This window comes from Saccoglossus kowalevskii, chromosome 2, assembly GCF_978046115.1.
Source record: "Saccoglossus kowalevskii chromosome 2, keSacKowa6.1, whole genome shotgun sequence".
Classification (NCBI taxonomy): domain Eukaryota; kingdom Metazoa; phylum Hemichordata; class Enteropneusta; family Harrimaniidae; genus Saccoglossus; species Saccoglossus kowalevskii.
Genome location: NC_140642.1, coordinates 5,306,901 through 5,367,848, shown reverse-complemented (window position 1 = coordinate 5,367,848; position 60,948 = coordinate 5,306,901). Strand labels below are relative to the sequence as shown.

The following is a 60,948-nucleotide window of genomic DNA, read 5'->3' as shown; positions in this document are numbered from 1 at the left end:
GAGATTTTACAAACACAAATGAAGATTTTACAAACACAATGTTTGATGTCATTGACCGACTCACCACTTGGCTATCTGAAATGTATGCCATAACTAGTCACATGGCTATACCACTGCATGCTTAGTTAATTTAAATATTTCGCGTTCCTTACCTGTAGTGACATGAGCAATGAAGATTTTACAAACACAAATGAAGATTTTACAAACACAAATGAAGATTTTACAAACACAAATGAAGATTTTAATACACAAATGAAGATTTTACAAACACGAATGAAGATTTTAATACACAAATGAAGATTTTACATTCAAAAATGGAGATTTTACAAACACAAATGAAGATTTTACATACAAAAATGAAGATTTTACAAACACAAATGAAGATTTTAATACACAAATGAAGATTTCACAAACACGAATGAAGATTTCACAAACACAAATGAAGATTTTACAAACACAAATGAAGATTTTACAAACACAAATGGAGATTTTACAAACACAAATGGAGATTTCACAAACACAAATGGAGATTTTACAAACACAAATGAAGATTTTACCAACACAAATGGAGATTTTACAAACACAAATGAAGATTTTACAAACACAATGTTTGATGTCATTGACCGACTCACCACTTGGCTATCTGAAATGTATGCCATAACTAGTCACATGGCTATACCACTGCATGCTTAGTTAATTTAAATATTTCGCGTTCCTTACATGTAGTGACATGAGCAATGTACAGTCTATACTATCATACAAGCATTTGGAAATACCACAAACATGTCCATTCTACATTATTCCTATAGAAATACAAGCTTTATAAGGGGCAGCTACACCGGGGAGTCGTCCATCAAATAGGTGTCGTAGCGGTAGTCATTTTTGAATTAGTGTGTACTTAGTCAATCTGATTAAAATCTGATGTAGTGTACGGGCTTTAATTATTTTGGCTATAAACGTATTTTAATTTTTTATTACTTTTGTTATTAATGCCTTTTTATTTCATTATTTTACTTTGATTTTGATTTTGTGATTTTTTTAATTCCGCCCTACCTACCAATGACCCGATGCCTATGTAACGAGATTTCAACGAGACCCACTATCGACGATTTTAGTCAACGAATCACAGACCTCCTTCTATAGCGCACATGATGACGTCACCGGGCAGATTCAGGTGGCAAACACACTCAAATAAAATGGCGGATTATACCGACGTTAGCGACCGAGAATAACACGGCTTTTCGGTAAGTTTATCATTGTCAAATGCAACGAAAGTCATTTTTATGTTAATATTGTGGCTCGATTGGTTCGAGTTTAGATCGTTATTTTGCGTAGTTATTCTGGGAGTGACAATTTTGTTTCCACCGGTTCGACCGAACACCGGTGTCTTTTTCCAGTCGCTTGCCCTGGAGACGGGTGATGTTTTGTTGACGATCGGGCCAAAGTCATCTACGGTATTGAAGTCGTAGCTGTAAATATTCATCAAAATGTATCAACATTTTGTACATTATACAATAACTCTTTAATCAAGTAATTGAGCTGATTTGGACTGGGATAAAATATTTTTTATTTGGAACACTCGCAATTGATCAGGAAATATTTTTTTTGCTCCAATTTTCTGCGTCGATGTCGTGGGCCGGTGACCGTTATACAATTCAAAATCAGTTTGGATTGTTTACTATAGCTGTTTACAGTGTTCTAATCATTACGATTTACTTATTGTTTTGTTTCTATTCCAGATAATTATGCTCAGTTGTTGGTGTAAAGTTGAAGCGATGACTGAATGAACGAACCTTGGCTGGCGAAGATGTATTAGGAAGTGTACACATTTGTTGGAAGTGGAAAAAGTATTCAATGTAATGACAAAAATTGTAAAATACTGTGGAATTTCTTTTGTAAATAAAAATATACTAGCAATTTTCTATTAATGGTTTATTCAAGTGGGCAAAATATAATGTACAGAAAGATTGCCCGTAGAGTATCGCTACTATGAAAAGTAAGCAACCGACGGCCTGTATAAAAGGGGGGTTGTGATTGGCTGTTATTTACGCGAGATTTGAACGGGACTTACATAGGCGTCGGATCAGATGTAGGTAGGGCGGAATTGAAAAAAAAACAACACAAAATCAAAGTAAAATAATAATAAAATAAAAATACATTAATAACAAAAGTAAAAAAAATAAAATAAGTTTATAGCCAAAATAATTAAAGCCCGGACACTACATCAGATTTTAATCAGATTGGTACTTAGTGTGCTAGAGCGGTTGGCTTGATCCCCGGTGCTTTAGATTTGAACACAAGAAATCGTTGGTCTTGGGGAAATGGTGCCCACAATGTGACGTAGTGTGGGATTATTCAAAGCAGTGCTGGGAGTGATGATCAAGGCGTCGAGAGACCAACTGATTATTCGCACATTGATTCCTACAATGAAGCTAACAATGAAGCAAGGTATCCCAAGAATACAATGGCAGGAACAGTGATGGCTTTATTCAATAGAAGCTTCAGATGAGCGGGACTGGGCTGACGCTGATACTGACAGACTTGCTGCAGAAATAACGGTAAGCAACAGTATTAGGATATTGTATTTTCGAATAATAGTTTGACCGAGAGAAATCGAAAACGGCAGTTGACTACTCGATAATATATTAAATAGTTCGTTTTATACCATTGTATATCATACATTATATACTTATTATACTATTATAATGTTAAATGCTAAAATGTGATACATGCGTTATTTGAAAGCACCTTGCTTAAATTCCTTTGTATAACTATGCTTTTTATCTTCTATTTTCATCTTTACTATTCCTTTTTACAATGTATACAAATTACGTAACGGTTTGTCCAAAATATGGGCAATAGTATAATCGAATGTTATCGGAGAATATAACCTCGAGTAAACTTGTGACTGACTGGACATAATGCCAATGTCACCAAGCAAAAGAAGCAAACAACACATTCAATGGCTAACATATGATATTAATCGTCACATTTCAACTTATGAATGAATATCACTAGCACCAGAGTCAAACTTCGTAGATGCGCACCTGTTAAGATGACCTGATTTATATGTTCAGTTCTGAATTGATTGTAACAGGGACTTTATTTTACGTTCAAACCATTTCGATGACCTTTAATTTACCTATCCGTTTCTGTTAACATGGATGGCATTTCGGATAAAGGTCAACTCTTCACTCATACTTGAAACAGGTTTGGAGCAAGTCATATATACACAAATAAAATGTGTAACTTGCCTGGAAAACTTAACACTTAACATACCATTATGGAAAGATTCAATATTAAATAATCCTCGCTGCAAATATTTCAAATGTTGTAAATAAGGGTGGTCTTTGTTTTATCAAATCCAATGTATCCACCTGTAAGTGCCATTAGATCTATTAGACATCGTGTGATTTATAGCTGATTAAATAGAACACCGATATATAGCACCATTGGAGAGACGTTAAGGTCACACTGGTATCTTATCGTTGCATCGTGGGGGAGAATTATCTGTCATTTCGATCGATGCGATAGTTAGGGTACGAGTGTCCTGAAACCATTGTTACCATTGTGACTGGCTCACATTAAATAAGTTTAGGTGTAAAGATGACGGATGATTATAGCTTGCTTGCTTCTGACATAGTCGTCATCGTGGCTGTCCTGCTCTTCGTTGCTTGTCAAGGAATATACCAGGGATGGAAAGCGAAAAACACAACCAAAGAGTAAGTAATAGTATTAATTACGTATATTTAATTTTGGCTCCATGTCTGTATCTATAGAGTCAGCTTAACGTAAAACGAGATGGTCTAATTTGTTACAGTTACCTGACGGCCGGTAGAAGTTTGTCGGGAGTACCAGTAGCTATGTCAATGTTGGTGTCCTTCATGTCGGCCATCACCTTGCTCGGTAGCCCTGCAGAAGTTTATCTCTACGGCCTGGGTTACGCGGCCTACCTGTTTTCATTTATATGGTCCTACCCTTTTGTCGCATGGTTTTTTGTCCCGGTGTTTCATTCTCTGCCATTGACCAGTGCATACGAGGTGAGTAAGATTACATACCTTATGGTGTCTGGTTGGCGCTGACGATAATAACGCAATACATGGTAAACCATTAAATATACATTATTTCACGAGATTTGCACACACAGAGAATGACTGATTTGCATAATCATGCACACAATGTCAATTTTACATATGATGAATTATGCAGATCGTTTGAAAAAAAATGCATTTTTGCACTTTTCATGGTAATTTGAACATGTTCTACTTGTGAAAGAAATTTTAACAGTGTGAATCGCAGACCACTTATGAACAGTGCATATACAACATTTTTAGGCCCACAAATCTGCACATATACTCGACTTTCAATCACCTGCCTAGCAATGATATCTGACAGTTGTCTGTGGTTTGATCGATCCATAATACTTAACATAATTTCAAAGTAGCGATGCTGCAAACGTTCAGGCGAGAGTACAGAAAATAATATCCCGTTAATCACATGTATAACGATGTTTCTATGTATGTAGTAATATGCACTCATCACACAGTACTGTGAATGGAGATACAATTATACCCTACGGGCGATAGTGTCGGGATTATTCATCCTTCAAACTGCATTCTACATGGCTGTTGTATTAATCGGTCCAGCATTAGCACTTGAAGCAGGTATGTACGAGATTACAACAATCAGTCAACAATATTATGAATAATATATATTACATACAGCATGACTTACTACATACTATCGCGATAAGCTAAATGAAATTTGACATAATCATACAACAATAGATAATTTGGCGACAGCATCATTACTTCAAATGAGTACAGGACAAACTGATCATCCAGATCCAGAATATATATTTTAAGTCATGTAGAAGGACTGTAACTGAATTTATGTTTTATGCTGTTCTAGTGAATGGGATTGATGCGTGGATCAGCATTGTTGGTTTTGGATGTGTTTGTATATTCTACACTTCTTTAGTAAGTCTATCAATTTATTTGACAATCAACGCAAATAAAACATGATTTGTGGGCATAGGAGTAAATATAGATGAACCTTGAATCAAGTTGCTGATAAAGGAAGTTGCGATGCACTATGATCCGTCTTATGTTTGCGTTTAGTCAGGTGTGTATAACATCTCTCAATTTTTCAGGGTGGAATGAAAGCTGTTATTTGGACAGACGTTTTCTTATTCATGGTTATTCTGATAGACCTTATTCTAGTTATCGTGCTTGGAACCATTGAATCTGGGGGAATTTCCTATGTATGGCAAGTCAACAAAGACGACGGCAGACTGGCAGAATCGTTGTTTTAGTATGTGCATATAAAACTTAACTTAATGTGTTCACACTTCGATCGAACACTACAGCAAGTCTCGCTAGCGAATTGGTTAACTGATTAGGTTGGCTGGCGCCGACTTGTGGTCACGCCCACCCCGGTGAGTCTATATTACAGGAGGGGATATAAATGATCTTATGTAGTGGGATATAAATAAGCGATTTTGTAAACTGTACAGAGGATGGATGGTTCGACATGGTTAAATTGAAGAAGTAAATTATAACGACGTGCTGGAATTTATATGATCAAAGATTCTTTTCACAGCAGCGCGAAAGGATAATCGTCACGCGTTCAGAAGCTAAATAAATCAGTGGTGACCTTGCAGTTAGATGGCGATTTCGGTCTCAAATACCTCAGGTAAAATGTCCTTTGAGTCATGAAATGTTCGTGTAAAATTTTCCACGCAGAAACGACGAATGCAGTCGAATCTTATTTGCGGTTGGCTTAATGTTACACCATTTGTTACGAATTGTTTGGCTGTGAATGTTTGTTATTTTTCCCCTGATTTGTAGGAAACTAAAAACCTTGTCTCTTTATTTAATTTTAAGCCGTATACAAAATAGCTGCCCTCATATAGTAAATATCGGTGAATTAATCGTGTATATATTATTATTATTATTATTATTATTATTATTATTATCACTTGTCACTGGCGGTTTCAGAAATTCGGCAAGGGGGTGGATGGCCGAAGTAGACCTCTGGTGGGTTGGGTTTGTCTTTTTTTGCAGGCTGAAGGGGGACTGGCGCCTGAGAATCCCAGACATGTGCCAGGCTACGTAAAAGCATTCGATGTCCCCACTCTGAGTGGACGCGGCCACAAGTCGGCGGCAGCGTGATTTGAAAGACAACTGTTCAGTGAAAACCCAAACAGTTAGCCAATTTGCTGGCGAGTTTGGCTTTCCCAATACTTCTGAGACTTGCTGTATATATAACTAATACACTACATTTACCAATTGCAGTTTCCCGTTCGACTTAACAGCCCGGACTTCTTTTTTAAGTTGCTTGATTGGTGGAGGGGTATCTTATCTCGCTATCTGCGTGAGTCAAACTGCTGTGCAGCGATACATAAGCACAAAGACTGTTAGACAAGCCCAGCTGTAAGTATGTATGTTATAACTGATGATACGAATGTCCCGAGATTTCTTGAAGTTAAAGATTGCCATCATGCCCCCTGAGAATCGAATGTTATATCACAAGGATAAGTTTATACAGACTGGTAGTTAGACATAGACGGTTGGCTATGTTTATGGTGTACTGTGATTGGACACATTAATTTTGTCAATATTATAATAATAGTGTGTTACAATCGCATTATGTTTATGTTTTCGAACGAAATAGTAGTATATTTCTGTGTATAAACTTGCAATTTCAAACTTCGAGTTAAATGACACATTGTGTGTATGTCTGGATTGCTGAACGCAGCACATCATTATTATGAGGCTGCTTTTATTTATTAAATAGGGCAGTGATGCTGAATCTGCCATTTCAGTGGATATTTCTGCCGTTGGTGTATTTTACTGGTTTGGTACTGTATGCATACTACAACAGTAAGTAACATAAAACACAACTTAATACATATTAACATACTCTTATTTTCGGGATATTAACTCATTCACAAATAGATAATAATATATACCGTATTTATTTATTTATTTATTTATTTATTTATTTATTTATTTATTTATTTATTTATTTATTTATTTATTTATTTATTTATTTATTTATTTATTTATTTATTTATTTATTTATTTATTTATTTATTTATTTATTTATTTATTTATTTATTTATTTATTTATTTATTTATTTATTTATAGATTACCTCACTCTATTGATACCGGCTAATAACGGCATCCAGAATTGTCTGCCAATAGCACCTTCCCAACACCAGTTATCAACGTTACTTTCATAAACTTCCCTCCAGGTATACTTATAAATTATGTTTTTGAGCTAGTTTATGAGAATTGTGCTCCATTAGGTCAATTTGACTGAGAACTTTTGATTTAGTCGACTTTCATATAACAATTCATCAACAAGTTATAAAAGAATTCAATACTGTAGTTCGCATTGGCAAATCAGCGACGTCAATTGGATTTCTTTTAATCGTGTTCTTACTTTTGGTTCGATAGAAATAAGGGACGACGGAGTTGAACCGCAATATGAACCCGACTATACGTCATCAGATCAGGTATATACTTGACTTTAGTGTTGTGACACTATAAATAATTCGGATTAAAATACGATGCAAGTTAGTTTTTCTTTAAATATAATTTAGTTTATGTTTTTTCATATATTTTATTCGAATTTATTTCCTAGTAAGTAAGTCAACCGATATATTGAGGTATACTATAATTTAGTATGCAGTGAATGCTTTCATATATTTTCAGATATTGGTATATTTTGTTAGTGACTTGTTTGGTCACATACACGGTTTTGTGGGTCTCTTCATCTCATGCATATTTGCAGGAACACTAAGGTATGAGGTGACGTCATATATGGTGTATAATAGTAAGGGTCAGGCCAATAATGAGAATGGATTGGCTTACAAGAATTTGACAAACCGTATGAAAACATATGCGAAACGTGTCTTCATCTACTCTTAAACATCTCTTCGAAAAACAATTATCAAGTCAAAACAAAATTAATCTACCGGAAATTCTCACCTGCTGCAACATGTAGACAAATAATGGTACATCCCATATACAGTATATCATCATATTTATATTGGCATGTTACATTCTCGTATTTAGTTCAGTGTCATCTGGTTTGAATGCCCTTGTTGCCGTTACTCTTGAAGATTTCGTGAAACCATGGCGTAAATGGAGATCAAGATGCACCGGAAAGCCTTTGTACGTCAACGATCGGGTTGACACAATTACCGGGAAATTTCTCAGTAAGTAATTCTCATTGGAATATTGTATAGAATGTGTAATCAATATGATGATAATAAAGCCTTAATTATAAATGTTAGCTGGATGATGTGGTACCATCATTTGGGAACTTCTACCATGACTGCAATTCCTCGTCCCTAGCACTATAATTTACAGGTAAACCCCTACATTTGAGATCTACACACTGGCTAATCTAACACTACACTATTCATGATGAACTGAACAACTATGATCACAAACACTCATCAACGTTGACTTCATGCTTTAAATACTAAATCAAAACAAATCTTGAATTGTTTTGATGCCGAAAAATTTACTTGTAAATTAAGAAACTACATTTGAATAAAATAACATAAGTGAAATTCTTATAAAAACACATCATTCTCAAATACACTTGCCACACATAGACAATAGAGGGCGTCAGTAAAAAATAGCAACTGGTCCCCAGGAACGTGTTCACAGAAAAAGAAGATTTACAATGTATTTGTTTCTCGTTATCACACAGCTATTGGATATGGTGTAATTGCGATTTTTCTTTCCTACGTGGCGTCAAAGATGGATACACTGATAACGATGGGTGCTACAATATTCGGCATATCGGGTGGTCCTATTGTTGGCATGTTTTTTATCGGATTCTTGTACAAACGTTCAACTTCTTGGTAAGCACTTTATCACGTTCAACTCAATTCCATTTCAGTTCTAGTGTACTTTTATAGAGACGTACTAGCGGGTGAAATAAATTGTTGGGCTACACGAAATTTTGAACACGCGTGGCGTGTCTATCGCCATTTAATATTACTATTGCAAACCAGAGTTCCTCTATGGATAGAGGGATAAAGAGACTGTGTGTAAATGAACAATGTGGCGGAAGAAGTTAATGATCTATATGCAGATATAAATTATAGCTCAGTTGTCACAGTTTTCATTTTCAGGGCGGTGATATCAGGTGTAATCATTGCATTTATACTCGGGTGTTGGGTTGCAGTAGGCGGAACCATTTATGAGGACGAACTTGATGAGGTTTTGGGAATATATTCGGTACGTGAGTTACCTATCGTGTAATTAAATACATGACATGATTACACTGCATGACTGCCGACATACCCGAGCATTGCCGTTATAGACTAGGAGATATATCAGATATATCACATTTTCAGGGAAAGTGAGTAACGTTTTGGTTTGTGTACCAAACTGGATTCTGATTAATGCCGCCAACAATGATGATAACATTTTATTGGTTTCATTAGAAATGCTACGTAATGCGATATTTGAGAATAAAATAGCATTAATAATCAAAATTGCCGAAATTGATAGACCAATCTCACCCCGTGTAACACAATTTATCGATGTTCTTTCAAATATCTGTGTAAGATTTCGTTGTCTATTGTGTTAACGATTCCAAATTGAGTTATGTAGCAGCCAAAGTGCACGTGCATTAGCGATATTTCATCAACGACGAACGGGACAAGCACTTCTTGTCGTGTTCTATTCTACAATTGTTCAGCTCCCATCATATGACGAGAAACCCAGTTCAGTGATTAGTGATTATTTTCATCACCCAGTGAGCACAATGTCTTCACGTCGCTTAGTTAAACATTAAATAGTCGATTATATAATTTAGCATCCAGTCGTTACTCGTCGCCAATAAATGCAACGATCATTATATAGTCAACAGGTTCAAAGGCGTACATTCAAGCTACAAAGAAATAATTATAAGACGACGTTCAATTAATGTTCAATTATTCCCGACGGTCGTTTCATAATTGTGTCTGCCCATAAACTTATAAATATTTAAGATCTAGATTTCTTATGATGTTTTTTTTTCATTTAGTTGTCATTTATGTGGTATTCGGTATTCACGCTCTCGCTGACAATACTGATCGCAATCCCACTCAGCGAAATACATAGATGTTTCTCAAAATCAGAAAGAGTCAAATCAAAGACTATCGATCCTGGTTTACAGGCAGTGTTCATGAGGTAGGTATATTTTTAAGAGACGATCTTATTACCGAATTTTGAAAATGAGGCGGAGGCGAAAACAACTTTCGAAATATCTTCATTTCCACATTACAGACACAAAGATTGGAAATCGAAGTACAGTATGGAGGCTGACGAAGACGAAATAGAGCCCATAGACAAGGAGATTGGAACTAAAGATAAATCGACATTTACATCGTTTGACAATATTGAAATACACGATATAGTCGATGACAGGGACCTGGCGGGCCTCAGGCACCGTGAGTTTAAACATACTGAGAAAAGCACAATTAATATGGATTCAAGTGCCACTGACATTGATGAAAATCTCGACAATCGCTTAGTCGATGATTCCTGGCTTTAATATAGTTAGTACGATGTCCCACCGCAAGTTCCTTGCTGTTCTAAAATTAAATGAACAATTTTATTGATGTTGCAACGCCCATTCGGCTATGTTTGTTCTATAATATTATAAAACTATTATCAAGGTATTCTCTTATTTAGCATAGTGTACATGTCGGTAAACCTGTCTTGGCATTTAGATATTGTAACAGCGGGAATGTCTGGGTTAGTTACAGTAAAGTAGACCGTCATGTAGAATATTTGATGAGAAATATTAAGGCATACTAATAATTAGGTGCGAAGTTCGATACACTATTTAAATTTGAGGCCTGGATCTCACATTTTGCTACTTGTTCGTCCGTTTGTTACTTATACATGATAATATATCTAGACACTGGTTAGCAATAAAGAGGAGGTTATGTGTTAACAGGGCAGTATTACTATCTTTGAATATATTTGGATCATACAGCTATACACTTGAAACACGTTCATGTACTCCCCTAATATATAGTGAATGAATACTTCGATAAATAATCAATACATTAATTTGAAAAAAATATAATTATTTTCGAATGAGATGTGGAATATGAACATTATTATAAATTCTTAAACTTCGCAAAATATGTATTGAATTTCGTTTTTAGGATATACAGGTATAATACATGAGACGTATTGACTATTGACACACAGATGGTGAATTTACAAATACAAATATATATATATGAATGAATATTGAATATATATTTGTAATGAATATTGCAACACTCGGGCTTCCATACTTATTTATTTATCACATTCTCCTTTTATACTGTTCCTGTTCGAAATAAATTCATAATTACAAAATTATAAAAAATAAGAATTAGCTGTTATACTTATTAATACAACATTGGCATACTTGTATTATGCGATATTAGAAAATATTACCAATGGTGCAATTGCACGTGCCTGAGGGTACTCAGACAAAGGGCTATTATCTCCTAAATTGTTCGCCCAAATCAAGATTGAAAACCTGGTTGGGAAGATGGGGTTTGCTGTTGTTATTGAGTATTAAAAAACTGAATATGCTTTTAGTTTGAGGTATTTACAAATAGTGAAAATAATGGATAGAGACTGATTTATTATTTTATGCAATCTGATATTTCACGCACAGTCCAAAATCATGCAATAAAGCATTCAATAAATCATGGCATGTGATGATAACCTAATCCTCAACCTATGTAAATTACGACAAAATGCGGACAGCACAAAGGCAACACGACATCGATTTATAGGACCATCAGATTGCTTCATCATAGCAGACCCCACCTAGCACAACAATAATACTGGTTACGTAGTCACCAATGACGGTTACAGTGAGTATAATGTGTGGTGGTGGAAAGATAAATTGGGTATTCAACATTAAAACTAACTGTATGAGAGTAACATCTAGTGCTAGAAATGGTCCTCAGCAATATGCCCATACACGTTCCGTAGCATAACTAGGGTAGCCCCTAGGAATAGCAGGGAGACCACTTGGTTTATTCATTGTCTGCCAGAATTCTATTCTGCTTTGGTAGTCAGCAAGACTACCAAGGGGTGAACATGTATGAGCATCCATGTTCTTCCCAGGCCACATTCTGAAAAGTTTAACGTGATGAACTAGTTATTACTGGTCATAGGCGAACAGCTTTTCGGACACCTATCCACTGAATGAACTTCGTGAATTACCTGTAGGTTCACTATGAGCTGGGTAAAAGGTTATGATGTGCAGAACGGCCTTTCTGTGTTCCAGCAATGTTTGATGTCATTGACCGACTCACCACTTGGCTATCTGAAATGTATGCCATAACTAATCACATGGCTATACTAGTGCATGCTTTGTTAATTTAAATATTTCGCGTTCCTTGCATGTTAGTCAATGCAATGCAATGTACAGTCTATACTAACATATAGGCATTCAGAAATAACATAAACATGTCCATTTTACATTATTCCTATAGAAATACAAGCTTTATAAGGGGTCAGCTACACTGGGGAGTCTTCCATCAAATAGGTGTCGTAGCGGTAGTAATTTTTGAAGTGGTGAGTACTCATTCTGCTAGAGCGGTTGGCTTGATCCCCGGTGCGCAATTTGTACACACGAAATCGTTGGTCTTGGGCAAATGGTGCCCAAAATGTGACTTGGTGTGGGATTATTCAAAGCAGTGCCGAGAGTTAGCCCTGGGTACAGTCCTATAGGTTGGCTTTCTTCCGCTGATCATTCGGCCCCCACAGTCGCATAGACCGGGAATTCTACACTATTGTGAAGGAATGTCTCGGGCGATTTAAGAGGTTTGCAGTTAAAAAATAAGCAAGTCGATACGTCTAACAATTCTAAATACCTTAACTGGAAGCGAAATTACACAAGATTTCCCACTAGGGTCGATCAAATCGACATTTTCCAACGTCAACCGAAAATATACGCCGCCATCTTGTTCTTGAAGTATTTATTTACAAAACGTTGTTTCGTTGCGTAAAACTAGCTTTCGCCAACGTTCCAGTACTGTAGGTTCATTTTCCGGTCACAAACAAAGGTATTTGTGATCGCTAGATTGGTCGATAGATGAGAAGTCATAGATGTTTTAGCTAGTTACAATCATGAAAACCGCAGAACGGTTCTCCGCCATAAATTTGTAGGCGGGTGTCGAATCCACGGTCTATGCGACTTCTCAGGACTGTGGGGGCCAACCTACAGGACTGTACTCAGGGCTATGTTGAGCGTGAGATCAAGGAGTCGGAATGACCATTAGGCTAATGACGTTCGTTTAAGGTCAACAGCGTGCAGAAAATTGACTTGCAATGAGTCGAGAGACCAGTTTATTTGACTCAACACAACAATTATTCGCACACTGATTCCTACAATGAAGCTAACAATGAAGCAAGGTATCCAAGAATACAATGGCAGGAAATAAACCGTCAATAACGATAAGCAACAGTCTTAAGATATCTTATTTTCGAATAATAGTTTGACCAAGAGAAATCGAGAACGGCAGTTGACTACTCGTTAATATATTAAATATAATTATTACTATTATAATGTTAAACTGTGTGATATTAAGCACATATTGCATGGCCATGAAATAGATGTATACTAGTGCCCGAATTAGGCCATGCAATATGTGTTTTATAACACACTACACTTACACGTTCATACTGTACCATTAATAGTGAACACACTGCATGCTCAAACTGCAACATAATGTGCATAGATCGTCTGCCGTCTTCATTTCCACGTTTGCTAGCGATGTCCCGATTTCTTCATAAAATGATGTAAAGACGCTTCTAGAAAACCTGATTGCGTCTTTCGTCTTCGGTGCATCTTTATTCTACTAGTGTGTCAAGTTCCTCTTCTGAACTGAAACTACTATGGTAATTTAGCCGATAGCACGTGACCCTGTCTTGACCAATTACAGTACAGTATTAACGAGTGATGTGTTGTAATAATATTCCAATATCAGGTGTCGACTATATGCAAGACAGTGTGCGAGTCGGGCGAGCTCAACGTCGAGCGTACCCGAATCTAATATGGCAATGTGGGGAGTTCATTGTTGTTATTATGATGGTATACCACCAACATAAGTTAAATGTTTAATCTGCGGTGATATCGCTTGTTTTACATCCACAACCTGACTGGTGTGTTATAGCTGCGTCACACCATAACGTTTTGGTCAGCGTTCTCTGAACGTTCTAATCGTCCAATTGCCGAGCGTTCTGGAACGAGGTAGACACATCCAGCGTTCGATTAACGAGTGCCCCTAACGTATCACTAGCGTGTTCCTAACGCACGAGGAGCGTGTAATGAGCGACCAAGTAAGATACCCCTGGAAACCATTGACGTGTGCTAGTGTCACTAGCGCGCGACGAACGACTTTTAAACGTTAAGTGAGCGTGTTGAGCGTGTGTCTAACGTTAGGTCGTTAATTTGACGTTAGTCGCACGCTTTATGTACGCTAGGGGTACGTTCAGCGGTCGTTGACAAGTCGCTAGTGAGTTGTTCACTGCAAAGCGAGCGATTGGTAATAACTGAGTAACGCTAGATCAACGACTGACTAACGATTGTCGAACGCGTCGAACGTTAGCAAAACGATCGAAGAACGTTATTTAACGTTTAACAGCGTTTAAAAATAAACGTTGAAGAACGCTGGTCTCAAATGAGAACTTTTGTGCATGTTCAAAACTTTTTTTTGGATCAGCGTTCTCCGCCGATTCCCGACGATCATCAACGATTACCGACGTTCACTAGCGTTCTTCTGGCGCTGTCCCAGCGACTTTGGGCGACTACCAACGTTTCCTCAAACGTCAGAGAACGCTAGCCAGAACGTCATGGTGTGACTGCGCCTTTAGCTGTTTTATACCGTAGAACTTCGTGGTCCAAACATGAACGGACGTACCGTTATACGACGAAATACGACACTATAATGAGACACAAAACGAATCCTTAAATATCTTTAAAGTAGATATACTAGTATGCTTTATTTGAAAGCACTTTGTTTAAAATCCTTTGTGTCACTATGCTTCTATCTTCTATTTTCATCTTTACTATTCTTTTTTCGTTACCAAATCTTACGCTATCTTTCAATGCATACGAATGACGTAATGGTTTGTCCAAATAGTATGATCGGAGAATATAACCTCGAGTAAACTTTTGACTGACTCTATTATGATGATATACAAGATGCGACTTGTTATATAATCATATTATGGACGTAATTTCCATGTCACTAGGCAAAAGAAGCAAACAACGCATTCAACATATTATATCAATCGTTTCAACATGGGTGTCATTTCGGATAAAGGTCAGCTCCTTACTAATACTTGAAACAGGTTTAGAGCAAGTCACCCTAGACGGCAAATGTAAGAATTGGTAACTTGTCTGGGAAACGTAACACTTAACAGACCACTATGGAAAGATTCAGAAACGTTATAACATTAAATAATAGTCACCGTAAATATTTCTGACCCCCTAAAATGTTGTAAATAAGCGTGGTCTTTGTTTTATCAAATCCAATGTATCCATCTGTATGTGTCATTAGATCTATTTGTTGTTGTAGATATCGTGTGATTTATAGCTGATTAAATAGATCACCGACATATAGCACCATTGGAGAGACATTAAGGTCACGCTGGTATCGTTGCATCATGGGGGCGAATTATGTGTCATTTCGATCGATGCGATAGTTAGGGTACGAGTGTCCTGAAACCATTGTTACCATTGTGACTGGCTCACATTAAATAAGTTTAGGTGTAAAGATGACGGATGATTATAGCTTGCTTGTTTCTGACATAGTCGTCATCGTGGCTGTCCTTCTCTTCGTTGCTTGTCAAGGAATATACCATGGATGGAAAGCGAAAAACACAACCAAAGAGTAAGTAATAGTATTATTTACGTATATTTAATTTTGGCTCCATGTCTATGTCTAGAGAGTCAGATTAACGTATAACGAGATGGTCTAATTTGTTACAGTTACCTGACGGCCGGTAGAAGTTTGTCGGGAGTACCAGTAGCTATGTCAATGTTGGTGACCTTCATGTCGGCCATCACCTTGCTCGGTAACCCTGCAGAAGTTTATCTCTACGGCCTGGGTTACGCGGCCTACCTGTTTTCATTCATATGGTCCTACCCTCTGGTCGCATGGTTTTTTGTCCCGGTGTTTCATTCTCTGCCATTGACCAGTGCATACGAGGTGAGTAAGATTATATACCTTATAGTGTCTGGTTGTCGCTGACGATAATAACGTAAAACATGGTTAACCATTAAATATATATGACTTCACGGGATTTGCACACACAAATTAAACACTCAAAAATGTTGAATGAGCAATTAGTTAAGTCAAGTTATCATACAGTACTATGTTTTTACTTTTTACAGCCACACAGTTCCGGCTTCACACTATTAATAGTGTTGAGCTCTACTACAAATAACATATATTGAAAGAAAAGTGATTTTAAAATATCAAAACAATAAGGTGTACAAGAATGTTTTAACGTTTTAAAATTGACATTGTTTGCGTTTATTTTTTTTCAGTTGGGGGGGGGGGGGTCGAACTTACAATGATGGCAGCAGTGTTAAATACTTGAGTAGGTTTAATTACTTGGCTAACACCTGTTTGACACACGACTACAACAAAACAAAATAGACTGCAATCCAAGACGCGCTTTGGTAAATGTACAAGATTATAGTGTGAGAATTTCGCAGGAAACAAAACAACACACTGAGAGCTATTCGACTGACCAGTTACAAAACACAAGAAGTGAGAATGACTAATTTGCATAATCATGCACACAATGTCACAATTATGCACACAATTATGCAGATCGTTTGAAAAAAATGCATTTTTGCACTTTTCATGGTAATTTAAACATGTTCTACTTTTGAAAGTACTACGAAATTTTAACAGTGTAAATCCAGCACCACTTATGAACAGTACATATACAACATTTTTAGACCCACAAATCTGCACATATACTCAACATTCAATCAAACGTCAATCAAAATTGGCTACGACAACTGACCTCTGTTTATACACCTGCCCAACGATGATATCTGACAGTTGTCTGTGGTTTGATCGATCCATAATGCTTAACACAATTTCAAAATAGCGCTGCTGCAAATGTTCAGGCGAGCGCGCAGAAAATAATATCCCGTTAATCACATGTATAACGATGTTTCTATGTATGCGAGTAATATGTATTCACACAGTACTGTGAATGGAGATACAATTATACCCTACGGGTGATAGTGTCGGGATTATTCATCCTTCAAACTGCATTCTACATGGCTGTTGTATTAATCGGTCCAGCATTAGCACTTGAAGCAGGTATGTACGAGATTACAACAATCAGTCAACAATATTATGAATAATATATATTACATACAGCATGACTTACTACATACTATCGCGATAAGCTAAATGAAATTTGACATAATCATACAACAATAGGTAATTTGGCGACAGCATCATTGCTTCAAATGAGTACAGGACAAACTGATCATCCAGATCCAGAATATATATTTTAAGTCATGTAGAAGGACTGTAACTGAATTTATGTTTTATGCTGTTCTAGTGAATGGGATTGATGCGTGGATCAGCATTGTTGGTTTTGGATGTGTTTGTATATTCTACACTTCTCTAGTAAGTCTATCAATTTATTTGACAATCAACGCAAATAAAACATGATTTGTGGGCGAAGGAGTAAATATAGATGAACCTTGAATCAGATTGCTGATAAAGGAAGTTGCAATGCACTATGATCCGTCTTATGTTTGCGTTTAGTCAGGTGTGTATAACATCTCTCAATTTTTCAGGGTGGAATGAAAGCCGTTATTTGGACAGACGTTTTCTTATTCATGGTTATTCTGATAGACCTTATTTTAGTTATCGTGTTTGGAACTATTGAATCTGGGGGAATTTCCTATGTATGGCAAGTCAACAAAGACGACGGCAGACTGGCAGAATCGTTGTTTTAGTATGTACATATAAAACTTAACTTAATGTGTTCACACTTCGATCGAACACCACAGCAAGTTTTGCTAGCGAATTGGCTAACTGCGTACAATACTACTCTAAACAATAACATTAATTCTGAACTAAACTCCTTGGAGAGAGACATGGATGATAATCCGGATATTAATGGACCAATCCTGCAAAGTGAAATCATAAAAGCAATAAAGTTATTAAAATATAACAAAGCAACTGCCGAAGATCAGATTTCAGATAAAATTCTAAAATATGGCCAACCACACCTCATCAATGCCCTGCACAAACTTTTTAATATCATTTATAATAGCAATAAATTCCCCAAATCATGGAGCTCGGGTTTGATACTACCAATTTTTAAATCAGGAAAAAATAAAATCCTTCAAACTATAGAGGCATTGCCTTATCAAGCTGTCTGGGGAAAAGTATAATTAACTAAAGAATAACATCATACATAGAAAAAGAATATTATTTCCAAAAAGCAATTTGGATTTAGAAGAGATTGTCGAACATCAGACAACCTCTTCATTTTAAAAACAATAATTAATAAGTACCTACATCATAACACAAATCTGAATGATCTGGCCGGAAATAAGAACAAACAAAACCCCAAAAGACTATATGCTTGTTTCTTATACCTCAATAAGGCATTTGATAGTGTGTGGCATGAAGGAATGTTTTTAAAATTATTAAAATCTGGCATAACAGGCGATATTACAACATTATAAAAGACATTTACAGTAAAGTAAACTATAAAGTATAGGTTAATGATTGATTAACAACTCACATACTGGTGTTAAACAAGGGTGTAACTTAAGTCCAACTCTTTTCAGTTTGTTTATTAATGACCTGCCAAGTATTTTTGATACTGCAACATGTAATCCACTCACACTGGGAAACAGTAAAGTTGGGTGCCTCCTCTTTGCGGACGACATTGTCAACCTTTCAGAAACAAAATATGGATTACAACAGAGCTTAGATAATCTCTCCGCTTACACAAAACATTGGAAGCTGTTAACGGCAGAAATATCCACTGAAATGGCAGATTCAGCATCACTGCCCTATTTAATAAATTAATAATAATAATGATGTGCTGCGTTCAGCAATCCATACATACACACAATGTGTCATTTAACTCGAAGTTTAAACACAGAAATATACTACTATTTCGTTCGAAAACATAAACATAATGCGATTGTAATATACTATTATTATATTATTGTCAAGCTTAATGTGTCCAATCACAGTAAACCACAAACATAGCCATCCGTCTATGTCTAACTACCAGTCTGTATAAACAGCTTATCCTAGCGATATAACACTCGGTTATCAGGGTTTGAAGGGGTCATGATGGCAATCTCGGAACATTCATATCATCAGTTATAACATACATACTTACAGCTGGGCCTGTCTAACAGTCTTTGTGCTTATGTATCGCTGCACACCAGTTTGACTCACGCATACAGCGATATAAGAGACCCCTCCACCAATCATACAACTTAAAAAAGAAGTCCGGGCTGTCAAGTCGAATGGGAAACTGCAATTGGTAAATGTAGTGTATTAGTTATATTTACAGTAAATTTCAGAAATATTGGGACAATCAATTTGCAAACTCGCCAGCAGATTGGTTTTTGACAGCAGTTGCCTCTCAAATCACTTGCAAAAGAAAAGTCTGCTCACCCCATTTAAACAAAAATGCAATCTTATCAAATACTGGGGGCGTTCTGTTATAATCGCGCCCTTTATCATGCATTTCTTTGGTCAGAAACACAGTCAGCTGGCGTACAAGTAATAATAATAATAATAATAATAATAATAATAATAATAATAATAATAATAATAATAATAATAATAATAATAATAATAATTATTATAATTACAATTATTATTATTATTATTATTATTATTATTATTATTATTATTATTATTATTATTATTATATGAATACTATTAATTTACCGACATTTACTATAAGAGGGCAGCTATTTTGCATACGGCTTAAAACTAAATAAAGAGACAAGGTTTTTCAGGGAAAATAACAAACTTTCACAACATATTCGTTGGTGTAACATTAAGCCAACCGCAAATAAAATTCGACTGCATTCATCGTTTCTGCGTGGAAAATCTTACACGAACATTTCATGACTCATCAAACTGTAAGGCCGTCACTGATTAGCTTCTGAACGTGTGACGACTATTTCCACGTCGGTTTCATAATAGAGCTGTGGTGGTTTCTCTCAGCGAACGAATCTTTGATCATATAAATTCCAGCACGTCGTTATAATTTAGTTCTTCAATTTAACCATGTTAAACCATCCACCCTCTTTACCTTAACAAAATCGATTATATATATCCCACTACATATGATCATTTATATCCCCTACTGTAATATAGACTCACGCGGAGTGGACCTGACCACAAGTCGGCGCCAACAACCTAAGTCACTCATATTCGTGAAGTTTATAATGTGCTTAGTTGTCTCTTCAAATAGTGTTTTTCACAATTTTTCGTAAAAGGGGCATTTACATCTATTTATTTAAACACAGCTCGCAGATTCATTTCCCTATTTAAATTTTTGGTTTGGTGTACCTCCCTGTTTTAATTTTTAGTTTATGATTGCTCAGACAGAACCTACTTAGACATTCATGTAGTTCGGCATTCTTTATTTTGATCGTATAATTTTCTAAAGTAAATTCATCTTTGAAATGTTTGTACGTTCTGAGTTTATTCCTTCTGTTATTGTTATTTTGGTTATCAACAGTCCAGTCCCTATGTTAATTTCCCCTTTCCAGTATAATTGATATGTTTGTTCAACTCCCAAACTTAATTTCTTGGTTTCTCTGTCAATCAGTATAGTTTTGGTTCGATAATTTGTTAACTGTTAACTGAAATAAACCAACAACAAATTATCGAACCAAAACTATACTGATTGACAGAGAAACCAAGAAATTAAGTTTGGGAGTTGAACAAACATATCAATTATACTGGAAAGGGGAAATTAACATAGGGACTGGACTGTTGATAACCAAAATAACAATAACAGAAGGAATAAACTCAGAACGTACAAACATTTCAAAGATGAATTTACTTTAGAAAATTATACGATCAAAATAAAGAATGCCGAACTACATGAATGTCTAAGTAGGTTCTGTCTGAGCAATCATAAACTAAAAATTAAAACAGGGAGGTACACCAAACCAAAAATTTAAATAGGGAAATGAATCTGCGAGCTGTGTTTAAATAAATAGATGTAAATGCCCCTTTTACGAAAAATTGTGAAAAACACTATTTGAAGAGACAACTAAGCACATTATAAACTTCACGAATATGAGTGACTTAGGTTGTTGGCGCCGACTTGTGGTCAGGTCCACTCCGCGTGAGTCTATATTACAGTAGGGGATATAAATGATCATATGTAGTGGGATATATATAATCGATTTTGTTAAGGTAAAGAGGGTGGATGGTTTAACATGGTTAAATTGAAGAACTAAATTATAACGACGTGCTGGAATTTATATGATCAAAGATTCGTTCGCTGAGAGAAACCACCACAGCTCTATTATGAAACCGACGTGGAAATAGTCGTCACACGTTCAGAAGCTAATCAGTGACGGCCTTACAGTTTGATGAGTCATGAAATGTTCGTGTAAGATTTTCCACGCAGAAACGATGAATGCAGTCGAATTTTATTTGCGGTTGGCTTAATGTTACACCAACGAATATGTTGTGAAAGTTTGTTATTTTCCCTGAAAAACCTTGTCTCTTTATTTAGTTTTAAGCCGTATGCAAAATAGCTGCCCTCTTATAGTAAATGTCGGTAAATTAATAGTATTCATATAATAATAATAATAATAATAATAATAATAATAATAATAATAATAATAATAATAATAATTGTAATTATAATAATTATTATTATTATTATTATTATTATTATTATTATTATTATTATTATTATTATTATTATTATTATTATTATTACTTGTACGCCAGCTGACTGTGTTTCTGACCAAAGAAATGCATGATAAAGGGCGCGATTATAACAGAACGCCCCCAGTATTTGATAAGATTGCATTTTTGTTTAAATGGGGTGAGCAGACTTTTCTTTTGCAAGTGATTTGAGAGGCAACTGCTGTCAAAAACCAATCTGCTGGCGAGTTTGCAAATTGATTGTCCCAATATTTCTGAAATTTACTGTAAATATAACTAATACACTACATTTACCAATTGCAGTTTCCCATTCGACTTGACAGCCCGGACTTCTTTTTTAAGTTGTATGATTGGTGGAGGGGTCTCTTATATCGCTGTATGCGTGAGTCAAACTGGTGTGCAGCGATACATAAGCACAAAGACTGTTAGACAGGCCCAGCTGTAAGTATGTATGTTATAACTGATGATATGAATGTTCCGAGATTGCCATCATGACCCCTTCAAACCCTGATAACCGAGTGTTATATCGCTAGGATAAGCTGTTTATACAGACTGGTAGTTAGACATAGACGGATGGCTATGTTTGTGGTTTACTGTGATTGGACACATTAAGCTTGACAATAATATAATAATAGTATATTACAATCGCATTATGTTTATGTTTTCGAACGAAATAGTAGTATATTTCTGTGTTTAAACTTCGAGTTAAATGACACATTGTGTGTATGTATGGATTGCTGAACGCAGCACATCATTATTATTATTAATTTATTAAATAGGGCAGTGATGCTGAATCTGCCATTTCAGTGGATATTTCTGCCGTTGGTGTATTTCAGTGGTTTGGTACTGTATGCATATTACAACAGTAAGTAACAATAAACACTACTTAATATCAAAACCTTTCACCTTTTGGGATATTAACTCACCAATAAATCATTCACAGATAGATAATAATATATACCGTATGTATGTATTTATTTATAGATTATCTCACTCTATTGACACCGGCTAATAACGGCACCTATCCAGAATTGTCTGCCAACAGCACCTTTCCAACACCAGTTATCAACGTTACTTTCATAAACTTCCCTCCAGGTATACTTATAAATTATATTTTTGAGTTAGTTTATGAGAATTATACGCCTTTAGGTCCACGGGGCAAATTTGACTTATTCAACTTTCATATAACAATTCAACAAATAGTTATAAGAGAATTCAATACTGTAGTTCGCATTGGTAAATCAGTGACGTAAATTGGATTTATTATAATCGTGTTCTCACCTTTGGTTCGATAGAAATAAGGGACGACGGAGTTGAACCGCAATATGAACCCGATTATACTTCATCAGATCAGGTATATACTTGACTTTAGTGCCGTAAACACTATATATATATATAAATCGAATTAAAATAAGACCCAAGTTAGGTTTTTTAAATATAATTTAGTTTATGTTTTTTCATATATTTTATTTTATTCGAATGTATTTGCTAGTATTTGTTTAAGTTTTCAAATTGGTAATCGCGATATATATAAGACAACCGATATATTGAGGTATATTATAATTTAGTATTCAGTGAATGCTTTGTTTAATTCCATGTATTTCATATATTTTCAGATATTGGTATATTTTGTTAGTGACTTGTTTGGTCACATACACTGTTTTGTGGGTCTCTTCATCTCATGCATATTTGCAGGAACACTAAGGTATGGAGTGACGTCATATATGGTGTATAATAGTAAGGGTCAGGCCAATAATGAGAATGGGTTAGCTAACAAGAATTAGATAACCAGATTGAAAACATATGCGAAACTTGACTTATCTACTCTTATACGTCTTTTTGAAAAACAATTATCAAGTCAAAATAACATGAATCTACCGGAAATTCTTACCTGTTGCAACATGTAGACAAATAATGGTACATTCCATATACAGTATATCATCATAGTTATATTGTGATATTAATTTCTCGTATTTAGTACAGTGTCATCTAGTTTAAATGCCCTTGTTGCCGTTACTCTTGAAGATTTCGTTAAACCATGGCGTAAATGGAGATCAAGATACACCGGAAAGCCTGTGTACGTCAACGATCGGGTTGACACAATTACCGGAAAATTTCTCAGTAAGTAATTCTCATTGGAATATTGTATAGAATGTGTAATCAATATGATGATAATAAAGCCTTAATTATAAATGTTAGCTGGATGATGTGGTACCATCATTTGGGAACTTCTGCCATGACTGCAATTCCTCGTCCCTAGCACTATAATTTACAGGTAAACCCCTACATTTGAGATCTACACACTGGCTAATCTAACACTACACTATTCATGGTGAACAACTATGATAACAAACACTCATCATGCTTTAAAATATTAAATAAAAAAAACTCGAATTGTTTTGATGCCGAACAATTTACTAGTAAATTAAGAAACTAAATTTGAATAAAATAACATAAGTGAGATTCTTATAAAAACACATCATTCTCAAATACACTTGCCACACATAGACAATAGAGGGCGTCAGTAAAAAATAGCAACTGGTCCCCAGGAACGTGTTCACAGAAAAAGATTTACAATGTATTTGTTTCTCGTTATCACACAGCTATTGGATATGGTGTAATTGCGATTTTGCTTTCCTACGTGGCGTCAAAGATGGATACACTGGTAACGATGGGTGCTACAATATTCGGCATATCGGGTGGTCCTATTGTTGGCATGTTTTTTATCGGATTCTTGTACAAACGTTCAACTTCTTGGTAAGCACTTTATCACGTTCAACTCAATTCCATTTCAGTTCTAGTGTATTTTTATAGAGACGTACTAGCGGGTGAAATAAATTGTTGGGTTACACGAAACACGCGCGGCGAGTCGGCGGCCATATGATATTACTATTGCAAACCACAGTTCCTCTATGGATAGAGGGATAAAGAGACTGTGTGTAAATGAACAATATGGCGGAAGAAGTCAATGATCTATATGCAGATATGAATTATAGCTCAGTTGTCACTGTTTTCATTTTCAGGGCGGTGATATCAGGTGTAATCATTGCATTTATACTTGGGTGTTGGGTTGCAGTAGGCGGAACCATTTATGAGGACGAACTTGATGAGGTTTTGGGAATATATTCGGTACGTGAGTTACCTATCGTGTAATTAAATACATGACATGATTACACTGCATGACTGCCGACATACCCGAGCATTGCCGTTATAGACTAGGAGATATATCAGATATATCACATTTTCAGGGAAAGTGAGTAACTTTTTTGATTTGTGTACCAAACTGGATTCTGATTAATGCCGCCAACAATGGTGATAACATTATTGGTTTCATTAGAAATGCTACGTTATGCCATATTTGAGAACAAAATTGCGTTAATAATAAAAATTGCCGAAATTGATAGACCATCTCACCCCGTGTAATAATTTATCGATGTTCTTTCAAATAATTGTGAAAATTGTCCTTCTCTAATGTGCTAACGGTGCCAAATTGAATTGAGTAGCAGCCAAAGTGCACGTGCATAAGCTATCTTTCACCAAAGACGAACGGGACAAGCACTTCTTGTCGCGTTCAATTCTACAATTGATCAGCTCTCATCATATTGTGAAACCCAGTTCAGTGATTAGTGATTATTTTCATCACTCAGTAACCACAATGTATTCACATCGCTTAGTTAAACATTTAATAGTCGATTATATAATTTAGCATCCAGTCGTTACTCGTCGCCAATAAATGCAACGATCATTATAATGTCAACATGTTTAAAAGCGTACATTAAAGCTACAAAGATAATGTTCAATTATTCTCGACGGTCGTTTCATAAATTGTGTCTGCCCAAAAACTTATAAATAGCTACGATCTTTTGACGTGGTATTAATTGTTTAACAAGTTTTTTTTTCATTTAGTTGTCATTTTTGTGGTATTCGGTATTTACGCTCTCGTTGACAATACTGATCGCAATCCCACTCAGCGAAATACATAGATGTTTCTCAAAATCAGAAAGAGTCAAATCGAAGACTGTCGATCCTGGTTTACTGGCAGTGTTCATGAGGTAGGTATAGTTTTCTTAAGAGTGAGACGACCTTATTACCGAATTTTAAAATGAGGCGGAGAAACACTTTCGAAATATCTTCATTTCCATATTACAGACACAAAGATTGGAAATCGAAGTACATTATTGAGGATGACGACGACGAAATAGAATCTGTAGACATGGAGATAGGAACTAAAGATGAATCGACGTTTACATCATTTGACAATATTGAAATACACGATATAGTCGATGACAGGGACCTGACGGTCCTCAGGCACCGTGAGTTTAAACATACTGAGAAAAGCACAGTTAATAATATGGATTCAAGTGCTACTGACATTGATGAAAATCTGGACAATCGCTTAGTCGATGATTCCTGGCTTTAAAGTAATTTGTACGATGTCCTACCGCAAGTTCCTCGCTATTGCTGTCAATTTCATTGATGTTTGTTCTATAATATTATAAATCCATTATCAAGGTGTTCTCTTATTGAGCATAGTGTACATGCCGGGTAACCTGCCTTGGAATTTAGATATTGTAACAACGCTAGTAACGTAGATCGTGATGAAAAGTATTAAGGCATGCTATTAATTGGGTGTTCAATACACAAGTCTTGATGTCACATTTTGCTACTTGTTCGCCCGTTTGTCACTTATATATGATAATATATCTAGACACTGGTTATCAATAGAGAGGAATTTGCCATAGTGTTAACAGGGCAGTAATACCATTCTCGAAATTATTTGGATCATAGAGCTATATGAATACACTTCATGTACTTCTTTAATATAGTGAATAAACACCTCGAAAAATAATCAATATTTTAATTTGAAATAATTATAATTAATTTCGAATGGTATGTTGGATATGAACATCATTATGAATTGTTAAACATCGCAAAATATGTATTGCATTTCGTTTTTAAGATATACAGGTATGATGCACGAAAGACATTGACTATAGACACACAGATTGTAGGAAAAACAAAGCAAAAATATCAAGATACACAAACGATATTGTATTGATTAAAGTACTCCCCATGTTCAAAAGCAAAAGACTGTCAAACAATCTATACTACAAACATTATAAACAATCAACTAACAAATAATCCACAAGGCCGAAACTAGTAGATCATGGTACAGAGACAAGTAAGTAAACGAATGGAAAACGTGAAGTGTCAAAGTGAGCAAATAATGCTCCAACAACGTGTGATACTGATAACATTAAGTCCCAATTAACATAAAACATGTGGCCAATAATCATATATATATATGAAGTTCATGGCAAAACGATATTCCGATGTTTATCAATAACATTCCTAAAACAAAAAGCAGAAATTGGTTACTTATTATAAAATCAATAGTCGCAGCCTTGTCAGTCAACAGAGTCAAAGGATACAGTAATTAGTTGCACTCTTTAGAAACAAAATTTGCATTTATTTACGACATACATCTCACGAACTAGCTCCAAACATGTATACCTTTTTTGTTTCAGTCAGTCAGAAAGGTGCTACCATGTAGTGTATTCTTTGAATCTATGATTGAATTAGAAAATGTCCATTAAGCAGAATATTTGAACGCAATTCGTATTCATAATTCACACAATAATACTAAAATCAAGGTTTTATTGCCAGAAAGCAATGTAAATTATGCAGCATTTACAACATCTTTTTCATGCATACCATACCATTCATGCATGCATACCATGCCACGTCACTTTCAAGCACGTATTTATAAACCTGTCGAAACTTTCCTTTTTAAATTCCAATAGTTTACAAGCTTCTGCTGAGAATGCGTATCGTGGTATTGTTCCGTTTGAGATCCGCGGCAGTGAATGCCAAGGATATATTTATCCTATTACTATTGGCAATCCACAATACGTACTTCTCATATTCTTGAAAGGCTTTCGGAAATGATATTTTATTTCTCTCGTTGTTCAGGAAGTTAAACCTGTAGATGAAATGCAAATAAATGATTAATATGAACTATGAGAGGTGATGTTCTAAATAGTTTTGTTCATCTGACGAAAAAAACATGGTAAAATACTGTTTTTCTAAAGTGGCAATTATAATTATTTTTATCTCATTATTGATTATTCAAATAAATTATAATTGATATATCCATGTAACGTAGCACAGTAGATTATAATTCAGATTATACTATGTTATAATAAGATTATAATATGTTACGTACGAACCATATTGCATAGCGGTAACATGGTCATTGCGTGATTATCACCTGAGAACATATTACGACTTTACAGTATAGCGGTGATACATGCGTTGATTGTGTTGATTTGTCTGTCTACAGATCGAATATAGATGGTCTATTTGTATTATATCTTCTGATATAATAAATTGCGTCGAGATTGTTAACACCCAGTGTCTCTTTGAGGAAACCAAGTCATCTCCAAAACATTACATTACCTTTCTTTCAGCACACTGATTGTAGTCAAACTGCTCTTTCTTCCTGCATCCTTTTTGAACGGTTGCAGGTTTGATCTATAACGACAATGTTCTCATCATTACGTTTCGCGTACACCTAGTGGATATACGAAACAAGCTTTTGGACTATTTCAATAGAACAAATGCATGCATTGCATGGGAGGTTAGTATATCCTAGTTAAGGTAGCGGGACTATTATTTGCATACTTGTTTTCATCTTCTAATTGTGACTAAATGACTACAAATAGACCCGGGAGAGTATATATTTTTAGAATCGCCAGATTTCAAGCTTTTCACAAGTGTATTTTGCATGCCGGTATCTGCATTCTACGACGCGTTACTCAATCAAAGGTGAAAAATTACTTTTTCTGTAAAAAAAATAATTACGCATTTATGCTGGCGATAAGAAGTATTTTTTTCACTTTTCCTAGTTGTTCAATAGTCTGGTAAATTGAATGTGTATGGTCAGTTTTATTCAAGCAACGCGTTTTAAAAAAATAGTGTGCTGAATTTTAATTACTGTTTTAGTCGCATTGCCCCCAACTCAAACCACAACTCGTTGGTAAATAATCGATGAAATAGTTTGTCTGGACACATTCAAGTTCCTCTCACTGTCACCTTAAAGCTGTGAAAATTTGGTGTTAATCCGACGACAATAAGTATACGTTATTTTTTGTTAAAGACCTTGTATTTTGAAAAACATAAACTCCTAGAAAACGTCCATGAAGTAACAGCAAAGATTTTCAAACTTGTTTATCGGCACAATCAATTTGTTTTCCCATCAGGGTCTGTTTTAACATGTGTAGGGACATCCAAATGTGTAAGGTTATTGGAAACCAAAAAAATAAAGGAATGGAATAGCTATAATTGGATAAATTCGGCATATGAAAACACCAAAATCAATGATTTTTTTTCAGTGGCCGTGTGACCTTGTATCTGACACATTCATATGCAAATGACTAATCTGTGAAACAAACAGGGGCAGAGACAAACCACTCAAATGTTTGGAAACACTCATTGTGTGTCAGATAACTACTGATAACACATCCTAACATAGCTTTGTCTTGAGTTTATCTTTGAAACTTATAGGCACACAGATTAAACCTGTATTGTTGATTTTGGAAAACACTACTGAGGCTGCCTTGCTTCCCTTCAGAAAATCTACATTTTAACCAACTTACATGACATTCTATGTTATGTTGACTTTATCACATGAAAGTTTATAGTGCATTTCATCAATTAATAAATAAATGTGAAAATCGTAATTTTCAACACAAATAATAGTCTCGCTACCTTAAGTGCTCATCTGCATACTTTGATGAGACGTCCGTGGTCGTGAATTGGATGTTCTGTATTATACTGTAATGTATTAAAAACTATATTACCTCATAACAAAGTCATAACCATCGATTTTTTTACCACAACTACTATTTCTTAATATTCCCGAGTTTCCAACAATTGCACATGTACTGAATAGATGTTCACACCCACACCCTCCCGTGACTTTCGTTGCGTATGGAAGTTATTTTCACGAGTGATGCGGTGTATCCTGCGGCCGTACTTTCACGAGCGAAGCGACACATGAAACTTGAAGTGTGGAAAGAATACATGTACAGTCAATATACAGTATCGATAACTAAAGCCAAAGAAATTGTTTTTTGTTTACCCCTGAAATCCTGAATTTATTTTGCTGATGCAGTGTGAATATTGTAGAAGTTAACATTGGTGATTCTGATAATTTTGGGTTGAAATTATATATACATTGAAATTATATAATACCTTAAGTTTAGCATCCTTGTTTTATTTTGTTTCCAGTTATGTAATATTGCAACTGTTTCAGTCATTTCTATTCATAATGCCATGTCCTTTTCTTTTTTCGGCAACTTTCTGCTGGGCATTCTAGTTACATGATTAGAACATAAATTATCGTTAATATGTCTATAAAAAGTTCTATAATCGTATATTTCATTGATAATTGCTGTTCTTAATTGCATGTCTTATTGTTCGCACGTGGGTACATATAATGCTTCAAGTGAGTAGCATAGCGCCCTCTGTAGTCACCTGCTGTGTAGCGCTTGTTTTAGCCTGAATCGAACTGATTAAGTTTTTTTAGGTGATGATATTATCTTTATATTTTGAAGAAATACTTTTTTGCAAGGGGTGACATGCTTGTATTTCAAGCTGGTTCATTAAATAGGATACCATAGCAACTATTCTTTTTAAAGGTGATTACAAATTGACGGATTTGCACATGACAGGACTTAATCAGTACATATACTAGTGAGGTAAATTCAAATTTAAACAATTTCGATGTTAAGATTTGATTTGAATGATTATCAGAATATTTGATGTTGTTTTGAATGTTCAAAGTGGTATTTCATACAAATTATGTATTCTCTCTGTAAGCACAGGATTCAAGTTCAAATAGCCAATCACGTGATGCATGATTTAGATTTGTGTGTGTTTTATAAAAATGTAATTCACTATATGAACTCTTAATTCAACGTTATGAACTTTTTTCTTTATCTATTATAGATATTATATGATAGCTGTACTACAACTATCAATAATCCAATGACGTATAGGAGAGCTTTTATTTATATCACTAATTAATAAAAACGTTCTGAACGTTTGTTACTTAATATGTTATTTAATATGTCTTCGATATCAGACGGTGCCATTTCTTTTATTTTTCACACCTCTTTTTGAAACTACAAATCAACTGATATACAGGTATACTTGCCTTAGACTGATGTGAAGTAATATCAGCACACATATTATGTTCACTGTGAGACATGAACAATGGATATAACGCGAACGTGGAGAGAGGTCCCAAGTACAATCGTCGTAATGGGTATGTTTGTGGCAATATATCGTGATTTTAAAGAAGAGGCCACAACAAATAGCATAATACATACACAATAGTGCATACGTTTATTTAAGCTTGGGAGCGTTGTTGAAAAGAAAAAACGCTGTACGTGGCTATAGTATGTTGTCTAACTATCTTAATTCAACAGGGAGCGAGAGAGAGAGAAGGGGAGACGGGCAGACATACAAAGAAAACGCCAAGCTCAAGGCTGTGAATGCGATATGTAATCACTAAGACTACTTACCCTTTAGTTGAGCTTGTCACCGTCAATTTGCCTTCGTCTCTGTGAGCTGGAACAGAGTAAACGTATAGGCACGATGCTACAACTATACTAAAAATAGTCAGTAATATAAACCAAACAAATGCCGTTGACCTCCTGTAGTATATTTTCATCGTCATTCCAGCATGTTATATCGGACACGACGACACCGACGTTATGAGAAAACTGTGCTCATCCAAACGGTTTCGCTGTACACACTATGCTGCCCACACTCGGCGTTGATTCGTGAATGTATTTGCTATACACGACGACAGTTGGCGTTGCACAATGGCATCTGATGGCAATCATGAGTGAACGGAAATTATTTTTAAAAATGAAAAGGATTTTCATATATCATAATGTTCGGGGCTACACTAGGCTCCTACTAACACAATGATTAAAAATAGCACATTACTACAGCATTCGCGCTGGACACGTTTCTTTCTACGTATCTCATTGATGTTATAGAAATCTACAAACGAAAATGCCTCCACTTGAGACGACGCCTCCACAGGTGTGAATAGGTTAATGCACACGATTTTTTAACACACACAAGAAAAAAAAAATCATTCAAAGATAGCGCCCTCCACAGGCGAAAAAAGGTTAATGCACGCGTTTTTTTTTTTTTTTTGCATAAACACGAAAAAAAAATCATTCAAAAACAGCGCCTCCTATAAGCATAGAAAGTTAATGCACGCGTTTTTTTAACACACACGAAATTTCCATTCGACCTCACACACGTTATTTTTAAAAATACACACGTCATTTTTTAAACACCCACTATTTTTAAATACACATACGAGGCGCGGAATGTAAATTTATTATTTTGTGTATACTAGAAAAAAACGTGCTAATAATTCAAAATTACATACGTATTGGAGGCCGTGGCGTGTGTGTGTTTTAAAATGATGTGTGCATTTAAAAAAAACGGCGTGACTGTGCGTTTTAATGGTATGTGCTTTAAAAAAACGTGTGTATATTAAATGGCGTGGGTGTTTTAAAAAACGTGTGTTTTAAAAATGACGTGTGAATTAAAAATGATGTGTGTCTTAAAATGACGTGTGTGTTTTACAATTATGTGTATTTAAAAAAAACGTGTGTGTTTAAAAGGACATGTGTACTTTAAAAATAATGTGTGTCTAAAAACATAACGTGTGTGTAAAAACGACGCGTGTGTTTAAAAACGACGTGTGTGTTTTTAAAAATGGCGTGTGTTTAAAAACGACGTGCATGTTAAAAAAATGACGTGTGTGTTTTTAAAAATGGCGTGTGTTTAAAAATGACGTGTGTGTTTTTAAAAATGACGTATGTGTTAAAAACACATACGCTATTTAAAATGCACATATAATTTTAATGCACATACATGTAATGCTCATACCATTTCATCTACCATACCATCTATACTGATCCAGAATTCTGCCATGATATATTAACATTGTATCCACCATACCATCTATACTGATCCAGAATTCTGTCATGATATATTAACATTGTATCCACCATACCATCTATACTGATCCACAATTCTGCCATGATATATTAACATCGTATCCACCATACCATCTATACTGATCCAGAATTCTGTCATGATATATTAACATTGTATCCACCATACCATCTATACTGATCCAGAATTCTGTCATGATATATTAACATTGTATCCACCATACCATCTATACTGATCCAGAATTCTGTCATGATATATTAACATTGTATCCACCATACCATCTATACTGATCCAGAATTCTGTCATGATATATTAACATTGTATCCACCATACCATCTATACTGATCCAGAATTCTGTCATGATATATTAACATTGTATCCACCATACCATCTATACTGATCCAGAATTCTGTCATGATATATTAACATTGTATCCACCATACCATCTATACTGATCCACAATTCTGCCATGATATATTAACATTGTATTCACCATACCATCTATACTGATCCACAATTCTGCCATGATATATTAACATTGTATCTACCATACCATCTATACTGATCCACAATTCTGCCATGATATATTAACATTGTATCTACCATACCATCTATACTGATCAACAATTCAGCCATGATATATTAACATTGTAACTACCATACCATCTATACTGATCCACTATTCTGCCATGATATATTAACATTGTATCTACCATACCATCTATACTGATCAACAATTCTGCCATGATATATTAACATTGTAACTACCATACATATACTGATCCACAATTCTGCCATGATATATTAACATTGTATCTACCATACCATCTATACTGATCCACAATTCTGCCATGATATATTAACATTGTATCTACCATACCATCTATACGGATCCACAATTCTGCCATGATATATTAACATTGTATCCACCATACCATCTATACTGATCAACAATTCTGCCATGATATATTAACATTGTATCCACCATACCATCTATACTGATCCAGAATTCTGCCATGATATATTAACATTGTATCTACCATACCATCTATACTGATCCACAATTCTGCCATGATATATTAACATTGTAACTACAATACATATACTGATCCACAATTCTGCCATGATATATTAACATTGTATCTACCATACCATCTATACTGATCAACAATTCTGCCATGATATATTAACATTGTATCTACCGCATACCATCTATACTGATCAACAATTCTGCCATGATATATTAACATTGTATCTGCCATACCATCTATACTGACCAACAATTCTGCCATGATATATTAACATTGTATCTACCATACCATCTATACTGATCAACAATTCTGCCATGATATATTAACATTGTATCTACCATACCATCTATACTGATCAACAATTCTGCCATGATATATTAACATTGTATCTACCATACCATCTATACTGATCAACAATTCTGCCATGATATATTAACATCGTATCCACCATACCATCTATACTGACCCACAATTCTGCCATGATATATTAACATCGTATCCACCATACCATCTATACTGATCCACAATTCTGCCATGATATATTAACATTGTATCCACCATACCATCTATACTGATCCACAATTCTGCCATGATATATTAACATTGTATCTACCATACCATCTATACTGATCTACAATTCTGCCATGATATATTAACATTGTATCCACCATACCATCTATACTGATCCACAATTCTGCCATGATATATTAACATTGTATCCACCATACCATCTATACTGATCCACAATTCTGCCATGATATATTAACATTGTATCTACCATACCATCTATACTGATCTACAATTCTGCCATGATATATTAACATCGTATCCACCATACCATCTATACTGATCCACAATTCTGCCATGATATATTAACATTGTATCTACCATACCATCTATACTGATCCACAATTCTGCCATGATATATTAACATCGTATCCACCATACCATCTATACTGATCCACAATTCTGGCATGCTATATTATTTTACCGTACCATCTATACTGATCCACAATTCTGGCATGCTATATTATTTTACCATACCATCTATACTGATCCACAATTCTGGCATGCTATATTAACATTGTATCCACCATACCATCTATACTGATCAACAATTCTGCCATGATATATTAACATTGTATCCACCATACCATCTATACTGATCCAGAATTCTGCCATGATATATTAACATTGTATCTACCATACCATCTATACTGATCCACAATTCTGCCATGATATATTAACATTGTAACTACAATACATATACTGATCCACAATTCTGCCATGATATATTAACATTGTATCTACCATACCATCTATACTGATCAACAATTCTGCCATGATATATTAACATTGTATCTACCGCATACCATCTATACTGATCAACAATTCTGCCATGATATATTAACATTGTATCTGCCATACCATCTATACTGACCAACAATTCTGCCATGATATATTAACATTGTATCTACCATACCATCTATACTGATCAACAATTCTGCCATGATATATTAACATTGTATCTACCATACCATCTATACTGATCAACAATTCTGCCATGATATATTAACATTGTATCTACCATACCATCTATACTGATCAACAATTCTGCCATGATATATTAACATCGTATCCACCATACCATCTATACTGACCCACAATTCTGCCATGATATATTAACATCGTATCCACCATACCATCTATACTGATCCACAATTCTGCCATGATATATTAACATTGTATCCACCATACCATCTATACTGATCCACAATTCTGCCATGATATATTAACATTGTATCTACCATACCATCTATACTGATCTACAATTCTGCCATGATATATTAACATTGTATCCACCATACCATCTATACTGATCCACAATTCTGCCATGATATATTAACATTGTATCCACCATACCATCTATACTGATCCACAATTCTGCCATGATATATTAACATTGTATCTACCATACCATCTATACTGATCTACAATTCTGCCATGATATATTAACATCGTATCCACCATACCATCTATACTGATCCACAATTCTGCCATGATATATTAACATTGTATCTACCATACCATCTATACTGATCCACAATTCTGCCATGATATATTAACATCGTATCCACCATACCATCTATACTGATCCACAATTCTGGCATGCTATATTATTTTACCGTACCATCTATACTGATCCACAATTCTGGCATGCTATATTATTTTACCATACCATCTATACTGATCCACAATTCTGGCATGCTATATTATTTTACCATACCATCTATACTGATCCACAATTCTGCCATGATATATTAACATTGTATCTACCATACCATCTATACTGATCCACAATTCTGCCATGATATATTAACATCGTATCCACCATACCATCTATACTGATCCACAATTCTGGCATGCTATATTATTTTACCATACCATCTATACTGATCCACAATTCTGGCATGCTATATTATTTTACCATACCATCTATACTGATCCACAATTCTGGCATGCTATATTATTTTACCATACCATCTATACTGATCCACAATTCTGCCATGATATATTAACATTGTATCTACCATACCATCTATACTGATCCACAATTCTGCCATGATATATTAACATCGTATCCACCATACCATCTATACTGATCCACAATTCTGGCATGCTATATTATTTTACCATACCATCTATACTGATCCACAATTCTGGCATGCTATATTATTTTACCATACCATCTATACTGATCCACAATTCTGGCATGCTATATTATTTTACCATACCATCTATACTGATCCACAATTCTGGCATGCTATATTATTTTACCATACCATCTAATTGTTTTCATAAAATAAACAACACAAGCGCAAAAGAAAAATTACAACATTGACATCACATTATAAAGTGGGAAGATTATTATCCTTATCATACAGTTTCATTTAGTTTTAATAAATTATATGAGAACCATGACAGCCAATCAGATTCGCGTATTACAGGTAGACATATTCGTGCGTCGACCTGCTACCATATTCGTATTTTGACAGTGTGTCACATATTATGTACATTATATTTGTTGAAAGAGAATGGTGTTGATATAAACACAAACTCACAAACAGTGTGCATTTGAAGCTCGTTTCAGTGTTCTAATGCAAGCTGGGATGCAGTGCGGCGTATAGTTGCGCACAGAATGGCGCCGGATGTGTTTGTGAAAATCAATTCTTCGTCAGACTGAAGCTGCTGAAATTAGGTTTATCAATACAACCATGAAAGTAAAAAGGCGTCCATGATAAAACTTAATAGAATTCAATCACTGCTCTTGAACTCTTTCAACTTGTATATTTTGTGTTCATTCATGCATTCAGCTCTACGAGGGTGACCTGAAAGATTGTCATGATTGAGTGCTACAATTTCGGTTTTTAGATTTATTCGGTATAGTAATACAAATGTTCACCCCAATAGCGGTGGATATACAGTTTTAGAGACCCTCAGCGCCAATTGCCAACCTCGGCTTCGCCTCATTTTACTTTAAACCTGTTTTTACCATTGTATTTTTCCGTTTCCATAGTCTTTCTGTCATTGTTCAGAAAAAAACACTAATAAGTTTGGTTTGGCATGAGTAAAACAAATTATGTATAATTCAAATTTGGCCAGAAGTAGTAGGTGCTTCCGTGGGGCTTCATAGCTAGTTTTGTTTTCCTGATTACCGATGGTATCAGTAACCTCTAGATCGACGTTTTCAGAGGTCATTCTTTTCCACAAATTTCCAGAATTGTTGTGATGCAGGATTTTATATTGAAAGTTTTTTTTTAATTCGACCTCATTAGCAAAAAAAGCTTTGTGACGGAATACCGAAAAATGAAGAGAAAACGGCGATTCAAATTTACTATCTTTGAAATCTAAGTAATACATATTGCATGTATATGTTTTGTACTTTTAAAAAGGTCAACTGTTCTGTACGACGCAAGGACAGGTAGTCTATTGTGTTCCATTGTATGGGAATAGCATTGATTAGACCGTGATAAGTTACCAGAACATACCATATATACTGATCCACAATTATGACATACAATAATTCATTATTATATTCTTCATTATCATGTATGAAACAAGAACAAGAAAACTGAATAATGGCTAGTCTGCAAAACCAATGCATTGTTGCCAAAAGCTGTGATTAACAAATATAAGTTTGAAACAATCATAAATAATAATTATTCGCATTTTCGAGCCATAAGGATGTCACGAGATAAACGAGCATTGCGCCACCAAGAAGCGCTGTGTGTAACCGGATGTATCTAAATCACGGTACCATCAGATTGTTTCTAGTCAATGAAGTGAACTAACAAAAGGCTATTCTTGGAAGGCTTCCAGACTAAAAATAATGATACACCGATCTACTAGGCTCAGTCAGGAAAGTGATATAAGAGCCTCGGTAATTCAATTTCGTTGAGTAAAATGGTAGTTGGTCAGTGGTAATTGGTTTTGAATGTGACAGTGGAATTGATATATTGTCAATATCACTGAATGACAACGTTTGTGTTTTATATGGTGTTTTACACGGGGTTTTACTAAAAAAAATATTTCTTCATATTTTAAAATTTAGCTTGGTGATATGGTAATTATTCCGTATCTGTGTAAAGATATGAAATCACGTGAATGAGCCCGCTTTTCAAAGAATGCAAAGTTGACTGCCAATGGTGATATGGTACATTTTTCAGAATGAATGCGCCCAGACGACGTGGGCGAGTTCATTATCAATTATTTGTTGGCCTCCCCGTTTATCTTCTCTACGCAAAAATTCCAAATTCGTTTACACTGTATCTAGAAAACATTAATGTGTCGGCTGTGCGCTATACTACTTCTCCAATCAACGGCACAGGAGTTCGTTACTATGCGCGGGTCCAATTTGCGAGCAATAAGGTCCCGCATATTATAATAACATGATAACAGCCTCTGTGTCGTTTATCAGGGAATAACAAAGGTCTGTACTGGCAGGTTTGCGAGAACAATATTCTCTCCAAAGCTGATCACCTGCCTTTCTATGTTTGGGTTTTGTTGTGCACTGATTGTGCATGAAATTACTGCAGGTCATTATTGCTTGCGTCAATAACCATTCGAGCACTATTGTTTTTATGAACGGAAACATTGTTCCACAATTATGAACATCACGCAGGAGTATGGGTGGCGGGCGGATGGGAACAACAATTATACCATTATTTTACATTCGCTGTAACCACCATTGGTGCCTACGGCAGTGATCGTTTCGCTCCGCTCATGTGTTACCGGTAGTGAGCGTTATCTGCCTAAAATCGATAAATGATACCGGGGGAAGGGGCACTTGAATTGAATCTCGGTACGTGTACTGCAACCCAAACATGCGTAATATGGGTGGTTTTGAGGCAGTTGGTCACTTCTACGCCCGTGCGATGTTTAGGGTTATTAAAATCAAAAAACAAAACAAGCGTATATTTTCACACACAAAATAATTTATTTTGTAAATAACTCCGACAAGCCCGCCCGTGAATCTCTGTAGTGAATATGTCGCGGTTTTCTTTATTGGGCTTTAATATTGTGAAGCGTCATTCTTTTATCTGTGCTGGCAATTGATTGGCAAATGTTGTTACTGTATTAAACTGAACAAAAACATCCGCAAGTTATATCCACTATCTTGCCACTTCTCAAAGTTAAATGGTACGCTAACTTCGCAGTGGCACTGACATGTTCTAGCCCCCCCTTGAAACACCATACTTGGTTAAATTTGAGCCAGTCGTGAAATTAGACCATATAAACTAACGAAGTATTTATGCCCTCGTCTGTCTCTGTGTGTTAAAGGTGAATAATGTTAAGTTAAGTAACAAGAACACAAGGTTAAGTAACAATCGTCAAGAACCTACAAGAACATACTATTTTTTGTTTTAGAATAATAATTTCGGGATGATTTGAGCAGCCATTTTCAACACAGTCAATCAGTCATGCACGCCGTGCACGTGTTTCCCAGTCGACGCACAGATCATACTAAACGCTACGGGCAGTCCCTTACTATAAATACACTCAATAGTACCCCGGCGTAGACGTAATTGAATGAATTATAAATAGTATCTTGCATTTTAAAATGGTGCCATCACATTATCATGGTATCCATAGTCTTCTACTCACAAATATGGCGATGCTTGTAACACATTATGTTACTCATAAAGTGATTACTTACGGTGTCACTAATTGTATAATTCTTGAGTACATATACTATGTTGGTTTTTGGCCATAAGTTATGTAATTTCTTACATTATTTCGAGTCAAATAAAATATTCTATTCTATTCTATACAGAACGCATGGAATCATTAAACACCGTCCTGAGGTAGTTGGTGAGACTATCAGTGATTGACTAAATCTTCACACGGTCATGATGATGATGATGATGATGATGATGATGATGATGATGATGAATGTATAAAAAACACATAAAGCGTATGGACTTTTTATTTTGAATGCATATTTAAATGTGTTCCTTTATGGGGCTAACATGTTGCTATATTAACTGCGGGTCGTGATACCTTAGATTATCTCCTACCTAATGACCTAGCCCTGTCCCACTAATATTGCTTCCAATTATAGAACATGGTGGTGAGCACTGTGTTAACGAACACGCTCCAGGAATATTTATTGAATATGATTGGTATGAGTATGAAACTCAGGTAAGATCAGTGTAATGTCTAATAAATTCAGGTGCTACGTGAAACAGGGAATCAAACAATTAAAAATAAAATGTCGTATGTCTCGTCGTTAATTATAGTGCACAGTATAGGGGTCATTCCCCTCCAGGTGTGAAGATCAAAAGGTCACATTTGGTTCAATCTTGATGATGGGGATAGTTTACTACTTTAGTTTTCCTTACATATCTCAAGGATTTATTGTGATTGACAACAAACCAGAATGACAAAACATGGCGACAAGGAAATGACAATATTACGTGGAATTTTCATTGTGACAAGTTTTTGGAAAACTAAATAGAAATAACATTGCTCTGATACGGAGAATGAAAACATTTTTTACAATCTATGCTAGAAAACGTTTTTATAACAGCTTTGTTTTACCTCACTCAGATTAGTGTTGTCATTTGTGGGGAATTCACCTTTCTCAGTACACTTTATAACGTGCGTTGGAATTCGTGCATGATATAATGCGTCAACCGAGGAGTTTAAAAAAATATTCAATATGGTGTACAAATATTGTATATGGAGGGTATAATAAAATGTTATAAACTAAAGTTGGGCTACTATAAGATTCGACATTCGTGCGGATAATTATGAATATTGAGTACAACGTGAAATGAAATGGGTCGGCTCATTTATCGGCACGTCCAATCCATTTATGTCTGTAAATCTATTTTATATTTCTGCTAATACCAATCAGCATGTGTGTGATTCATTATAAATTATAATAATTATTGTCAACCCAAAGACAGAAGTTGGGAATGATTTAAAACCTGGTGAGATAGCCTCCAACGGGAGAGTGGCAACACCGCAATAAAGGCGTAGTCGACTTGTAAGCCATTATTCTTCAGTGTATAAAGTCTAAAGTAATGCATAATTGTTTTACGCATTCGGAGTTACCCCCTCCACAAGAATGGTGTGATTCACTCATTTGCATATTATTTTACATATAAGGGCATGTTCTACATCAGATATCTTCACTTTGCAACTTGTATTGACTGTCGTTTCACCCACATCGCCTATATCTCATCCAGCAACATGGCTTTTGCAGGGAAATGGGTCTTCGAGAAAAATGAGAAGATGAAGGAATTTGCTGTTGCTGCCGGAGCTCCACCAGAGAAAGTAGACCAAATGATTGATGTGCCGATAACAGTGGAGTGCACCAGAGATGGCGACTACTACCTGATGTCTTTCACAGGTCCCAAGAACAAAACTGTCGTACAGAAGTTCAAACCAGATGAACCATTTACTGAAGAAATAGGGCCTTTCGGCAAGACAAGAGTGGCTATTGCTAAAGTAGAAGGCGACAAGATGGCCATCAGGGGGGTCAAAGAAGGCGAAGCAGTGGAAAAGAGAGAGGTAATCGGCGACGAAATGATCTTTACATTCGTCAAACCTGGAATTCCATTTGTTGCTAAGCGTTACCTCAAAAGGGCTTGAACATTCTTTGCTTTGAAATTACCCCAAGTCATCAAGTAGTGATCGTCGACTTTCCTGAAGTTACTACAACGACAATGTAATTTAGTGACTATTTGCTGGTGCGATCGCACCGACCGCATGCTAACTGAATACTATTATGCATTATCTGTCGCATTTACTTTCAATTTCATTTGCTGGCTGTGAATTAGTATTTATGGAGATTATTAAATACCTTTCATAAACATTGCATATTGAGTTTGAGGGTGATTCCTTTGCGTTTTTCAAAAAAATGAAACTACGTCCTTTTTATATATCGACTATTATGTTTGTGGTTAGAAACAAATAGTACAGTTTTGAAATGTGTACTTAGTGTATTCTGACTTGTTTGTCATTTGCCCGTGTAACAACATTTGTGACAGTCTGTATATATTGATATCTGCACCCACATGAAATGATTAAATTCCACGTCCAAATCACCCCCTGACGCTAAAAAACTAACGAATTCCTCGTCAACGTGATTCATTATCATTTACATCTCTCTAATTATATGCGAGTTTATTTAATATAAAGAGGGTTATTGTAAAATTAATGGTAAATCATTATGCGATAATATTGAATTGTGATCTGTATATTATAAAAGAAGAAGTTACATGTACTCAAATATACAAAACAGATCGTAAAATCCGATAACTGGTTGCATTTAAGAAACCTTATTACGATAAAGCTGTTACATGTCTAATCCCACTACCTAGTATGTTGAAGATACAACATATCGGTGAAAATAAATATCCATCCTTTTGGAAACGAAACTTTAATTGGGTAAAGTAGAAGTACACTATGAAGTTGGCTGACTGAAGTTCAATATGTTAGAGGCACGCCCACACCACTCATGTCTACAAATCCATTTATCATTTTCGGATATTAATGAGCACGCGTTGATCTCACCATATCTGTCAAAACATGGTTAGACCAATTATTTTATTCCTTCCATAATATACACAGGCCTGCTAATAGCATGATAATAATACGACTGATCCAACAATGGCTGCCAATAATGGAGACGCATTATTGTTGTCGGTTCTTTCGAAAATGTTGTTTCCGGTTGATAAAAATAGTCAGTAGATATAAATAAACAGCATCTAAAGTGACCGGACGATCAGACTTTCATGGTCGTGTGAGTGTATTTCTACAAATAATGAACATGTTTCAAAAATAAAAATATGTATACGTAATCATGTGAAATACTACAAAATTAATGGGAACAAGCATTTTGTCTTTTCTCGGGAAGCTCGGGAGTGACTAATAAATAGTTACCCAGACACACCTTCACACACTGATGTAACAGTTGCCATAAGTTAGTCCTCTCTCATTGATTTCCATAGAAAAACGCTGAGAATAAAAAACAATTGGTTGATAGGAACCGGGGGTTGGCACGTGAGGGCGCCTGTGGTTTGGTGTAAACTAGCCGTGGTCTGACGCGACTACTATTGTAATTTCTCGTCAACGCGGAAGATTCTACAAACTCGTTGTAAAACAATAAAATTGCCACGACTGGGCCAGTCTAGGTTTGGTGCTACTCTGAGACGCTACTAGTTTCTTGCAGGAGTGAGCTCCACGCGTGATTGTATTACGTAAATTTCAAACTGCTCATTGATTTCTCGAAATGAATACTAATTAGGTAACTTGTAAGTGGTAAAAGTTATTGAAAACATTATGCGCAATGTTGAGTATTAGTGGAATATCAACGTGTGTACAGGCACGTTTTGTAATTACTTACACATTTTGCAATAAGCCTTGATGCGCTTTGTAATAAAAAAAATGACTGACACAAAGTGTAATAGAGGGTAGATGCATTTTGTAACGAGTAGTTTTTATAGAGTTAAGTATTTGTAAAAAGCATTAATTAAAACCTTATAACCAATATATGTTAACATCGGAATAGAATCATATGGAATGTATGATTTAAGACTAATGCAGAAAATAATATGATATATTTGCAAAATTTGTTGACGACAGGGTTTAGCATTTAAAGGCTTTGACATACGTGGGGGAGTCTCGAATGTTCTAACCAAAATAGATGCACAACAACAACAAGAATAATAACTTTATTTCCGTCAACTAAATATATTCAATATATATCGCACAAAAACATTCAACAGTCGTGTATGTTATTATTCTCAAGCCTGTAAAATGCGGTATAAGATTTTAACAATTTTATGAGCGACCCATTTACAACAACAACACAGTGTATTCTATTAGCATACCCGCCACACAGTGACTTGACTATATAGCAACTCATTTTATTATTCTAGATTTACGCATAGATAAGCATATAACGAGGCTTTCATACAAAGACAATGCTCGGCATATATATCAGGAGTTCAGAACCATTTGCTCACTGATAGTATTGAAATTGTTAACGTCTCTCGAAAGTTAAAACACTTTACTAATGACATCTGATTATTTGTATTGATTTTCACACAGTGCGTGGAAGGGTTCACAGTGGTCAAATGTGTGTGGTTGCACGTGACAGCCAGAACTGAAAAAGTTACTTCATAACTTGTGTATAAGCTATTCATGACATGACATGCAAAAATTTACAAATTGCTTGATTACCTAAGGTAGAATTGTTTATCCACGCTGAGTGGTGAAGATATTGAGTTCATTGATTTTATGTTTTTCAAGAGAGTTAAATCGTTACACAACCAGCTATTGTCTGACCGTATATATAGTGAGGGTCGGCAAGGGGTATTTTCGTGAGCTGTAATCTATTGTTTTTACTTTCGTAATAATGTAATTTAAACAAATAAGAAACGTACATTCGTATATACATAAATTGTAAAACCTATTTTTTACAGTAAATGAAACTTTCATTTTATTTTCTGAAAAACGTAAAATGCCTTTTTTATTTCCTGTAACCTGTACTAGATTTCCTTCTTTGCCCCCTCCCCACTATAGTAGTAGGCGCTTTGATAATAACCAATGCGAACTGTATGTGTTGTTTTCTGCTAAAATAAATCCTAGGCTGTTTGAGATTGATGTTGACAATCGGATATCATGGACGTCAAATATGATGGACGTCGGATATCAAGTGATATTATATGCTATAATATGATATGATCTGAAAAAGGTCAGACTGCATGCCTAGAAAGCAACGTGATAGCGCCCCCAGGTTTTGAACAATTGAAATTTGTTTAGTTGATAACATTAAAGATGCAACATGTACAAATGCATATATCTTTTCAATATTTGTATTCAATACTGCATACTGTAGACCAAATATCAAAATGTAAATCTTGGTCTAATATATTTATCAAACAACTATACTAAACATTATTATTCACCACATTCTCACCCATAATGCATTTTAACTGATTCCATTCCAAACATTATGAGAATTCATTTTATCTCAGGAATGCAATTATAAAAATGTTTGCAGGTTCGTCATATATACTAGTAGAGGTAGAAGAGTGTGATATCCCAGGCGCCAAATACAGAAAGATACAGGAAATTAACCATCAAGAAAATAACAACACGTCAGTACAGACCAGAATGTTATTCATACAGGTATCATATTAATTTGTTTTTGTTGGAGTGGCAAACACATTGAATGTATTCATTTAGGGAATGGCTCCTGAGAAAGACAATGAGTTAGATCACGTGGTTCACGTGATCACAATATATTCATCGTTATGCATGTAAACCAACACACACATATAATTTCTCCCAGGGAAATTAATGCTAGTTTTCAAGTGCTCATTCTTATTATAGTTACAAAACAGCTGTGGTATGGTTTCACAAAATTGATAATTGTGGTTTTCTAGAATACATCTAATACGACCCGAAGAATCACTAAAACCCCCCTGTTTCATTCTAGAATACATAGCAAGCAATCTAGTGCAATGTACAATTCTTATTAAGTAGGCATTATTGTTTATGAAAAATTATTCCTGAAATGTAATAGGGTATAACAAATCTATCGTGTTCCATGAATCTCCATTTCCTTAATGATTCAGGGTTGATTTGCGCTGTTGATAAATCTATCAAATGTATTCAAATCAATTTAAATTAATCATTCACTGAAGTGGAAATCACATAGTAAACAATAGATCATTAAACAAAAGTCGTATAGGAAATTCAACAACACAAACAACCGACTGACACTGCGCTACATAACCATACTTTTGAATGTTAGGGTAGGTGACAAAATGGGTAGAATATGTTACATTTCGGAATAATTGAAATATATAAGTTAAGTTATAAGTAACATTAACTGAAAATCAAATTCAAACTCGATTTCCCGACTTTATGATGTAATTATTAATTTTTGATAAAACCACCTTCCCAAAATTAAATAAAGGTAAAAATTTTTTTCGGATTTCAGACTTACAGAATCCCCCATCTACGACAGTGCAATACAATAGTTCCAATGTCGATGCTAAAGACATGACATCGACTCTTACTATATGCTAATTTATATGCATTTTAGAGAATTGGCTAAATGCTCACGAAGTGTATATGCTTACCAATGAAGATTGAAAGAAAGAAACTTGAAGCTAATGTTAAATACTGACTTGAAATGTCTTTGCCTTGCCTATGATGTCGCTTGACATGACTCCTCATCCTGAGATAATGTGTGCACAGCATAGTAATTAATTATAATTAATATGCATGTTATATCATGTTGCAATATTATTTGCTGTAAAATAACTTTCTGTTATTGATTTAATGTAATCACAATACTTATTATTATATCATATTATTATTATTATTATTATTATACTCTACTACACAATCCTGTCATGTACTTTGTCCACAACCACTCTGCCAAGTGAAATGACAAGCCACAACCACTCTGCCAAGTGAAATGACGATGATTGATGATGATTGATGACAATGCAAATCTCGTTAGTAATAATTGATATATATATATACACATTTCTTTATTTCAGATTAGCACCAGTTGTTAAAGACATTTAAAACATTAATTCTCTGCTCGATGAAATTGAAAATTACTGCGAAAGTCACTCACTGCAAAAGCCTCTCATCATAAGCTACTAGTTTAAAAAAACGAATAAATTGACAAGGTTTCTAATATACTACGGGCAACGATACAGCTTAAACATACGTATCATACGTGTTTATTCTTGGAAACAGTTCGAATATATCGGTACTCGTGAAGGCTTTATTCCAAAGTTTTTCGTTTACAATGTTGCGCCCTCTGTTGACAACTTTTGATATCCTTGGGATCCTTTCAGGGGTGTCAGCCGGCAGATGCTGTAACTTTGTTATTAATACATTATTTAAGAGTCGACCCAGGCACAGAGGTATGGAATAATTATTGTCAAGATTTGGAGTCTTCGATGATGTGAAGAATGCTCAACGTTTTAATTATATGTGTTTTTTAAATTACGAGGCAGCTGGTAATTTTGATTTAATGAAGTTACAAATTTGCCTAAATTCATTAACATATTTTTGTCTTTTGTTTTAAGTATATTTATTAGTTTTTTGTCTTTGTTTTGATTGGTCGGTGTTGCAAGAAATATGTTCAGGCAGTCTTTTCTTAATCCATCATAGTGTGAGCACGTTGAGAGAAAATGTTTTTCATCCTCAATTTCTTCATTCTGGAAAATTTGTCATTTTCTTGTAAAGCGTAGTTTGTATATCCGCCCTTCTCAATTTGTATGTATGTGCACTTATACTTAATTTTGTCAATGCTTATCTATGGAATGGATTTTTTTACTATTTCAAGATAACTTTCAAGTTAGATTTTTTTTTTTTTGCATCTGTAAGTGCGTAGTTTGTTTCTATGGTTGCCTCCTTTTTTGTCATTGAATGGAAATTTATAACAGTTATTTTGAAATACCTGTTTTATGTTCTGTTTGAATGTGGTAATATGTTGGTTATTCGTTTCAGAAGGGTGGATTTTCCAGCTGTCATCCATGTTCACTAAGTTTAAAGTTTGTTTGATGCTTGACATCCAGTTTGAAGTGCCAGTTTTGTCTAGTTCAATACCTAGTCTATACGCCTCATTTAGAAGAGTGTATTCTGGCTTCTGTGATATTTTTATCCAATATTTTACCATCTGAATTGTACTAGTAACAATGAGAGGGTAGCGACCCAACTCCATCAAGCATGCTATACTAGATGCTTTGCAATTTACTTTTAAGAGAAATTTGCAAAATGTAATGTGATTTTTTTTCTGCTGGATTATTGTTGTTGAAAATATTTTGTTTTGGTTTAATATTGTCACTTGGCCAGATCTGAGTGGAATACAGTAAAACTGGTTTAAACATTTTTAGATATGTTTTAACGGGGATATTTATGTCACTGTGTAAAAGTTGTTTTACTTTAAAACATGCTTTCAACGCTCTATTTGCTTAATCATTTTGTGCTTTATGGAGTTTGCCTGAACTACTTAATTCCCAGGTAGGAATAATTAGAAACTGTTTCAAGTTCAACATAATAATTTTGGTTTTTGATATGATGTCCAGTTGCCATTTTTCACAATATATTTTTAATCAGTTTAAAGCATTGTTTATTTAGATTACAAAAGTAAATCGTCAGCATATAGCAGGCAGAATCAGAGAATCAGTGTTTGAATTTTCTAAATATTGAATAAATAGTAATGAAGATGACTGAGCGGAGCTCATGAATTGACCACATGAGTTGTTGTCGTCGTCCGTCCATTGTTAGCATGGATATGGGTGATACTGAACAATGAGGGTGGAGGACCTAAACACCTCCTCACAATCTTCAAGGCCGGGTCAGGGTCATGTGTATTGGTGTCAGGAGGTCACCCCTCTGTCAAGATCTTTCAAGGAAAGGTCAAGGTCACATTGTCTTACTTTGTCATTTTCAATTCAGTCACATGTACAGTAACCAAATAATGCAAACATGTATTCTGGTAATAGTGACAACAACTTCAATTTCCTGTACACCCATATCATCAATTTCATCCATGTATTACATACATACATACGTTTCCTTCTACGGGATATGCCCTTTCAGACTGAGTGACCATTGCCACAATTACTAAACTGTCATAGATTTAACTTCTCCTAATCATCTAGTACTGTAAAATGCTTTATTTTAGCTGAAATTAATTTTCGCTAAAAAGACATTTTGTTCTTTGTATGAATTTACTTTCACTGATTTTTGACAATGTGATGTAAAATATAGGAAAGAGGGTACGTTCGCTGGATTTTATTTTCACTGAATCATTCCTTCATCGAAAATTAATTCCAAGCAGAAATAAAGTATTCTACAGTAACTGCCACAGCCCTCTGTAAATTAGAGAGGAGCTCTACTGACCGCATAGTCGCTTGTTCAGTCCAGCAGTATTTTTCATTCTCACTGCAATACATTGTTTGTTTTTTTCTATTCATATTTGTTACAGATTTAGGTGAATAGTGAGCTATGACAAGTCTGTGAAATGCAAGCCATTGTAAGTAAATGTACGTCGTGTACTTGATTGAAGTGAAGCGGGAGTAAAATAAAGTGTTTGACAACCCTACAACGCGTTTTTATTCGATATTGCCATTAACAATCGCCAGAGTACTACATATCCATCAGTTGGCGAATGAATCCACTCACACACACAGTAAAACGGAGCCGGAAACAATTCATTAAAAATAGCGTTACAGAATCGAGTTGCTACTACTATTGTGATGTTTGTATTCACATAAACGTAAAACAAGAGGCTATGTAGTGTTCAGTGCTCAGCTTACAACTAACAAGTTTATTTACTATTTGAATTACATTCATTCGATGCCCATGGTTTCGATATTGTTGAAAATGTAAGTTTTCCATTTATCGAGGATGGGGGAAAATAATATCCATCAGTGGCGGATCCAGAGGGGGGCAGGGGGCATCCCCCCCCCCAACGCATGACGATTCGTATCATATGGATTACGCATAGCTTCTCTGAGATTTATGGTCCGTATATCTTAAGGTGACTCACTATAATCATTGCTTCTGTTTGGACGACTTTGTGGCACGGTCAGCAGCAAACATGCACACAGCGGCAGCACCAATACCAAGTGCCATGTAAGTCAGAAATCCATCTACCTGTGAATATAAAAAGGTTACATTTTAAAACACAACACAATTTCCAATCTGATTAAAATCAGATGTATTGTACGGCGTGTATTTTATTATATATATATATATATATATATATATATCAGTAATTTTAATGAAAAAAAAGTACATTTATCTTAGTAATAGTGACACCTGTTGTTTAGTGTGATGAACCCCCACGGTTGGGTACAGGAGCATAGAAGTTTTTAATTAAAATTGTTTTCCATAAGAAAAATGAAACCATCATACATGGCCTTATAAACAGCCTTTTACTTCATAGTGGGGTGGGTGGAGTAAAGCTGTGATTATTTTTATTACTTTCTGACCATCTAGTTTGCCATTTACCATGTCCATATAAACTAAAGCTCCAGCCAATATCAGATTTGACTACTTGTTTCAAGCTATGGCACTTGGAAATGAGTGTTGTGACATGTGGCAAATGTCCAACTGTCTTGGTTAATAAGATTGGCTATATTTCAACTAGAAACAGGTAAACCAGTATACCTGTATGTACGAAGCCAGTGATCGTTATTCAAGCCAAAGAAACTGCATTTATTTATATAAATACACATGGACAGAGAATATTTTCTTGGAGCACTAAATGTGACAATTGCCCTACTGTCTGTGATAAATATACCACACCAGCTACATAGTGCCCGACGAGGAGTTGGGTAGGTAGTGAAGAAAAACATTGACTGAAGCCTGGCAGAGGACTGAATTGTTGTCAACAGCAACACACATACTGGGAAAGTCAAAGACAGTGAAAAAACAAAAAAAAACAAAACACACAGGCATATAAATACTAACTTTCTAGGATCTTTATTGACTCCAAGTAATCCAGAGTAGAACGAGATGAATCAACGCTATACTCCGCCATCTTTATTTTAATATTAGATGCAACCATTATTCTGTAGGGGACAACGGGTCATAACTTGAGGGGAGTTAACACCCATGATTTTTAAAATGCCTTGATCAATAAGAGTCTAAGTTACAGGGAACATTATTTTCATTTTTCAGTGGACCAATAAATGCATTTGACAGGAAAATAGAAAAACTCTACCACAACAGCAATTAGAACAGCTTGCTGCATTATAAGTATCACTTCCCTGTCAAATTAGTGGTTCATGCTTATTTGAATCTGAACATAACAGGCCAATTCTATCACACCTTGCTAGGCTTGAACTTCCATCCAATCAGAGCATTCCAAATGAACATGATTCTCCACAAAACTAGAGGGCGCTCTGACCAAAAAATTGCCATGATCTAAATAAAAAGAACTGATATATATATATATATATATATATATATATATATATATATATATATATATATATATATATATATATATATATATATATATATATATATTACTTATACTATTTTTTAAAATTATGTTGTATTTTTTATGTTTTTTGTTACGTACTTGTGATTCGGTATATTTTTAACTATCGCCTTGTTTGGCATTCACAATTACCAAAACTTTATAAAACAAACTATCAACAAATATATAATAGATCAAAATAAAATAAAATAAAGCCAAAACTAAGATATTATTTAATCAGATTTCACAACTTCCTACAGGGTATTTGGTATTTACACACATTATTAGGACTAAGTGGGCATACCTGGTCACTTTTCTCCTCGCCATATCGACACCAATGAGCAAAGTGCTCGCAGTTATACCACAGAACGTTATAGCCAATCTTTCCCAATTTACTGAGTGCATTCTCAACTATTTTGCTTTTAGATAATGCAGTGCGACCGTTGCTGTCTTTGTTATTGATCTTCGCTTTGCAGTCGGAAACTATGTCCCAGAAATCGTCACACTTGACCTCTGCTTTGCTGAATTGCTTCCCCCACACAGAGAATAAATGTGTCGGGTTGCCAATGTCGTCTTTTATCCCGTCATTCTGTCCCGTCAAATGAACTACATTACCATCACCGATGAAGACTCCCCAGTGCGAGTACATTCCTCTCTCGAACTCCAGTAAGTCGCCTTCTTCGCAGTTATACAGAACGGTCTGGTTGTGAGCACGGAACTCCATGATATTGTCACCTTGAGAAAATCAGGCAATTTGACTGCAATCGGTCACGCAATGGTCCCCGTACCCGTACAGTAATTGACTGCAATCGGTCACGCAATGGTCCCCGTACCCGTAAAGACTGTTTTATTCGAGGAATTCATGACAACGATTCTATATTTAGGGCGCGTGGAAATTACTGTGCCTCACGTGATTTGCGGGATTTCCCCGAAGCCCTGTGCTACGCCACCCGACACAGTGTGTTAACGGGACAACAGACATGTACACAAGGCTGGATTTCCCCATATCACGAAGTTTACGAGTAACTCGATTTACCAACAATGGTTTAGTCCCTTTGTATTACGATTTGAAACAGTTTTGTATGCTTCACGTGTTTTATTTATTTCGCGGTAACCCGGCTTTCGCCATTTATATATACACTTTGGCTGGTCCCCGCCTCTACGCGCAAGCCCAGCCGGGTCACGTGATCTGACGCACAGTTCAGCGAATATATACACTTCCATACAAATAAACAAGAAACTGTATAAAAATCCAGGGTTGTGACTGCGTTTCCTGGAATCTAGCCAAAATCGATTGAGTCCCATTTTGCGCTTTGTGTGAGATCTCGCAAGGGCGGTAGTCGTCATGCCGCTTCCTGTTCCATATGGGACTCATAGCGACGTATACAACCACGGTTTGACCGAACGCACGGCACAGTTGGAGGCGTGGCTGGTTCAGCATTTGTCAACAACCAATCATAAGACTGGTTACGAACCACATCGAGGTTATCCTTGCTCAACTGGTTCATAACCAGTCTTGTGATTGGTTCCAAGCCTCCAATTGTGCCAACCGTTAAGTATTCGCAAATAGAGTCAGTTTGTCTAGTTTTCTTGATTTATTCTGCAGATATTGGTAGAATATAGGTAAGGCTTTGGGGAAATTTGAAAGAGCAACCTGGTATTTTTTATAGATTTTATTTTTCATTCTGTTCGTCTGTTTTTTCCAGTTTAAAAAATATGAGCTGGCTGGAGCCTTCAAAATCGAGTTGTGTTGTGCGGTGGTTGTCGCGCTGCGCATGTGCGACATTTGTGTTGATAAACATAGGTTTTCCCACAATCCAATGCGCTCATCTAATCTAAAACAAGGTGATAAGCATGACACCAATAACTATAGGGGAACATCATTATGTAGCAGCATTGAAAAACTATTTAATTACATCATCAATAATAGACTAACCCAGTTTCTAGATGAGAACAACATCATTCACCCAAACCAAGGTGGTTTCAGAAAAAACATCGTACAACTGATAAAAAAAAAATATCAAGCACAGAAAAGGAAACTTTACTGCAGTCTTATTGACCTCAGGAAATACTTCGATACTGTGTGGAACACTGGTCTAATGTATAAAATGCAAACCAACAATATCAATGGCAATGTCTACAATGTCATAAAACATATGTATCTGAACAAGAAATGTGCAGTCAAACTTGAAGATAAAGTAACCCCGACATTCAAGCTGGAAAAGGAAATGATATAATTGAGAAAACAACAAACTTCACTTATCTGGGTGATAATTTTAATAGTAATTGGTCTATGGACTTAACAATGTCAACACTAGCAAATAAAGCAAGGAGAGCAGAAAGGGCACAAGCACCTATCTATAATAGAAACAATATTACTATTAGAACAAAATTGTTTGAGACCACACAAATACCAATATTAACATATGGGGTTGAAATATGGCGAGTATGTACGAACAAAAACTGGGACAAGACAGAAACTGAAAAAGCCCATCTCAGATTCTGTAGGAACATTCTAAATGTGAATAACAGATCAAGCAATATTGTAGTAAGAATGGATACTGGTAGACTACCATTGTTACACTTCCTATACTATAAGGCAATAACTATGTACAAACATTTAACTACATTGACGAAAGACAACATAGCTTTCAATGCTATGAAGGAAATGGAAACAAACAAAGAAAATGATTACTGGCTAACAAGACTCAACAAAATAGTGAATGAGCATCAAATTCATAGGGATATTACAAAACAAAACTTCAACAAAATGGCAGCAAAGTACTACATTAACAAATGGAACATAGACATGCAAAGAACAGAATCTAAACTGAGGACTTACTGTTTATTCAAAAACGACATTAAACAGAAATATTATTTACAACAGTTAACTGATAGGCAAACGGTTTAAACAATGAGCAAATTTAGAATTAGCTGCAATTAGCATTAGCAACTGTACATAGAAGTGGGTAGACACACAAAACCAAAAACAAAAATTCAGGACAGGAAATGTGACAAATGTAATGTGATTGAGGATGAAATCCATTTCATCACTGAGTGTGATCTCTATACAGAAAATAGACAAGATATATATAGTCTATTTCCCAATCCAAATTTCAAAACTTACAACAACAAAGATAAATTTATATACATTTTGAACACTACTAACAAACAATGTCTACACGGGTTATTAAATTACATACAGAAAGCCTACAAAATAAGAAAAGTAAAGGTGAAAATCAATTAATTGTATTGTTGTTCTATATTTTCAGTGTGATTTAGTTGTAGTTTATTTGAAATATATTATTGTATTGTATGTTTATTTTAAAAAGCTTTAATACAGCAATTACCAAAACTGAAATGTCAGATTTCATAAGGCATTATTCTATTCTATATATTCTAATAGAAGTCACAAGTATGGGGTTCGAGCTGGGCGCGAGTTGCACTATTTACTGCCTATGATTCCTTCAATACCTTCAGGATTTCAATCACCTAATAACATACTTAACGTCTCAATTTGTACTCGTTGATCTGCGCAAGAGTCAAAGTCACCGTCTTGGTTTGTATGAGACCCATATCTCGCGCATTTTGTTTTGACTGAGTCTTGCCGTATAATAGACTGGTCAGAAAGTACAAAGGGTGGTGTTTTTTGAAAGTCGCGTACATAAAAATATATGACCTTTGTCGACCCCCTTGTATGGTGCATAAACAATTGTGACTCTCTCTTCTAAGTGTGAGGATAGTACACGTATTAACAAGCAGTCTGTCGGCTGAGATAGCTCCGCTGTTAGCAAGGCACATTTCAATTAATTTAAAGGCCTGAAGATATCATTAAAAATGAACAATATGTATAGTATCAAAGCAATCAGACATATGGTTTTCAACAAAAAGTCGAAAATATCACTTTTTTCCAAAAATCACAAAAATATTCACCAAAATTAGGAAATTTAAGATATCATCACAAAATGAATAAATCCGAGAGAGATCTACATGTAGTACCGATATATGTAATATCAAACCAATCGGACTTGCCGTTTTTAACAAGAAGCCGAAAATATCACTTTTTACCAAAATTTACAAAAATATTCATCAAAATTAGAGAATTGAAGATATCATCACGAAATGAACAAATCTGAGAAAGGTACACCATTCTTTGTAAAACGAGATACACATTTTCAATGCTACCATTAATTTCAATACTCTATATTCTTATATATAACAACACTCAGATTCAGCCAACTTTACTGGTCTAATGAATTCTAGTTACATGTATATATCACGGGGAAAATCTTCTCCCTGGGTTCTCCACACGTGTCAGGGGGAAATCTCGTCTCGTCTCTCTATCGTGTCCCCTTGAGGTACGGGATCGGGAAAGTCACTTAAACTTTACAGTCAAATAGACGACAGGCCCGTAGCCAGCACTTTTGAATTGGGGGTTCGAAACAACAATAATATATTTGATGTGAAACGTATGAATTTTATAATATTCAAAAAGTGTCTTTGAGCTCTGTTACATACATTTTCATATTCTCGGTTTTAAATTCAATTGGTTTACTTTGTGTTACGTTGGTAAGTTATTTTACATAACATCTTCGAACTACTTTGCTATTTTAGAGAAGGGGCCCTGAGCCATTCTCCACCCACAGACAAACACACCCACACCCTTGATCCACCGCGGCAAAATGTTGTACACAGAAAAAACAAGACTGTACGTATCTTAGGATTATTGTCTATGCATTTTAAGGTAGAATGCTACTCACGAGGGTTTTCGCTCTTCGCAGATGTTAGCGCACATAAAAGTGACTCGATTTCATATCCAAATCTGTCTACAATTATTCATTAGTATTAGTCAATTTTGTATTATGTAATTTTATTTCTGTAAAGGTCCTCAGTGCATAGCACGTTTTAAAAACAATACAACATCCATGTAAACATATGGTACTAAGTTAAGCTGGATTCATATTCATCTCATCACTTGAAAACTTTTAAAAGATACAGAGCTAGTTGATATATGGTGTGTCAGTTTGTGTAGCGACGAAGTAAGCCCAGACTGTCAGTATTTCCATAATTGCATAGGGTCATTGACAAAAGATCAGCCCTTAGATCATTATATAATGGACATATAAAAACAAAGTGAATTTCATTCTCTACCATGCTAAATTCAAACGTATCACTGCGAAAACTACAAAATTATTGATCAAACTGTATTTTTGTGTGTCTGCTTAATTCAACATTATGTTTATGGCCAAAACAGCGAAAACTCGTCAGTATATATTTTAGTCTATAATTGCTTGCCAATAAATCTCCCAGGTTATAATTTTTTCGAAAGTACACAGCCTTTATGATTGTGAAATTGAGGCATGCCATTCTTGCTGACAAAATTTTTTTGTTCTTTGAGTAAATATCTCTAAGACATTTGCAGTATCTCCAACTTGTTTCCCAAGTAAGTTTGCCAATCTTGGCTAATCATTTAAGCATGATATAACATGTTTTGGGGTTCCAGCTATTTTTTACTTCAAGTAATTTCAACCAATATGAGATACAACGCTTGAAATAACCACAGCATAATGGCAGCCTTCCACATTCGTCCATATTGTTTGCACAACAATCAACGCTAAGTAGATATCTGCAAAATGTTGTCTGTACCCTCTCGGTTTCCGAATTTGTGTACACCCATATCGCTACCATAAGAATAGCTGGCACAATGATTGCATCAAACAAATTAAATGCACTAACCAATGGCATACTACCAAGTTACAGTATGTAAATTTGTTGGTTCACTGTAAATCTGTTTTTAAAGGGCGGTAAAATAATATGCATATAGTGGTAGTTTAGCAGCGGTCTCAATAGACTTCAATGACTACTTCTCTTGTTTATGAACCCACTAAAATATAGTAAATTTTCTAAGACATCACAAAAAAAACGTGTTGGAAAAATATGATTCATTGCACAGTTTCAGTGCTTAAGCAACACTGTGGGGTAAATTGTTGGCTGCAGGAAGCTCTTCGACCTATACAACTCGTGATGATAAATCTTTTTTAAATCTTTTTTTAATGATCTGTTCAACCCGTAGCTATACACTATTGTCCAATAACACAGGCTACACGTACTTACAATAAGTTGACTACATTAGGCTGATACACTTAGAACAAAACAGTATATGTGCCATCATGAACTTGAAGAATACAAAACTATTGAACCAAACTAGGAAAGTACAGTGTCGTGTTTTCGTGTCTATCCCGTTCGATCTCCACACTTTAGTAACTGAGCGAACACTAGCACAAGACAAACGGCCCTATTCAGAACCACTACATCCTTTACTGAGTGACTACCATTACATTATTGTTTCAATGTTGTTTTAATATTTAACATCAGCTGCTTGAACGCGATCTTCATTACACCATCTCGGAATCACCGAATAAAAGCTTGCCCGTTTATAACATTTTTTTTATTTGCTGCTGTTGAGCTGAGACGGCGTAACTTCACGATTGACATTTAAAGCCCGTAATTACTATAATACAATTTCGGCTGAGTCTGATAGTCAAGTGATTTAAGGTAGCGGGACTATTATTTGCATACTTGTTTTCAATTGTGACCAAATGACTACAAATAGACCCAGGAAAGTATATATTTTTGGAATCGCCAGACTTCAAGCTTTACAAAGGTGTGTTTGCCATGCCAGTATCTGCATTCTATGACCCGTTACTTAATCAAAGGTGAAAAATTACTTTTTGTGTAAAAAAAATAATTACGCATTTATGCTGGCGATAAGAAGTATTTTTTTTCACGTTTTCTAGTTGTTCAATAGTCTGGTAAATTGAATGTGTCTGGTCAGTTTTATGCAAGCAACGCGTTTTAATAAACAGTGTGCTGAATTTCAATTACTGTTTTAGTCGCATTGCGTCCAACTCAAACCACAACTCGTTGGTAAATAATCGATGAAATAGTTTGTCTGGACACATTCAAGTTCCTCTCACTGTCACCTCAAAGCTGTGAAAATTTGGTGTTAATCCGACGACAATAAGTATACGTTATTTTTTGTTAAAGACCTTGATTTTCAAGCTTGTTTATCGGCACAATCAATTTGTTTTCCCATCAAGGTCTGCTTTAACATGTGTAGGGACATCCAAATGTGTAAGGCTATTGGAAACCAAAAAAATAAAGGAATGGGATAGCTATAATTGGATAAATTCGGCATATGAAAACACCAAAATCAATGATTTTTTTTCAGTGGCTGTGTGACCTTTTGTCTGAAACATTCATATGCAAATGACTAATCTGTGAAACAAACAGGGGCGGAGACAAACCACTCAAATGTTTGGAAACACTCATTGTGTGTCAGATAGCTACTGATAACACATCCTAACATTGCTTTGTCTTGAGTTTATCTTTGAAACTTATAGGCACACAGATTAAACCTGTGTTGTTGATTTTGGAAAACACTACCGAGGCTGCCTTGCTTCCCTTCAGAAAATCTAGATTTTAAACAACTTACATGACATTCTATGTTATGTTGACTTTATCACATGAAAGTTTATAGTGCATTTCATCAATTAATAAATAAATGTGAAAATCGTAATTTTCAACACAAATAATAGTCTCGCTACCTTAAACGATGATAAATACTTTAATTAATACTGTTTGTTTTATTATGTTCTAATCTACGATCATAAATCTATTCACTTCAAAAATTTAGGGGGTTCGACTGAACCTCCCCCCCCCCCAAACTACGGGCCTAGACGCACACAACAACATACGTTTAAACTCGAGCACTCTATAAGACACAGCTCCCTGGGAAAAAATCCCCAAGACTATTGCAAGGCTGACTCAAGACTCTCTCTAGACTGCATCAAGAATCGTCCCAAGATTCTCCAAGACTGGACTGCGTCTGTCCTCGTGTACTCGCCAAGACCAACTAAAACAACTTTATTCATTTTCAAAACCTTAACCAATTACAAAGCAGTTAAAAGACTCTAAGGCGTAACCTTCAATCATAAAGCCAATCACACTAAGTACTGAACACGTCATATCTTTTGATTAATCGTTCACTACATTAATAACTGCGAATACTAACTGTCAGAAATAGTAGTCCGAATAGCGACGGTTATCTCGTAATTAGTTCCAAATCACTGAGTCGAGTTCCGTCCAGAACCTCAAATAGGCCGAAACGATGACAGACATAACACAGCCATTCACTCGTAATCAACTAATTAAGTCGATTAACAGATACACAAAAACAAATTCATCACACATTTGCAAAAGTATCGAGGAGATTTTTATCCAAAGCTTGTTGGAAGACTTGCCCACCACACAGTATAAATATGTTAATGAGAAGAAGAATCATATTCACCAAACCATCTTCAGTGTATTTCTCTCTTGAATCAGTGTGATGTTGAATGAAATGAGATATATGATTCAAAACTAACTTAAACAATAAACCTCTAAAAATGCACACAATACCAACATAAAAGTTTGGCTATCAGGGACTGCCAGCTTTAGATTGCCGACTGGCAGCCATTTTGTTTTTTGAAAATGTGGTAACTTATGCATGCTTTGTCAGTTTTTGTGAAAATGTGGTACATACATTGCACGTTTTAGATTACATGTCCACGCGTTAGGATACATGTCCACGACATTTAGTTTTACAATCGGGTCAAAGACTGCCTGTAATATTGCTTTTTTACCGTACTACTATACATTGTATCTCTGTACATGAGCCCAGACAAAGGAAATTCAGTTTTGATACAAAAAATGTATGAATAGCACATATGTTTAATTTCTGATTTTGAAAGAATAATTTAATACATCTAATTTCTGTTGATACTAGACCAGCCAATTATTCACTGTAAATTCCAACGGGGACTATGTCATTACCAATGACTTGTTAAGGTAGCGAGACTATTATTTGCATACTTGTTTTCATCTTCTAATTGTGACTAAATGACTACAAATAGACCCGGGAAAGTATATATTTTTAGAATCGCCAGACTTCAAGCTTTTCACAAGTGTATTTTGCATGCCCGTATCTGCATTCTACGACGCGTTACTCAATCAAAGGTGAAAAATTACTTTTTCTGTAAAAAAAATAATTACGCATTTACGCTGGCGATAAGAAGTATTTTTTTCACTTTTCCTAGTTGTTCAATAGTCTGGTAAATTGAATGTGTCTGGTCAGTTTTATTCAAGCAACGCGTTTTAAAAAATAGTGTGCTGAATTTCAATTACTGTTTTAGTCACATTGCCCCCAACTCAAACCACAACTCGTTTGTAAATAATCGATGAAATAGTTTGTCTGGACACATTCAAGTTCCTCTCATTGTCACCTTAAAGCTGTGAAAATTTGGTGTTAATC

General features: G+C 35.3%; 4 protein-coding genes and 1 long non-coding RNA gene across 5 annotated transcripts; 4 read left to right on the top strand and 1 right to left on the bottom strand.

Moving 5' to 3' along the window:
* The first annotated feature begins 1,070 nt into the window (after nucleotides 1–1,070).
* LOC146748068 (uncharacterized) lies at nucleotides 1,071–1,917 on the top strand. Its single transcript, XR_014931040.1, has 2 exons — nucleotides 1,071–1,244; nucleotides 1,740–1,917. It is a non-coding gene; the product is annotated as an uncharacterized LOC146748068 (long non-coding RNA).
* Nucleotides 1,918–3,606: 1,689 nt separating this feature from the next.
* Nucleotides 3,607–10,567, top strand: LOC144355676 (sodium-coupled monocarboxylate transporter 1-like). The gene is made up of 14 exons (XM_085496207.1): nucleotides 3,607–3,722; nucleotides 3,821–4,040; nucleotides 4,547–4,664; nucleotides 4,912–4,979; nucleotides 5,153–5,313; nucleotides 6,297–6,434; nucleotides 6,799–6,884; nucleotides 7,465–7,523; nucleotides 7,723–7,811; nucleotides 8,086–8,228; nucleotides 8,732–8,885; nucleotides 9,159–9,264; nucleotides 10,058–10,203; nucleotides 10,300–10,567. The coding sequence occupies exons 1-14, from the start codon at nucleotides 3,607–3,609 to the stop codon at nucleotides 10,565–10,567; spliced, it is 1,872 nt and encodes a 623-aa protein (XP_085352333.1).
* Nucleotides 10,568–15,813: 5,246 nt separating this feature from the next.
* On the top strand, nucleotides 15,814–26,391 carry LOC144355675 (sodium-coupled monocarboxylate transporter 1-like). Its single transcript, XM_085496206.1, has 15 exons — nucleotides 15,814–15,929; nucleotides 16,028–16,247; nucleotides 17,264–17,381; nucleotides 17,629–17,696; nucleotides 17,870–18,030; nucleotides 22,275–22,412; nucleotides 22,751–22,836; nucleotides 22,956–23,066; nucleotides 23,267–23,325; nucleotides 23,588–23,676; nucleotides 23,950–24,092; nucleotides 24,575–24,728; nucleotides 24,995–25,100; nucleotides 25,878–26,023; nucleotides 26,121–26,391. The coding sequence occupies exons 1-15, from the start codon at nucleotides 15,814–15,816 to the stop codon at nucleotides 26,389–26,391; spliced, it is 1,986 nt and encodes a 661-aa protein (XP_085352332.1).
* A 15,421-nt stretch (nucleotides 26,392–41,812) lies between these two features.
* LOC102805471 (uncharacterized) lies at nucleotides 41,813–42,214 on the top strand. Its single transcript, XM_006818639.3, has one exon. It carries the CDS (start codon nucleotides 41,813–41,815, stop codon nucleotides 42,212–42,214), a length of 402 nt encoding a protein of 133 aa, XP_006818702.1.
* Nucleotides 42,215–49,696: 7,482 nt separating this feature from the next.
* LOC102802201 (phospholipase A and acyltransferase 3-like) lies at nucleotides 49,697–52,467 on the bottom strand. Its single transcript, XM_085508237.1, has 2 exons — nucleotides 51,901–52,467; nucleotides 49,697–50,263 (listed from the first exon to the last, which is right to left on the bottom strand). Exons 1-2 carry the CDS (start codon nucleotides 52,318–52,320, stop codon nucleotides 50,162–50,164), a joined length of 522 nt encoding a protein of 173 aa, XP_085364363.1. The 5' UTR covers nucleotides 52,321–52,467; the 3' UTR covers nucleotides 49,697–50,161.
* Between the last annotated feature and the right edge of the window lie 8,481 nt (nucleotides 52,468–60,948).

What these genes read in the sequence shown, in the direction of transcription:
- LOC144355676 (XM_085496207.1), top strand. Translation starts at nt 3,607, where the DNA reads ATGACGGATGATTATAGCTTGCTTGCTTCTGACATAGTCGTCATCGTG. An exon ending in CTGGCAGAATCGTTGTTTTA is followed by an intron (nt 5,314 to 6,296) that starts GTATGTGCATAT and finishes TACCAATTGCAG; the next exon opens with TTTCCCGTTCGACTTAACAG. An exon ending in AATTACCGGGAAATTTCTCA is followed by an intron (nt 8,229 to 8,731) that starts GTAAGTAATTCT and finishes GTTATCACACAG; the next exon opens with CTATTGGATATGGTGTAATT.
- LOC144355675 (XM_085496206.1), top strand. Translation starts at nt 15,814, where the DNA reads ATGACGGATGATTATAGCTTGCTTGTTTCTGACATAGTCGTCATCGTG. An exon ending in CATTGACCAGTGCATACGAG is followed by an intron (nt 16,248 to 17,263) that starts GTGAGTAAGATT and finishes GTATTCACACAG; the next exon opens with TACTGTGAATGGAGATACAA. An exon ending in CTGGCAGAATCGTTGTTTTA is followed by an intron (nt 18,031 to 22,274) that starts GTATGTACATAT and finishes TACCAATTGCAG; the next exon opens with TTTCCCATTCGACTTGACAG.
- LOC102805471 (XM_006818639.3), top strand. Translation starts at nt 41,813, where the DNA reads ATGGCTTTTGCAGGGAAATGGGTCTTCGAGAAAAATGAGAAGATGAAG.
- LOC102802201 (XM_085508237.1), bottom strand. Translation starts at nt 52,320, where the DNA reads ATGGAGTTCCGTGCTCACAACCAGACCGTTCTGTATAACTGCGAAGAA. An exon ending in GCGAGGAGAAAAGTGACCAG is followed by an intron (nt 50,264 to 51,900) that starts GTATGCCCACTT and finishes TTATATTCACAG; the next exon opens with GTAGATGGATTTCTGACTTA.